This window comes from Dermacentor andersoni, chromosome 11 (assembly GCF_023375885.2).
Source record: "Dermacentor andersoni chromosome 11, qqDerAnde1_hic_scaffold, whole genome shotgun sequence".
NCBI lineage: Eukaryota > Metazoa > Arthropoda > Arachnida > Ixodida > Ixodidae > Dermacentor > Dermacentor andersoni.
In genome coordinates, this window is record NC_092824.1 from 38,883,565 (window position 1) to 38,955,653 (window position 72,089).

The window sequence follows — 72,089 nt, forward strand, 5'->3', positions numbered from 1 at the left end:
TGACAGTTTTTCGCGTTACCCTGTCGACGACTCTGACTCCTTCAATATTGCCAGTGCTTCTTGCGTATTCTCTGCATCCCAGGTGCTTCATTTCGCCGACGAGCAACGCCGTGCCGCCTATATCAGAGCAATCATCGACCGTTTTGAACACTCTCCGGCCGATGCTGCTCTGCGCCTCTTCGTCCTCCGCGATGGTACTCTGTACCGTCGTAACCTTCATCCCGACGACTCTGAGTTCCTGCTTGTAGTACCTACACACCTCCGCTCCACCATTCTAGAAGAGCTTCACGACGCACCAACAGCAGGACACCTCGGCGTATCTCGAACCTATGACCGTGTACGTCGCCGTTTTTTCTGGCCGGGCCTTGCCCGTTCCATACGACGTTACGTCGCCGCTTGTAATCTTTGCCAACGACGCAAGAAGCCTTCTCAGCTCCCCGCTGGTTACCTGCAGCCACTCGACATCCCTACCGAGCCCTTCCACCGTGTCGGCTTGGACCATCTCGGCCCATTTCCGGAATCTACATCAGGAAACAAGTGGGTTGCAGTCGCAGCGGACAGCGCGACCCGCTACGCCGTAACCCGTGTTCTTCCGACCAGTTGTGCAACTGATGTTGCGGACTTCATCCTACATGATATCATTTTGATGCATGGTGCTCCGCGTCAATTGCTTACAGACCACGGCCGCACCTTTTTGGCCACTGTCATTGACGACTTCATGCGTGCCTGCTCAATACAGCATAAATTTACCACCTCCTACCACCCCCAAACGAGCAGGTTCACTGAGCGTTTGAACCGCACCCTTACAGACATGCTATCTAAATACGTTTCAGACGACCACCGTGACTGGGACCTGGCTCTACCTTACATTTCCTTTCCATACAACTCTTCCCGTCTCGAAACTGCTGGCTTCTCTCCGTTTTACCTCTTGTATGGCCGCGAACCGATGCTACCACTGGACACTGTGCTTCCGTCTGCCACAGCTTCAACTAGCGATTATGCCCGTGATGCAATCGCCCAAGCTGACCATGCTCGCCAACTTGCGCGCGCTCGTCTACAAGTCTCTCAAGACAAACAGAAACAACGCTATGACCTCCGTCACCGTGATGTCCATTTTGTGCCCGGCGCCCCCGTGTTGCTTTGGTCACCATCGCGCAAAGTCGGCCTTTGTGAAAAACTGCTTTCCTGTTACACAGGCCCATATCGCGTGATACGCAAAGTGACCAATGTCACCTATGAAATTGTTCTGGCCACGCCTACTACGTCCTCCGCTGTGACAACCAGTGGCATTGTCCACGTTGCCCGACTCAAGCCCTACAACTCTCCATGCACCTTGGATATTTAACAGCACCGTGACGGCGCTTTCGCCGACGGGGGGTAATATTATTATATCATTCAGCGATGCTCAAGAGACGAGCCACCGCGAGAACGACGAAGAAGTTGGTCGGTGCCCTTGGCACGAGCGAGTGTCAGCCTGGCTGCCTGGCTCCAGTGTAAATAGCGTTTAAATAGCATCTTTCGTCTGTCTTTCCACACGTAACAATCTTTTTTCCCACATGCTGGTGATTGTGTGTGTTGCACAATTGTTTTGTACAAATGCTTGTTTGACTTGCATTTGCTGTCGTGACAGAAGTGCCGTCGCATGCCACTGCTGACCTGCTGTACGAGAGGTAAGAACTTAGTGAAGCGTCAATCGCTTTTATTTCCTTACCCTCCATCAATGCAACGGCGATATAAATAAATCGTCATAATTATAGTTATTATTATTATTATTACCTCCAGGAGCTGCATGGTCTAGTTTTCCATCCGGGAGGGTCCATAAAAGGTCGGCGTATAATAGCGGCGTGGTTGGGCGATGGGGACTGACGGCGCTGCGCTGACGGCGAGCGACCAGGACGACTGACATCGATGGATACGTCAGAGGTAGGAGGCATACGGCAAGGCATGCGGAGGCATTTGAGTAACGGCGCGGGTGGTGTATGGGCGAGGATACGGGAAAAAGGCTCTCGAATACGGCAACGTCCAGCAGGTGCGGCCGAAAGCAAATGGGCTTGTAGTCCGGAGTTCTCCACTAGGTACGGTTACGGTATTTTGGAGGGGAGTACAGATTGCCGTAAGGCTTAGCAGTCGGCACCGGTCGAGCGTCAGGGCGGGAAATGGAGCAGGCAGCAGGAAAAGCTATGTCGGCAAAATCTTGCCGCACAACTGCAAATTGGGCGTTGATAGAACGGCTCAGGGCTTGCGGCCTCAACCTCGCGGCGAACAATGTGTGACGTGCTCATTAAAGGGTGGTGAAGTGGCAAGGTCGACGCAAGACGATGTCGCAGCCGCGTTAGGGAGCCTGGTGAACTGTGGAGTGATGCGGCGGCCTTTGCTGACTTCAAAGCGGTGGCATTCTCTAACAATGACTTCGATGGTGGACACATTGTCAACGACCAACAAGCTCAATGCGTCCTCCGTGATGCCTTTGAGTACGTGGCTGACTTTGTCAACCTCGGCCATTTTCTCGTCGACTTTTCGGCAAAGAGCGAGCACGTCTTGTATGTACGAGACATATGATTGAGTAGAAGACTGAACTCGGGTGGCAAGCTCTTTCCTATCAGCCAGCCGCTGACCAATGGGATTTCCAAAAAGGTCGCTGAGCTTCTTCTGGAAAGCATCCCAGTTAGAGATCTCGTCCTCGTGTGTGCGGAACCAGACAAGAGGAATTCCGCACAAGTAGAATAGGACATTCGATAGCATAATGCTAGGGTCCCAGCGGTTGTTTCGGCTAACACGCTCATAAGGCTGAGCCAGTCCTCAAAGTCGACATTATCTTGGCCGGAGAATATGCTTGGATCGCGGGGATTGGTAACCGTAACGTACGTTGTTGTCGGGGTCGCAGGAGTAGAAGGAGACGAGGTGTCGTCACCGGGAGCCATGGCGGAAAGCAGGACGGTGCGGCCACTGCGGAGCTCCGTGGCGAAACGGGGAACGGCACCCTCCACCAAATATTACGCCAATAAATGATTAGGGCTGAAAACTATTTACAAAGTATATTTACGAGGGCTAACTGCAGCGCTGGCCAGTTCAGCTGACAGCTCGAGAGCCAGAAAGCTTTCGTCGCCTTCGTCGGGGTGCCGCCGTGTATTGGCCACAAGAAAAATGCAATATGCATGTACCAATACCATTGGTCGCTCACGATTGCCAGATGTTGCCGAGAGTTATCGTTTGATGTCATTCCTATGATCATAGAACGTGCACTCCTGCCCTCATCAACTGTTTTTCTTTTCGAGACATAGTTACAAGATAACAAGATCCCAGGTACGCTAGTCCGGTGTGCATTCACCTGACGAGACCTTGGCTTCACAAAAGAGGATTTTCCTTCCGTGCCAGCCACATTTAACCACTTCCGTTGACAGGGAGGCAAATGACCCAGAACAAGAAGAGAACGTTCTCTCACTTGAAGCATTTCTGTCGACTGGAAAGGTCAGGTTGAATGTAAAGGCCAGCTCTGAAGAAATTCAGTTAGCACAGAGAACTACAAATCAACAACAGATCGCCATTCACAAACTTCTTCTAGCAGGTATAGGAGCCCCAAAAAGCCGGAGAGCAGCAGTTTTATTCTAACATTTTAGCGCATTTCTTCGAAGACAAATGAGTGATTTCTATCAAATTTTATCACAATATACACGACAGTCTTGAAATGAGGTTGCGTTGAAAACCGCCCCAACTTGAATATGTATTTGACAGATATTTAGTAATTTTGCGCAATATGCCTAATGACCCCGCACACTCTTATCTGCCGACACATGAAACCTGATACATTCAAGGCCTAATCCAAATTTCTTTACACACGCTATATTTGGAGTGTCACTCAAATTTGCTCACTATTTCGAGAACTAGTTTGGACGGCCTTTGGAGCGCACATTCTTAGTCACATCAATTCACAAACACCTTCCTTAAAAATACTCCACTTGTTGTCGTATTGAAGTGCCTACTAAAAAGCATTAGTACCTTCCAGTAGCCATATACCTAAGAAAATTATAAATATTATAACAACCGAGGTTCTACAGCGGCATTAATTCAACAAAAGAAAAGCAGGAGGATGCCTTTAAAGAAAGGCACAGAGGCAGAGAGACACAATCTCTCCAATGCTATTCATTACATGTATGCAAGAAGTATTAAACTGGGAAAGTTTAGGAGTAAGGATCGACGGCGAATACCTCAGCAACCTTCGGCTTACCGATGACATTGTTCTATTGAACTATACTGCAGATGAGCTACAACAAATGATTGAGGACTTTAATCGAGAGAGTGTAAGAGTGGGGTTGAAGATTAATATGAAAAAGACAAAGATAATGATGAATAGCCAGGAAAAGGAACAAGAGTTCAGGATCGCCTGTCAGCCACTAGAGTCTGCGAAGGAGTACGTTTACCTGGGTCAATTATTCACAGAGAACTTTGATGCTGAGACGAAAATTCATAGAAGAATAAAGATAGGTTGGATCGCATATGGCAGACATTGTCAACTCCTGACTGGAAGCTTACCATTATCATCGAAAAGGAAGGTGTACAGTCAGTGCATTTTACCAGTGCTGACATATGGGCCAGAAACTCGGAAACTGACAAAGAAGCTTCAGAACAGCTAAGGACCGCGCAAAGAGCGTTGGAACAAACATTGCTAGGAATAACGTTAAGAAATAAAAAGAGAGCGGTTTTGTTCACAGAGCAAACGGGTACAGACAAGATTCGAATTGGCATGAAGAAAAAAAAATGGAGCTGGGCAGCTCATCTAATGTGCCCGTTAGACAGCTGTTGGACCATAAGGGTTACAGAATGGATACCAAGTGAAGGAAAACGTAGTCGAGGACGACAGAAGACTAGGTGGAGTGATGAAATTAGGAAATTTGCGGGCGCTAGTTGGAATCGGTTGGCGCAGGACAGGGGTCATTGGAGATCGCAGGCAAAGGTGTTTGATCATGGTGATGGTAATATATATATATATATATATATATATATATATATATATATATATATATATATATATATATATATACATATATATACATATATATATATATATATATATATATATATATATATATATATATATATATATATATATATATATATATATATATATATATATATATATAAATGCACATTAGCCCACAACAACACCCTTTCGCTATTTGCATAGCGTCCATGGTGTCATCAATTTCTTCTGAATAGCGCTATTTAGGATGCCTAAAATGCCTCGCACCAATGCCATGATGACTTTATCATAGCATCGGACATTTTCTGCCCATGTGAGAATTGCGCATACCGCAGGGCATAAGATGACTCTTTTTATGCATTAATAAGTTCACAGTTTACGCCAAGACCTTTATACCGCGCGTTTCTGCGAGGATATTTTCAGAAATTTTGCGTTTCACTCAAGGTAAATATACCTTGTAGTGAAGCTTCCATAGAAGCCCATACGTTCAAAACATGGTGGTTCAAGGGGATTAGCGTCAACTGTACGAGGAGGGAACCCTTCCGGCGGATGAAAAAATTAACAGAAAGCAATGTGACGCCATAACTGTTAAGAACAGAAGTGACGTCATCTTGTTCTCATCGGCGAGAAATTCGTTTTGGTGGTCTGCCATTAGAGCTGTATGTTTAAATGCTCCATCCGACTTGATGGGCGTCTCCAGCTTTTAACGCGGAAAGCGATGCAAGAAAAGGCCTGCCGTATGGGTGTCGAAATTGCACCCCTGACCAGAAGATACTTTCTTTGGAGTCCGACGAAAGCTTTAGGCGTAGAGCGCTGGTCCTATCGCTGGAGGTCTAACCCGTTGGCATTAGCAGTCACACGAAAACAACTAAAGTAAGCAACTTTCTGGCGGTCGTAACTCACTACTCAGGACTGAACAGGTTGGGAAACAATGAAGCCAGCCGCGTCAGCAAATTCAGACAAACGTCGACAAGCAACACAGCACAACGTGTGAGGGGGCCGCATTGTAACAGGGGAACTTCTCGAACGCGCCTTCCTGAACACTTCAAGAGCTACATCGCTTTGCAGCTGATAGCGGCGTCAACGCCCCCTCTTACAATGGCGGCTGAAAAAAAGGCATTTACTGCTAATGATAAAATAAAAGAGTTCTCTTTTCTTTACTCGTCACGCATATATAAAATTGACAAGGAATTTTATTTTCGTTGATCGAATCTAACTGTGTCTCGGTTTATTTAAAAAAACGCTTTCTTTCTTGGAAATGTGTGTTCCCTCGAAACATAGTCGTGCTTCAATCGCTGCTCCCATAACTACCCTTGCTGATATCGGTGGCTATTTGTTCTGAACCGATTTTCGCCCGAACCTTCGTCACCTATTTAGATGGACCTTGTATCACCTGGAGCAGATAGCACAAGCCTAATCCTTGAGTGAAAGTGCTCAAATGGGAGGACATTATCTGTGATAAAATGGAAATGCATATTCGAGTTATGAAGCAAAATTTATGAATCTGGTTTTCATCTCAATACCTTCCCCACACATAATGGAATTAACAAATTTTAGCAGCAAGGTTCACAAGGTTTATCAGTTTGGACCGATATCTCATGATGATGCTAGTTTCTAGATAATGCCTGAGCTCTGCGAAGAAATACACTGGCGGTCCAATAAATTTTAAGCTTTGTTGCTTAATTGCGTTTTGTTAAAAACGTGAAACTGACGCGCATTTTCCACCTCAATTTTGATGGAGCGTGACTCGAAAACTTGTCGTCTACAGAATCATTTGCTAGTGGATACGCCTTGCACTCTCACCGGCTACAATGGGTAAATTACAATGTGCGCTGTGAGGTAATTAGTTAAAAAATTATTTATTGAAATTTTCGCAATTATTCGATTACGCGTTTCAATTTGTCGTGAAAGTAATTTCCAGCACTTTAAGTGGACCACTTTAAGGACAATCATTGTGCTATCTACCGCAGGCAATTTTTGAAAAGTTGCCTAATATCTTCACCGGGACACCTGGTATAAGTTTACGGAACGTAACTAGAGAGCTTCACTCTTTGCTAAAGTGAAAACATTTGCACTGTTCTCTTTCGTGGCTTTTAGCGTGTGTGTGTGTGTGTCCGCGCTAGCCACTACTTTCACACAGTGGGCTTATCAGTAGCCGAAATTCCGAAATAGTCGCAGTTTAATTACTAAAAAGAACGAGTCTCTCAGTCATGCGAGGTTTGTAATGCCGTGCGCAGCAGCTCTAGCGATTTCAGGTGGGCACTACATTTGGGCAGGATCAAAAATGAAAACGAAAACTCAAAACGGCAATAGAATGACAAACAGGAAAATAGCGGAAGAAACGTTTTCAATGCGTACTTACTAGTGGGAGGTGAACTGCCGCCGCCGTCAGCAAACGGTACGAGGGCCAACAGCAGTAACGTCAAAGCCATATCTGTAATAAAAGCATTGGAGTCTGAATCAGAGGAAGACTGAATCTTGCGCATGGTATCCAATGCCTGCTAATTAACGCATTGCTTACACCGTATTTTCAACACGGCTGACAAATAATATGCCAAGCTTGAAAATCTTGTAATCTAAGTCAATGCAAATCCTATTATTCAGCACTGTTCTTTGGAATTCTTCTATTGAAAAGGAACAAGCGGGTGTGGGGGAGAGGCAGAAAGAGAAATGTTGAGCACGCAGACAGAAAGGGGAAAAGGAGAAAGACAAAAGAAAAGGAAAGACTGGGTGATATGCCAGTGTAAGCACCGGCTTGCTACCCTATGCTGGGGAAAGGGATAAAGGGAATAAATGTGAAAGAATAAACAAATAAAAATGAAGTGACAAAATTTCCCCCTTTAACGCGATACTGCACGCTACAGCTTTCAAATTCTGTTGCACGATTCGAAGAGCTTAAAAACTTGAGCAGCTTAAGGCCTGGACAGCCGAAAGCAGTCTGGACTTGTGTCCGAAGGGACAATCATCGAGTTTTTCGAGCGTTGTCGCGAGCACTTTCCTTGCCACATCGCAGCGGGGGCAGTCACATAACAGGTGCTTGATCATCTTTTCCAAGCCACAGTTGTCGGAAGCAGGACTGTAGGCCATTCCAATGCCAAAGGAATAGGCGTTCCTGTGTGCCACGCCGAGTCACCGTCGGCAAAGTAGTGTTGCTTGCGCTCGTGCTAACCATGGTGAATGACGAATCTGTAGAAGTAGATTCAATCGGTGAACAAGACAAGGTTTTCCGCTCTTTTAGGACCCGGAGGCTGCTTGGAACGCTAGTTCTGGCCAAGTGACTGGCGGTTTTCTTTGGCCCTTTGTTATTTACCTAATTGTTTTTTACCTTTTGATTTAATATATTGTTACGTGGTGAAACAGTTCAACCTAAGCAGTTAAACCTAAAAAAAGGTTAAAAACTGTCAGACGTATATTTACAGGATATTTACAATAATTGTAGCAGCTGACAACATGGTAGACAACGCGTGAAGTCCAGAGCGTCTTCTTGTTTTGATGAAAATTAAAACATCTTCGTCAGCGCGTCACATGACCTCCGGCGGCTGAAGCACCGGCTCGGTGCTGGTTAGGAGGCGGGTGAGTGATACAACTTAAGACGCGTGACGTGCACCACGTCGAAGGGATGCTGAGCCACGGTTGGCTCAAGAAGGGCGATTTCGTACGGAACGTCAGGTACTTCACGCAAGACACGGTAAGAGCCAGAGTAGCGTGAAAGTAACTTCTCCGAGCGACCAACCCGTCGTGACTGCGACAAAACGAAAACCAGGGCGCCTTGTGTGCAATGGACATCACGATGGCGGGCGCCATATAAGCGACTCCACAAATCGACGTCGGGCAATTTGGCGTGCTTCTTGTGCTTTGAGAATGGCTTCAGGGGTGTACTCGGATGTAGAATTCAGACTAGCAGGCAGAACGGTGTCGAAAGTTAACGTAGGGTCGCGGCCAAACAAGAGGAAGAATGGACAGAAGCCTGCGGTATGATAGCGAGACGAATTATAGGCGAAAGTAACGAACGGCATCGCAACGTCCATGTCGCGATGGTCAGCGGACAGCATGTCAGTAAGTGTGCGCTTATGGCGCTTGGTTAGCCCGTTTGTTTGTAGGTGGTAAGCAGCAGCAGGTTTGTGTTTAGTAGCGCACGAGTGTAGAATGTCTTTGGCAACTTTAGAAAGAAAGTAGCGGCCTCGGTCGGTGAGGAGCTGTCGAGGGGCGCCGTGGTGAAGGATGACATTCTCTAGGAGGAAGTCGGCGACATCGGTTGCGCAGCTTGTCGGAAGAGCCCGTATGATTGCATATCGGGTTGCGTAGTCTGTTGATCGAGCAATCCACTTGTTTCCCGAAGCAGATGTAGGAAAAGGGCCTAGAAGATCAACACCTACACGGAAGAATGGTTCTGATGGTACGTCAAGTGTTTGAAGGTGACCAGCAGGGAGTGTAGTCGGCTTTTTGCATCGTTGACGAAGGTCACACGCAGCGACATAACGGCAGACGTCACGGTATAGACCAGGTCAAACGAAGCGCCCACGAACGCGGTCATAATTCTGTGACACGCCAAGGTGACCTGCAGTCGGTAAATCATGAAGGTGGGCGAGATAAATCTGACGCAGATGCTCAGGCACAATGAGGAGTCGGCCAGGGCCACCCGGGCACATGTTAGTGCGGTTCAAGATACCACCTTAAAATTCAAACATGCGAAGAGAAGGATCGGGCGTCGTTGAAGTGAGCCGTTGAATAAGGTTTTGCAAGAGGCGTCCTGACGTTGTTCGGCTCGAATATCGAGAAAAGCAGCCAGAGAGAGAGAACGGTGACAGGTATGCCGGCCGCAAAAACGTCAGGAGGGTCGACAGGATGGCGCGACAACCAGTCCGGATCTTGATGTAACCGGCCGGTCTTGTACACAATTGAATAATTGTATTATTGGAGCTGCCGAGCCCAGCGGACAAGGCTCCCTGAAGGATATTGAGGGACGGAAGCCAACACAGAGCGTGGTGATCCGTGATGACTGTGAATTCGCGGCCGCACAAATAGGGGCGTAATTTACCCAGTGCCCAAACGAGAGCCAGACACTCGTGTTCGGTGGTAGAATAATTGCTCTCCGCAGAGGAAAGAAGGCGGCTAGCGTAAGCACTAACACGTTCTCGCCCTTGTTGTTTCTTTGCCAAGATATCTCCAATACTGTGGCCACTGACATCGGTACGGACTGCTGTTCGAGCTGACGCATCAAAGTGAGCGAGAATTGGCGGGGACGTAAGCAGTCCTATCAGCTCGGCGAAAGCACCAGCTTGCTCAGGGCCCCAAATGAATGCAGCGTCTTTCTTGAGGAGCTGATTCAGAGGGCGCGCAACGTTCGCAAAATTTCGGACAAACCGACGGATGTATGAGCAAAGGCCCAACAAGCGGCGAACGTGCTTGGCACATGTTGGCACGGGATAGTCTTCACTGCCCGCATTTTGTCGCCATCAGGGCGTAGACCAGAAGAATCGACGAGATGCCCGAGCACAGGAATTTCATGACGACCGAAGTGGCACTTGCACGAATTTACTTGTAGCCCCGCCTGACGGAAAACAGATAGGATCGTCGATAGGCGTTCGAGGTGTGTCGCAAAAGTCGGAGAAAACATGATCCCGTCGTCCAGGTAACAGAGGCAGATAGACCACTTGAAACCTTGTAGGAGGGCGTCCATCATTCGTTCAAATGTGGCCGGGGCATTACATAAACCGAAAGACATCACTTTGAACTGATACAGGCCATCGGGAGGAATGGAAGCTGTCTTCTCGCAGTCCATGTTATCGACGACAATTTGCCAGTAGCCGGAGCGAAGGTTGATGGACGAAAAATATTGTGCTGCATGCAGGCAATCCAGGCCATCATGAAAGCGTAGTAGGGGATAGACGTCTATCTTTGTTACCTTGCTGAGGTGTCGATAATCGACGCAAAATCGCCAACTGTTGTTCTTCTATTTAACTAGTACAACAGGGGCTGCCCATGGGCTGCAACAAGGTTCGATGATGTCTCCAGAAAGCATCTCGTGAACCTCATGTTGGATGATATGTCCCTCAGTAGGCGAGACGCGGTAGGGTCGCCGATGGACCGGGCTCGCATCACTGGTGTTTATTCGATGTTTGATGACCGATTTTTGTCCAAGAGGGCGCTCTCCAAGGTCGAATATGTCCTAGTATGAGGCAAGGAGGCAACGTACTTCTTGAGCACGCTGAGGCGGAAGGTCGCGAGCAATCATTTTTGTTAGGGCATTCATGTCTGAAGGGACAAGAGTGAAGCAAGAGTTGAACATGAGGTGTAGTCACAAGTTAAAGCCGAAATGTGGTAGTCTGTGGCTGACGTTATTTGCGCGAGGGATATTCTGCGCCGGAGTACTTGTGCACAGAGACCAAAGTTCACAAGCGGAAGGCAGGACGTGTTGTCCGAGATGGTAATGACGGTGTGACGAAAAGCGACGTTATGCGAGAGCAGGACATACGGATTAGGAGATACGATGTAGTCACCGTCCGGTACAGGTGGAACGGGGGAGACACCTATGTAGGTAACGGCGCGGTGAGGGAGGCGATTTTGTTCTGTGGAACATAGCCGTATCGGAGCGCCATCGGTAGGGTGAATAGCAGCAGGTAGAGAGAGTTGCAGAATGCCAGCAGAACAGTCTACCAAACCGGAATGTGTAGACAGAAAGTCAAGGCCCGGGATGAGGTCGTGAGGGCAGAGCTCTACAACATAAAATGAAACAGAAGTATGATGTCCGGTGACACTCATGCCAGCCGCACACATGCTAATAACGGCTGGTGTTCCACTGTCGCCGACTTGGACCACAGGCGACGTGGCAGGAGTGAGGAGACGATTCCGAAGCTGAGAATTCATCACAGATACGTGCGCGCCAGTGTCAATCTGAGCCGTAACAGGTAAACCATCCCCGCTCACTTTAATGAGGCTCCGAAGTGGGGGCAAGGTCAGAAGAGTATTTTTGCGTCGGGTCGGCTTGGCAGCATCACCTCCAGGTGCTACACCCGTTAGTTTTCCAGAAGGCTGCGCCGGAAGGAGCTAGGGGACGGTGATTGGCGAGATGGGGGTGATCGGGAGAAGCGACGACGTGACGAAGGAGAGCGCCTAGAGTGGGTAGGAAGAGAAGTGTCGCCAGAATTTACTGGCAGCGTTTGTGGGGGGAACCGAGGAACAGCATTAGGGCCGTGGGATAGGTGGTAGGACCAGGGTGTCGAATTGCACGAAGACCGGCTGTGACATGAAATATGGCCGATACGGCCACAAGTGAAGCACATAAGCCTGTCGTCTGGAGTAAGCCATTCGGCCGGGTTGCGATACCGCGTTGGGGCATTCAGGCTGCGGTTGCGTATGACAGTGCTGGACGGAGTGTAGTCAGGCCGATTAACTGAGCAGACATTGGTGAAGCTAACGTTGGCCATTTCCTGGCGCATGACGCAATAGATCAATGAGACGGTCGCCTGGCAATTGTCGGGGCCATGGTTTGGGACCGTGAAAAGAGATGCGGCTTCTATTTTACGTTGGATGATATGTAGGATGTCGTCAGAGCGATGGGGCGTGGCTGGACTGCGGAGGTCTTCGCAGGTGGACGCAGCAGCCATGTTGGGAAGGTGGGAAAATGGCTGGGCAATGCGGCGACTCTTGGCTTCTTCAAACCGCCGGCATTCGGTAATAATGGCTAGCACAATGGAAGAATTGTTGAACACAAGGAGGTGGAAAGCATCATCTGCTATGCCCTTAATGACATGTGTAACGTTATGATGTTCGGACATCTTCGACTCCACTTTGTGGCACAGAGCGAGCACGTCCTGAATGTACGTGAGGCAGGATTCAGTGCACGTCTGGACACGCGAAGCGAGGTCTTGGGCGGCGCGCTGACGTCCAACAGGCTTGCCAAACAAATCCTTGCGCTTCTGTTTACAAATGTGCCAGCTGGTAAGTTCCTCCTCGTGGGTCTAAAACCAGACGCGTGCCGTGCCCGCGAGGTAAAATATCAAGTTAGCGAGCATGATGGTCTGATCCCAGGGGTTTGTGGTGTCACCCGCTCATATAGTTGAAGCCAGTCTTCAACATCAGTATCGTCTGTGCCAGAAAAGGTTCCTGGTTCGCGGGATTGTGCTAGAATGACGCTGGGCGTGGGTGCTGATGGGCCTGAAGCATCCTCGCCTTGAGCTGGCATTGCAGATGTAGCCAAGGAGCGCCCGCTGCGTAAATCCGTCTTCATAATGATCCCGCAACCTCCACCAAAAACGTTACAGGGTTAAAAACAGTCAGACGTATATTTGCAGGATATTTACAATAATTGTAGCAGGTGACAGCATGGTAAACAGCGTGCGAAGTCCAGAGCATCTCCTTCTTTCGGCCAAGATTAAAACATCTTCTTCGTCAGCGCGTCATTTTATGCTAACTTGCCAGAGTATTTTCATATTTTTCGGCAATGTCTCTCTCATCGGCACGCCAGGAGGCTTCCTCCTGGCCGCCTTCTGTTCCTCCATCCGATTTTCCGGTGGAGCTTTTCTTACACAGTGGGACGAGCGGCGTGCCTGTGGCTATGCTTCCTAGTGATGGCGGAGTGATTCCGAAGACGAATCTCAAGGCTATTCGAACGGAAATCTGGACGGCCTCAGCCAATTTTCAAAAAATTACGGAGGTTTGACAGTTCGACCGAGCGGTCATTCTTTACTGTTGCAGAGATCAAGCTTGTGTCCACGATTCACTGAAGTGCGGTGTCGTCGCAATACAGCCAGTGAGCAGTTTCATTCCTCATCACCTTTCAGGTACGAAAGGCCTAGTCAGTGGTGTCGACATAAGTCTATGTCCGGCAGTAATTCTCGAAATGTTTTCAGCGGCAGGCGTGATTTCTGTGCATTGTTGCAGCTGTGTCGCTGATAATATGCGCATGCCCACAGAAACAGTCATTGCTACATTTGCTGGAATAACCTGGCCATCGGAAATCAAGGCATTACATCTTTATATATTATTTCATAATTTATTTATTAGTAAAAATACAGATAATTGCATGTGCGTAGTATACATAAGGAGGTCCCATAGTCAAACACTGTATCGGGACCTCCTGCTAAAGACACTTATGATGTTATACAATGTTTAAAGCAACAGTAGTACAGATGAGAGCTAAGAGTAATATCAAAACATGTTTATAGCATATGAGTAATAAGAACACTTGTTAACAGCAAGACAGTACAAAAAAAACGGAATAAAATTAAAAAATTAAAAAATTAAAAAGAAAACTAAAAGAAAGCAAGGAGAGTTTCAGTAAGTATTTACTATGAATGATTTTAGTTCTCTTTTAAATTGCTATTATTTTTCATCTATATTCATCTGACAAGGTGACTGAACATAGTTATTAGGCGTCGCCTGAAACGACACGTGGCTGAGTTCAGCTGACGAGCGGCTATACGGGAGACGGCAAAGACGACAGATAAATAGATGAGGTGGATGTAAAACGTAGGCCAGTAGCCAAGGATATTGTCTAAATAGCATGGACTGATCGACAACTTATATCCCCGCTTTAGAGAGTGTATCACACTTTCGAAAGTTGCTGGGCCATTACGCAGTGCGAAAGACATGGGGCCGTATAACGTAAAACTATTCCAATATGTTTTTATTCCGATCTCCTAACGGCAAATTTGCGTAACCGCCGAAGGAAGCATCGGAAGGTCACCCGCAGGGTTGTCTGAACAAACCAATCAAATGCTCCCCTCGTTCATAGGACGCCACTTTTCTTTGCTTGAAAAACGAATAAGATTGCCTGCACTGATCGGCTTGCCTTATCTAAATTGGCTCACAAGAGGGGAGGAGCATGCTCAAATTGAGAGGGATACGATCGGGCCGAGGCACAGCACTGAATATCGATAACCGGATGAAGAGGGTGGTGCCGGCGTCTGCGATTGGTCCGCTTTATCTTACATAGCTTGCAGTGGCTCGTCGACAATCGCAGCGGCATGCAATGGAAGCTTCAGAATGATGCTAAAACGGATCCTCAGCAAAGAATAGTTGGCAGAATGAGGTCATAAACGCACCAAAAGTTATCGAAGACGTTACAAGGCCACGCAAGAAGGTTTATTACACGCAAAATAATCCATGCTCTCCGGCAGGGGCGAGAACCCAGTGCCGGAGCGATCAGTGGCAGCCATCATTTATTCCTTTCGGAACCGGGCAGCCTGCGGCTATTCAGAAGAACATTCAGTTTCGTTCGGCATATTAATACATATTTAACGCGTACGCATTACTTTCACGCGGTAAGCTTTTGTGGTTTTGTGACGTCGCGTGAGAGGCAGGTGAAGTGGGTGCAGCCCTAAAGCTTTTGACCAATAGCCGAGGGCTAATGGCAAACAGTCGTCAAATCAGAAATAGCTATTTTCGTTTTGTTCGGTGAAATTATGCATAATCGGTGTGTACACGTCATATCAGATGGGGAGCTATCGCGGTTTTCGTGGCGTCGTGTGAGAGACGGGTGAAGTGGGGGTGGTCCAAAATAGCTTTTGGCTAATCGCGATGGGGTGATTGCGGAATCGGAATAGAAAAGTTTGGAATAGTTTTACGTTATACCGCCCATGATCTCGAATTGGTACAGGCCACCTGGACTAAGAAAGTCAGTTTTTTCGAGGTCGAAAGGGTCAACGGAAATCTGCCGAAAGCCTGTCAGTAGGTGAAAATATTGGGCTCCATGAAGGCAGTCGAGAACGCCATCGTTGCGAGGCAGACGGTAGACGTCGGTATGAGTTGCTCTGCTAAGATTCCGATAATCCAAGCAGAAGCACAACCGCCTTCTTTATTTTTTCGTACGCGTACGCCGTATCTTGAAACGGATATCTGTGCACCCTTTGTTCTCACCACTCTTGCGTTGAAGCGATAGACGGCAGGAAGATGAATTCGATTGCTGCTGCTTCTGCCGCGCTTTCTCAAACTTGTGTATTGACTGCGAGTGCCCGCGCTCTTCGGGTTTGACGTGTTCATGTTTGATTTTGCGAGATGACACGAGGTGCTTGTTAATTCATTTCGTAAGCGGATGTTTCCAAGTGTACATGCCGATAAAACCACTATCAGTGCTTCGTATAGCTATCTAGTAATTTGCTATCGTAATCCATGTTGCGCCTATCGTGCCAAACAGCGACTTTTTTTCTGGGAATGGCAAGGGAGGCCAATGGGCTAGATTAAGGTACGAGGACGTCTTTTTTAATAATTTTGTCGACGTCATTCTGGTTGACTTGATATTCACAAAAGTGTACGTGATACGGATGTCGGCCTACAGATTGGCGTCAGAAGCGTTGATTCGATGATTCACGAAAGATGTGGGACCTAGAGGGCGGTCGTGAAAAATAAAGATGTCCCAATACCACACCACGTCGGCGTAGAGATCTTTAGCTTGCGCAATGGTCATACGAGGAAGAAATCAGCTTGTTAAAGTGGCCGAGAGATGACAGAGTAGTAAACAGATCAAGCACGCAGTGACACATCTGCATCCAAAGCGGCAATCGTGTAGGGATGAAGCACGAAAATGGTGGCCATCGACGTGCGTGGAGGTATGACATTAGTCAGCAGGCTGACTTTGAGAACGGGAACGACTACTGCATTGTCAGCAGTGCAAACAATGGTATTAGATGTGCGATATCCTGGGCTAAGAGAGCGTTCACAATGGGAGAAAAGACGCAGTCGTTATCACGAACATGGCAAAGTTGTCAAAGTAGCGGATGTAGCATCTTGAGTTGCCCAGCGAGCGTGATGGAGAGAAAATAGGCGTGGTGGTATTTCAGCTGGAGTATCGGGTACAAGCGGCAGCTCAAGCTGAAGAGCACCGGTCGCAGAATCAATGAGGGAAGAATGAGTAGACACAAAATCTAAATCGAGGGATTTGATTTAGATGCCACCGGGCATCTCTCAATGACGGCAAATTGTGCGGCCGTTGGGTCACGAGCAATGCAGACGCAGACGGTTCACATCCCAAGAACGGCAGGAGTCTCACCATCAGAAACTCGCAGGGTGCGGGAGTTCGCAGGCGCGAGTATTTTATTAAGACGACAGCGAAGATCTGCGCTCACAACAGAGATGTGCGCCCCGGTGTCGATGAGCGCACAAATAATGTCTCCATCACCACCAACGGCTATCAAGGTCCGGGTAGTCGGCAGCGTCAAAACAGGATTTGAGGTGGAAGTTGTCGGTGCAGCTTCACATCTTGGGTGCTGCACTGATTAGTTTTCCTGACAGACGCGAGAAGGTCTCAAGGGGGACGACGACTGATGGCCAGGAGATGACCGTGACTAGTGACTACGCGGCGGCGGGAAGCTACTATTTGTTCTCGTGACAGGGTTAAAGGTGGGAAGAAGTTGCTATCCGGACTGCAGTAAAGGGCACACGATGTTTCAGGCGGCGTGGACCTGAAGGTGGCGAAGTAACGGTTGACGTGGTCGATGCGCTGACAATGCATATCGGTGGATCGTCAGGGGCACTCCATCCAGCAGTGTTGCTATATTATGTAGCGAATCGCTGCTCTCGATAGGATGAGGGCGCCTGCCACGAAGTTTGCGTTGAGCCGGCAAACAATGCAGAAAGAATGCCCGCGTTGGGCCAGCTGCTGCTGGACAATAGCTTGGACAAATCGAGTCACAATCGAGTTCGAGTCCCGGGGCGAAGTTGAGCAGGGGTCATGTCCTCAAGTTCGCGGCATTTAATCTGAGTAAGCCGAGCTGATCAAACTCAAGGCTGTACTGCCGTGTGGACTTCGCAAAAAGAACTTAGTGCCTTGTTGAAAAGCTGGGCAAACATGTCCAATGCACCGGCGTTTAGCCTCCTCAAAGCACCGGCACTCTTTTACACCGGCGTCGACTGTAGAAAAAATTTCCACAATTAAAGGTTGAAGGCGTCGTTATGGATCCCCTTCAAGATATTCCCAACCTTTTCGGCCTTCGGAATCTCGGTAACGCCTCTTCGACATATCCAGAGAAAACACGGGGAATGCGGGAGATGGAAATTCAAGACTGTGAGCAAAACGTTCTTCACGTTCACGATGAGCAAAATTTTCCACGTTTTGTTCATCGTTTCGACATAGCGATAACACGTCTTTTATGTATGAGACATAAGATTGTCTGAATGTCAGCGCACGGGATGAGAGCATCTTTTTTTCGGTGATCTTGGGGCAAGCGGGCTTTCCATAGAAATCACGTAGTTTTTATTTGGAGATATCCCAGCTTCCATGGTCACCTTGGTGGTAATCGAAGCATACTGTCGCAGTGTCCTTGAAGCTAAAAAATATGTCTGCGAACATTAGTGTATGATTCAATCGGTCGGTCACACGCACATGCTCCTGCTCCGCCAACCCGTCGTCGACGGTCGCTTTACCGGAACCGTATAAAGTGTTAGGATCCCACGGATGCACCAGCACGATCACTCTGAATCTATTCCGGACGTGTCGCCCATTCTCAGGAAACATTATAGCTTACTGACAAAGAGCAACCATATTAAAAACAATTTCACGGCACCGCCAACAGTGGTCTATCGTCACTCTAGGAATCTGCGTGACCTAGTAACCTCTTCAAAGAAGAAAGCGATTGCTCCTGCTCGTTGCTACCCCTGCAATAAGCCCCGTTATAAAGTTTGTACACATATGACCGCATCAAAGGCTGCTTGAAGCAGAGCATCTAATTTTTCAGTTAATATCAACGGTCAGATGACTTGCGACAGTACTAACATAATCTATCTGCTTGAATGTTCAGTGTGTCATATGCAGTATATTGATCAGACCGAAACATCTTTTTGTATCCACGAACCATTAGCATCATCAAAACCACACAAAAGCAAAACCACAAGCAGGCGTTAACAGCTTGCCACATCTGCCAATATTTAAACATGCTGGACGGCCAGGTCATAGGTTTAAAAACATCAATGTAACAATAATTCAATCAGGTTTTAAATCGCACCATGATCGAGAAGTACGCGAATCCTTCCTCATTCATAAATTTAACACTGTGCATCTGGTATCAACGAGAGCGTAGGAACCTATCAAGATATGATCTTTCAGTCATATTTTGATATGTATGTCATCGCACAGAATTGATGAAGCATGCGAAATCTATTTGTCCCTAGTTTCGATCTCAGTCGATCTCAGTCTCTAATTTCATGTACAATCATTGTAACACTATAATGATATTTCATACGTATAATTTACCGTGCTAAGGTATACTTGCTGCTGCATGCTTTTTTTAATATTTGCATGTGTACACGCGCATGTACTGCTAACTATGTCCGCGCGCGCATGCCCATAAAGTGGCTGCGCGCTTTTGTCTTTGTTGATGCTGAAGAAGACCGTGCCACGGCCGAAGTGTTAAACCATTAAACATGCAATTTTCCTAAGTGCGCCCTTTCGTTTCATCAACGAAATTTTTCCTTGAGTTGTATATATATATATATATATATATATATATATATATATATATATATATATATATATATATATATATATATATATATATATATATATATATATATATATATATATATATATATATACATATATATATATATATATATATATATATATATATATATATATATCGGCGGAAAATGTCGCACAGAAGAGCACTTTTACTTGATTTATAAGTGTGCATATCAATTTCACCGCCCTGCTGGAGGGTCGTCCTTGCTACTCAGGATGAACAGATAAGATAGCAGTATTTGTTACAAATGTTGCAAAACTACGTGCATCTAGCGACACTAAACGAACTTCATTCCCGTCTGCATTTCGTTTTGGTCTCGAAGCTTGCACTACATGTAGGTGGCAAAACATTCAGCATACGCTATCAGAGAAGCACTACAGTAGGGCTAAAGGCACTTGTGAGAGTACTGTTGAAGCTAAATGAGGCAATTTTCTCAGCTATCAAGACACGAACTCACCTGACCTCTTCGTCCTGTCGTTCAATGTTTCGTCAAACTTACCTCTGCGAATGGAGCACTCGAAGGAACAAACTGCCTTATATATCTAACGCCTCCATGAAAATGCAGCAAGAAACTAGGCGGAGGCTTGCTTGCTAAATATCAGGGTACGATTAATGTTGCTTTATTATTATCACTTTTGGTTTTTCTCATACCTCCGCTTTTCTGGCTAAATACGCAGCTTCTTGCCTTGCTAGCACCTGAACATGACGGCTTCATTGACGCCAGTGAAAATGATTCATGACATTAAAAGAAATACGGGACAGGTGGCGTGCATAGAAAACGTTGAGGCTGTGCGCAGCCCTGTATGAAGAACGGAACTTCACAGCCAATTCTGTTTACAACAAAGGAACTACGACAGGAACTTGGTAAAGGTATGTCGGACGTACGAGCTCTGCTGGCGTGCGTCATATCGCGCCGATGACGTTACAGTTAGACGACGGCGACGCAGATGCAGTCGCACTGGTTGGCTAAAAACAGCCTCCACCGGCTTTCTGCGTGGTTTATTCACGCAGTGATTAGTAGTTGGGCGCCACGTGAACGTGTGGATTATAACCTCCACAATTCTCGTGGTAGCCAGATTAGCAGCATAGCGTGTCGCAGAGTATCGGTAAACTGCGTGAGGTAAAATCTGGCATCGCTTGCCTTTTCTTTTTTACTTGGGCCTGGGAGCCGTGTGGTCCGGTGTGATAAATTGTGGGACGGAAACGGATGCTTTCATAGAGAAACCAACCATATCGTGCGTGTGTGCGCGCATGCAAGTTACGCAGGTAACAATTCATTTCGCTTCTGGGACTGTAGACACGTGTTGCGTGTGATGAGGCCAGTCGTAGCGATCAGGCGCACATACATCTTAAGGACCAGTAATTTAGGAAAAGGTGAAAATGAACGACACGCAATGATTAGCTAGCGCACGTATATGGGCGTCATCTCCGCTGTGGGCCGAAAATTAGAGAAAAAGAAAAATACTTCGCTTTGAGCGCAATCTATCGACTGAAACGTATGACTGTAATTGAGCTCCTAGCTTCTTTAGACCACTTCCGAAGCAACGCGCAAACGTTTCCCCTCTTGGACTGCACAACATACAAACCACTGTAATTATTGCGTTTCAACGTCCTTTTGACGAGGTCTAAGTAAAGCTGAACTTCATTTCTTATTATTTACTTTCGGTTAAAGTCAGAATTTTATTCTGTGCTGACGCACATTAGCACGACACAGTTAGTTCTTATAAAGTAGAGAGCAGCAAAGGCAGGCAGCAGACACTTTGGAGGCATCAGACACTGGGATGTTACCGCTTAACGAATCATGTACTTATGTGCGCTTTTCCTTCGTACATTCAAATCAACATGACTAATAATTAAACTTAAACACCATGTCTCGGATTCCTAAGTTTCCCATAAACTTATGAGAGACACTGTAAGAAAAGGGTCCGGATAAGTTTTGACCATCTAGGGCTTCTTACCGTTCTCCCACGGCACACTAACTACTCTTTTGCATTTCTTCCTCACCTCATTTTAAGCACGGTCATTGGGTGCGGCTTTCCAAGTTCTCGAAGAAAGACGAAGTTCATCTTTTATATCCTTTAACAATACAGTGTAAATGGGGCAAAATAAGTACCTTCACGACAATGCAACACAAATTCGCGTCCAAAGACAAATGATATGGGTTATGTGTCATTTCGGCAGAAAATGATTATCAAGAGCAGCCGATCCACATTTTTCGCATACCAGTTAGAAAAACTTCCCTTTTTTATTCTCGCCAACGGCTGTACTTGCTATTCCAAGCAAAAGGCTATGCCTAGTTAGTTTTCTGCATAGCTCTCCTTGTGCTAATGTGCTGATAAGTATCCAAGAAATTATATAGAAGATGTCTATAGTCTTTTTAATATGCGGTTTCGTTTCACAATACAAGTGAAATCACTACAGCTTCATTCAGGTGTGTTACATTGGGAAAAAGGTATCCATACGAATATGCTTGCGAGCATATTGCAGGTATTTCCTAAAATTTGTGATGCACTTTATTTGTTCTATTAACATCTAGGCATTAATGGCACACTTACAAGACAATAACTGCTAATAGCGCCAATAATTTTCTTGTTCAGAAATTGCAAATACAGGAGAAGCATGTTCCACTCGTCGGTTGATCGCCAGTAGAGGTTGTGCAAGGACGGAGTGACGCACAAAGGTATTATTGAAAGCCTAGCTTCGGGACATGGAGAAAAATTTCCTAAAAGCAACGCAAGTGGCTGCATTCAATGCGTCAAGGCAAACTGCTCAAAACAATTCTCTTTTGAATGGGTTTCAAGACCTTCCCCTAGAACACTGAATATACATTACCCACTACCTTTAATAGAGCATATAGGCTCAGTTTCGTACAAGTTGTTTGAAGCATGTCATTATTCACTGGAGGTCATTGGTCATGAGAATTTTGGTGTGGACACAATGAGGAGATGTAATCATTTCAACTTTTCTAGAACAATCGTGCCTGGCGCAGCATGCGTTTTTTTGCTTATGAAGATTACTCGCGACTTTGCCGAAAGGAGCCGCCGCTTCTGCCCCCCCCCCCCCACTTTTGTCTTAGTGAAACCGCAGAAGTCATGAGTGCCTAGTAACATTAGTACTTGCACAACAATACTAACGTAAGCTTAAGATTCTAGCATCCCAAGATCCGCATATGGTAGACATGTAAAACTATTATTATAAGAGGAGGGTGCAAATGTGGGTGCGGCACACATGCCTTGTACCGTCGTCTGTGCCGCCGTACATGCTGACCGTTGAAATCTGCGGGCACCCCATTATCATGGGGCTGTGCACAGGGCCCCAGCGTATTTGTCATGGCTGGGAAACGGTTCAAGCCTGCCTTTCCCGGCATGTCCGTCGGGTGTCGGGCGTGATGCTGCGCAGTCACTCCGGGCACCTCTCCCGGGTCCAGTGTCATGCTGAGGCCAGCGTTTGCTTTGGCAACAGGGAGGCAGCCAGCCCTTCCCCTTTACTTAACCAAGGGGTCGTCGCCGACGCTACTGGGCTGAAACTGGATTCATGCACTGGGCGTTCGTCAGCCACAGCACCAGGAAGCCAGCCTGCATGTGGTGAAATACGTTCCCAGCCTTCTCACCGAGTTCAAGTCCCTGTTCCCTCTAAGGGTGGGCACATACGCCGGCACTACTGCTGGCATCTATGTAACTGAGGGAGCCCGGCCACGATTCTTCAAGCCTCGCCCACTGCCGTTCGCCCGGAAGAACGGGGTCACGCAGGAGCTGCAATGGTTCGAGCGAGAGGGCATCCTGGTGCTCATCAAGACGTCTCAATGAGCCGCTTCCATTGTACCAGTCCTCAAGCGAGATGGCAGTGTCAGGATTTGCGGGGATGTCAAGGTTACCATCAATCCCGTCACAACTGTCGAGCAGTACCCACTGTCCCAGATAGAAGGTCTCTGGTGAGCTTTGTCCGGCGGACAAAAGTTTACCAAGCTTGAGCTCAGAGATGCTTACCAGCAGCTGGTGCTACAGGATGATGCCCGGAAGTATGTCACAATATCGGCAACTTTGGGGCTCTGGAAGAACACAGAAAACCAATGAGTCACCCAACCAACTCATCTGGTACCGCTGCCCTAAGAAATCTTCGCAGTGCTTACACTTTGAAGACAGCTACTAACAATGCTGTAGCCTACTACAATGACGGTAATTCTGCACGAAAAGCTGTTCTGGAGGCCATTGAAATTGTTCCAGGTCTGTTTTGTAAAATTTCCCTTGACATGATGGACAAAGAGCCTGTTGACCGAGCAGGATTCTATGACTTTGCCGAGAGCAAGGAAGGACGATGGATAAAAAGTAACACGAAGAAGGGTTTTCGACTCACCTGCAAGAAAGTCAGCATTGAAATGGACTCTATTGGGGCATTTTGAGCCTCCACACTCAGTATTTTAACATAAAACTTCATTTTTCTCAAATTAGATTTTGTATGAATTTTTCAAATTCGATAGACCTTTTCTAAGACAGTATTCTGCCCATTCGAATGAAACTTGGTACACGTGTACTACCACCAGTCACAAATATTTTCAACTAAAGAAACCTCTGATGACGGGAATGGTAAAACTGAAAAATTTACAACGCAGAGTGTACACTATGGCTTTGTGCAAGCAGAGATACTATTTTGCTTGGATGCGAACTCCGAAGTGAATATAATATCTCTTTAGTTCAGATATATCCTATTGATATTTAGAATAGAAATGTGTATTATCATCACATTCCTCTGCTTGGTTGCACAGAAAAGGCACTTCAAATAATTAAACATACCAATATTTTGAGAGAGGGGCCACAGGAAAGGCAAACCATCCAGACACAACCAAAGTGCCTCATGTTGTACCCAAGAGCATCTTTTGTAAGCGCGTGAAAGTTGATGCGAATATCTGCAGCCGTTTGAAAAACAATACGTTAAAACTAACATGTGCCATTTACCCTACCATACCTACTTAATGAGAGAATTCCTCGACCGGGAGTGCGGCCACAGCTGCAAGGTGTGTGACAGACTGTGGTTTGACCACAACCTGACGGAACTGGATAGTGTGCTCAACCAGAAACCGAAGCTGGAATATAGCAAAACGATGGCAACGAGACAAGAGACTTTCGTCGAAATCTCGCTAAACGCAAGCTCACACTTCACAAAACGACCACTAGCTTCGTGGTTTTGATAGCTTTCACTGCGTATAACTTGCTCCACTCTTTTTCATTATCGGCGATAGCTGCTAATGACACCGGTGGCGGAGGCGGCGGCGATTACCGGGAGCCATACCCGATAGTAAAAACGTAATCATAGAAATTTTGTGAAATGAACATTTCATTTTGAACATTTTGTGAAATGAACATGCATTTCAGATTTCTTGTGCAAGAAATATCCTCCTCCTAGAGTAGACCACCTCAATAACTGCACTCTAAAGAATTACTCGCTCATTCTCACGCTAAATCGTAGGTTTATTCGTGACGCGCATGATAATGAGGCGTGGCTGACGTTTCAAGGACCGCGTAACCGTAAATACGCGTGACATTCCTTCATGTAAGCCTCAGGGCAAGAGTGCCTGCCATGGTTCTGTCGTGTGCAAGCGTGAGCAAACCGCGTACGCATGAGAAATGCAAATTACAAGCTTAAGATCCCACGGTGCGCTCGCGTCGGAACTCTCCTTCACGATTACAAATATCCAAATAGGGGGTCCATGATATATCACGTGAATTAGAGCATCCGCTCTAATTGTCAGAGTTGATCATTATCGCCATGTTCACTTCTACAGACATTCATGCCGTACAATGCGGGTGATTTATGCATACATTGTGTACTGCCCCGAGTTTACGACAGTTTGCGAGAGAGATTCCACCATGGACTTACGACTCCAGAGCAGCATTTCCATATAATATACGGTATATATTATGGTCCCTCACCTGCTATTCATCGACGATTGAAGTATGCACGTAAGAACATTAGATATGGTCTGTTTTATGAAATGGCGGCTAGCTGCCAATTTGTCATGATTTCCGGTATGTGGTTGTACAACGTGTAGCGCGAAACCTGCCGTAATGGTACAATCATTGGAAAGCGAGAACCTTTTATCCGAGCAGTAGCGTTGATCGAAATAGAGAGCAGTCAACCTCAGGCTTTTTAACAAGTTCTGAGACCAGCCGCTGTCGAATTCCTCTGAATTGTGCAGTTTATTGTGCTGAAGTACCGAATTCCAACAATTTCTGTTGTTTCTTTCTTCGCCATCTCACCGTCCTTTCCCTGCCTGCTAGCATTTCTCTTCGGAAAAGGGTGGCGAGCTGTGAAATGCCACTCCACATTTGGCACCGTGCTTCTTTTTATGATATCGAATTCTGTTAGCGGTGCATGAATGTGGTATGCCGCGTATGCCGCGTAGTTCCGCGTATGCCACTCATTGTATACCTTCTACTATGAAGTGATCTATGAAGTGGTTACTGTGATCTGTTTGTCGACTCACAGTAACCAGCATCTCCGAAGCTCGGCATGCGACGTTTTAACCACACGTGGTACTTAATTTGCAACCTAAATTACACTTTGAATTCGGATGTCTATGTAGTCTAGCTCCGCATATTCTACATTCGTCGCTATAAAGGGAGGAAGTGTGACTGTATTCAATGAACATGAAAAACACTGCCTGTTTCAGGTCCTGATTTCCATCTGCAAACACATCTATCTGATTTGACGAAAAATGAAAGCGCTAACACATGCAAACACAAAGTAACAAGAATTAGACACAAGCGCTGTTGCTCTTGTGTAGCGCTTGTGTCTAGTCCTCTTTCCCTTGTGTTTGCATGAGTTAGCGCTGTTACTTTTCTTCAGATCAAGTGGACGCCAACTCGCCCAGAAAGAAGTTTTATTGAAAAACCCGTCTATGAACGCAGTGAGGGTTCATGTGTGAGAAGTTCAGGTAAAATGTAATTCTTGTCACAAATTTCATCTCCCTTGGGTGACCACGTTTTTTATCTCATTTGTGCTGATATAATGAAAGGTTTTATCGAAAGCATTGCCAGTTGTGTTGGATATTCTAACATTTATTTTTATGAAGAGCACAATGGGAATAAAATCAGTTACAGGTATGCGCCTCATCTAAATGCGTTTTGCACATCGTTCTTTGTTTTTCAGGTCACGTTTGAAGGTGAATAACGGTTTAGATATAGGTTTAATGAAAATGAAAAAAAAATTGAAAAACGTTCCTTCTGATCCTATCAAAAATACCAACATTTTCTGAGCCTTCATTCCTGGCTTTAGAAGCGTGCTTGCTACACAGACTTGCGATGCATGCTCTCATTGCAGCGGTGATTTGACCATGTTTCGCCTTGCATCCGCGTTCTTGGTATGACCATAGAAGCCAACGGAGCTAACTCTACGGCTATCTCAAAGATCCTTCGACAGACCGCCAATACATCCAGACTGCTGAAACGAGTGACCAACCGGCGAGGGGGTATGAAGGAAGACAGCCTCATCCGCCTTGTCCAATCTTTTATCGTCTGTCACATTACTTATGTTGCGCCCTTTCTCAACTGGTACAAAGCTGAAAAGGCTAAACTGGACATCATCATTAGAGGAGCCTATAAGCAGGCCTTAGGACTACCCAACCACACCAGCACGGATCTTCTACTACAATTAGGTATCCACAACACGCTAGACGAGTTAATCGAGGCCCAACGTCGATCTCAACTACAGCGGCTTACTCTCACGGAAACGGGCCGCAGCATTCTAAACAAGCTTAATATCACCTACCACCGTCAACATGCAGACAAACACCCAATACCACGCGAAATTCAGCAATGGATACACGCCGACCCTATTCCGAAAAACGTGCACCCAGCCTACAAAAAAGAACGCAGGAAGGCACGAGCTACTTCCCTCATCAAAGCTTACGCCAACACAGCGGGCGTCACCTTCGTCGACGCAGCTCAGTACCAAGATGGACGGCGCTTTGCGGCGGTTACCAAAGCAGGCGGCTTGCTCCGACATGCTGCCAGCATCATTACAAAAAATGCCGAGACGGCCGAGGAAGTGGCCATTGCCCTGGCCACTCTTGACCCATCCTGTCACACCATACTGAGCGATTCTCACGCAGCAGTCAACAACTACATCAAAGGTCGTATTTCTCATCAATCACTCCGTATCTTACGACAAGCCCCGCATTCGTCTGAAAATCAAATCACCCTCGTCTGGATCCCAGCACACGCCGGCGTTGTCCACCCGCACCTCACCAACCTCAACGAGGTTACACACTCCGTAGCACGAGGACTAGTCAACCGTGCCGGAGACGGTGCAGGTGCACCCGCAGGGCGCGACCACCTTACGAGATACAACGACCTTGTAAAGTCATTTTACCTCGCAAGAAGAACCTTCCCCACCCCTCACCGCAAGTTAAACAGGACACAGGCAACCACCCTTCGCCTGGTACAGACGAATACATACCCCTCCCTCACACGCTATCACACTATATACCCCGACATCTACCCGAGCCAGACGTGCAAGGTCTGTAAAACTGAATCGGCAACACTCCCCCATATGCTATGGGAGTGCAGAGATCAATACCAAGAGCTTAATCCTGTGACCCTCTCGTCGAGATGGCACGCCGCCCTGCGCAGCTCCCATCTCGACGACCAACTCTGGGCGACCCAGCAGGCCTACGAAGCGGCGAAGAGGCAAGATCTCGACGTCCCATCGTGGGACGCCTAGGCCCAGCCGACAGAACTGCTGGTGTTCATTAAAGTTTACTCTCTCTCTCTCTATCGCTTACTTTTATAACCATCCACACCGCAACATTTTAAGAGCACTCAGCAGGAGAAATATCAAATTGCAATGAGTGTTAAACCAGCGAGAGAGCAAGCCATCTTAGTTACAACAGTTAATGTAAAAGACCTGTTTTTACCTCAAAAGTATTATGCTTTGGGTATTAGGACATTTTTTCTTTTTTTTATGAGATCGTGCTAGTGACCTGATAAGATCATGCTTTGTCTGGGGGCAAACAAGGCTCCTCATCTGCGGCTGTGAGCAGGAAAGCATTGATATCAGTGAATACAAATCCCTAGAAAATGCCCTAGCGACATGCCTATGCCATTATGATACGTAATATGTAGCATACTCGGCGACATATGGGCATTTTTGCGCTACCAACTCAAAGCAATATGAAGCCAAGAAAATATATTGTGCTATAACAAGATGAAGAGATTCGTTCACTGCGTTGCGCATTTAAATCAAACTCATATAAAGACTTCCGCTTTCTTAGTGATCCGAAAACGCTTAAACCCTAAGTTTCCTTTCAACGCATCAAAGCTCCCTTGTGTAACATTTTCAGGGAATGAATATCGTGAATGAAATATTTACCCCAGGAAGAAATATATGTGTAATACTTTTATTGGTTGCCTAGAATATTCGTCTTTTTTAGAGAAAGATGCCAGTGAAAAATAATTCGTTCAGGTATCTTGGGCCAATATTCGGAGGAAGAGTGCAATAGCATCACGATATAAATTCGGGAAATTCTGTCCTGGCGTCCCCATCATACATACGGCTTGTCATCTTCGAATGTGCAGCGCCGCAGAGCACGGTTGAGAGAGTATTCGTCTTTTTGTGCAAGGAGATACAGAGGAGCTTGTTGATGTTTCACATTCATTGGCGTCATTGAAACGTGCCAGGGCTTGGCAAAGCCCCTTAGTGGATCAGTTTTGGTGTCACCGGCGGGAGGGTCCTACGCAATCTCTCTGCAGCATACTCAGCTTCCACTTCGCCGGCATGCTACCACTGCCATAGCGTCTTGATTGGTCACATCTTCGAAGTCCTCGTGTTTAACCGCCGTCGAAACGGCCGTTAAAAAAGAGGACTGCGAAGACCTTGTGAGCAAAGTTCGCGTCAGGGAAGCGATCGAAGCGCACAAGCTGACATGCACCAGTGCTTTTTCGTTGCTTCCACCGCATGCAGAGAAGTGGCGAGGGCGCATTGGGCATGCTGCTCACTCCAACCGTTTCCCCCTCTTCAACCCTCTTTAAGCGAGGAGATTGGTCACGCCATAATAAGGGTGGGAACAGAGGTCCTTGTCACGTCTGCTAAGCGTGCCGGGCGGTCCTAGTCACTCCGACCGCGGGTGATCGGTAAGCGTGGAAAAATAGCACGCTTAGATCAGGTGTGTAACAAAACTGCAAACGCACGCTTAGATAAGCGTGGATTTTTTTTAGAGTGTAGACCTGCCTGCCATAGCCAATGTTAAGAAATTATTTATTCTTTGCAGAAAGGCCAGGTATATCTAAACATCACTGCTACCAGGGTCACATATAGGTCGATGTACTACGTTGCACCGAAGAAAAAGCTACAATTTTAGGCCTTGCAAGGCAATTAAGGCTACAAGTCATACCCGATACGAAAAAGTAGTTGCAACTCCCTGAGAAAAGATGCGGCGTTAAAGGTTAGAACACTTGCAAGGATGTGGATGCAGTTTCTAAGCCTTCGCCGAACCTGTAAGCAAGGCAATAGAATATGATCGCGGGTTGATCTTTATAGCACCACGTCATTACAGTCCCCACGATATACTGTATTGACGTCGCTTGCTTTCTTCTTTCGCTGGGTTGGCTTCGCTCATACATCTGTTCCGCGGTGAGGATAAATGTCAAGGAACAGGTGTTCTGCTATTTTAGAAGAGTTTAGTGTGCTGACGTTTGCCTAGAGGCGCTTTCTCACACGTCAGAAATTCCACAAGGGTACAACAATGAAACTGCAAAGGAGAGTTACCGACGGCCATATTGTGAAGGTCAAATGATACTGATACTACAAGGGCGTTCGACGTCAACCGTTACATTTCTAGTTTTCCGGTACACACACCCCTACTTTCAATTTGACGTGCATCTGCATTTCAGCAGTGTGACGCACTGCGCTGAGTTCAATGGAAGCCATCGCATGTACACATACACTGTAATATGAAGCAGTCGCACTATCATTTCGCTACGTGAAGGACTAATATGTCAACGCTATTCGGGCCTTCTTTCTATACAAGCGATGTGCAAACCATGCACGATATGCCAACATAACCACACACCGTGCATAGCGTCTATAGAGCATTACATAGCTTTCAAGTTATTGTAACATCACACACCGTATACTGACTGGGAGCTTCAATTTAAGTTTCTTTTCTGTTACCTAATAAAGAAACGGCAATTTACACCACAATTTATGCGGTGGGCAGTCCCAATAGCAAGAACGGTCGCCGGGCTTCCTAACTAATTGTAAGTGCTAACAAAATTCATATTAACCCCAGTGGTCGGAAACATACGTTAACAGGCCATATGTACTATCGACAATACACGAAATGTCCGGCAGTGAATACAAATAAACATATACGAAAATTTATTCGAAAAGTTCAGCCATGAACATCAGCTAGGCTGCAAGAATTGTAATAACACTGAAAGTTCCGCAAGCTGTGGGAAACCTATGTTTAGCATACCACAGGTTCATTCTACAACACCGCTCACCCCCACAAGATAAAACAGGGATGAAACACAAATAAACACATATTAAATTATTTTGCAGAAGTGTAAAATAAATGCGCTCGGATTCAGAAACGGTAATAATATTGGAACCACCGCAAGTTGTTGAGAACCAATCTTTTGCGAGTCGTATGTATGTTTTTCAATATATACAGTCACACGGAGCAAACACAAATCAACATAATCCAAAAGCTACCGCAAAATTGGTGCAATAAACAAAAGTTATGATTCATAAATCGCTTCCGTAACTGCACTAGGAGTTACAGCCAAATGACAAATGTATATATGCGAGAACCATAATCAACAAAGCCACCAAAGGAGCTATAAGAACATAATCATAAAGCTACACAAGATTTCCAATTTAAGAATCCTATAATCACTCCCAATGGCACGATGGCATCCCATTTCATTTTTTAAGTGCATCCCCCACCATTTTGTCCCCACTCCACACCTAAGGAATTCAATTAGCAGCTTCCTTCTCAGTATACAATGGCTACGAGTTGCAAACACTGTGCTTCGTGTGACAGACAGCCATATTTAGTCTTAATACGCCGTGGTCGCTTAGTGCCTATGGTGTTCGATTGCCAAGCTCATAATCAAATCCCGGCCACCGCGGCCGCGTTTAGATTGCGTTTAGATTGGGGCAAATTGCGGAATACACGTGCACATAATTTAAGGGCACGTTATCAAACTCTAGGTTGTCCAAATTTCGAAATTCCTGCCCCCCCTCCTTACCATGTGCCTCATTATCATAGCGTAGTTTTGACACGTAGTACCCAATTATTTACCTTCGATTAGCATTTCTCCTTTGTTCCCCCAATTTCGAAAAAGCCGATTATCGTCGTCCACCTCTGAGACGTGCTCGACCTAGCTTGGATCCTACTTTTAGGCAGCACATGTTAACAATAAGAGTGAATTCCAGCTTGTGCTATCTACATGTAACACATTGGCATGGTAAACACATATAATATGTATTAATTTAATGACGACACTTCAACATGGAAATGAAATTCGTGTTCAAGTTTAGTATCCATTATGACATAGCGCTCGGTATTTTATATTTTCCAGAGCTTTCTATTTTCCTTACCAAAGCGTTTATTTTTCTGGTTTTGGTATTGCTGCTCCCACGCTATTATTAATGAAGAGTTTACTGTACAATTTGCATCAGGCCATTGGTAATACTGATCTCTCCTATCGGTTATCGCTTCTTGTCAAAAGTGTTCCCAAGGGCTTAGTTCAAGGCAGACAAGTATTTAGAGCCTACGTCAATTTGTTTGTTTTTGTCAATTTTACTCTAAATTCAATCTAGAATCAACCCACAGTCAGAGAAGGAGCACCGCTTCAAGAGGGAACACATGGAAAGAACCAAACAAAAACTGCGCTCTCCGTGTTTGGTTCTTCCCTTGTGTCCCTTCTAGAAGCGCTGTTTTTTCTGTTATAAAACGAACTAGACGTCAGTCAGTCGTTGCTACCGACAGTTGTTCCCATTTGTGAATTTTCTCGTCCGAATAATGAGTTATAGAAAGAGAGGTACAAATCTGGAAGAAATGCTGCAGATGATAGCTTACCTAATTTTATTACAATATGCATGCTATATTATGCAATACTATTAGAGACTGTAAATGTTGTAACGTATTGTATGGGCTAATTAGATGGTGCTAGATAGTTAACGTTAGAGAGTGCATGGTTAGCCTAGACAAACGAGCAGCGACGAGCTCATCGCACGCCATTGTGCTTTCTCTTCTTGCACTTCGATTGTGCAGCGTAACAGTTTTTCGAGGGGAAGACCAATCAATCACTGCGAGCAAATAATAATCCTATGGCTACCAAGTCGACCACGCTAGGCGCGTGTAGGAGGCAAAATGGCTAGATAGATAGATTGCTGGACAGACAGACAGACAGACAGACAGACAGACAGACAGACAGACAGACAGACAGACAGACAGACAGACAGACAGACAGACAGACAGACAGACAGACAGACAGACAGACAGACAGACAGACAGACAGACAGACAGACAGACAGACAGACAGACAGACAGACAGACAGACAGACAGACAGACAGACGGACGGACGGACGGACGGACGGACGGAGGGACGGACGGAATCTGGCAAAACGACGGCAACGGGACAAGAGACTTTCATGAAAATCTGGCCAAACACGAGTTCACACTTCAGAAATCGACCACCAGCTTCGCGGTTTTGATAGCTTTCACTACGTGGAACTTCCTCCAGTTTTTCTCATTCGCGGCAATAGCTGCTAAAAACACCGGCGGCGGAGCCGGCGGTGGTTACACGGCGCCCTACACTATCTTAAAAACGTAGTAATTGAAATTTTCTGAAATCAACATGTCATATTGAACATTTTGTGAAATGAACATCCATTTCAGATTTCTTGTGCAAGAAATATCGTCCTCTTAGAGTGAACCACCTCAATAACTGCACTCTAAAGAATCACTCGCTTATTCTCAAGCTAAATCGTAAATTTAATCGTGACGCGCATATAAATGAGGCGTGAATGACGTTTGAAGGACCACGTAATCAAAAATAAGCGTGACATTCCTTCATGTAAGCCTCAGGGCAAGAGCGCCTGCCATGGTTCTGCCTTGTGCGAGCGTGAGCGAACCACGTACGCATGAGAAATGCAAATTACACGCTTAAGATCCCGCGCTGCGCTCGCCTGGGAGCTCTCCATCGCGATTATAAAAATCCATATATGGGGTCCGTGATATATAACGTGACATGTCGCGTGAATTAGAGCTTCCGCTCTAATTGTCAGAGTTGGTGATTATCGCCATGTTCACCTCTACAGACATTCATGCCGTACAACGCGGGTTATGTATGCATACATTGTGCACTGCCACGAGTTTAAGAAAGTTTGCGAGAGAGATTCCACCATGGACTTACTGCTCCAGAGCAGCATTTCCATATAATATACGGTATATGTTACGGTCGCTCACCTGCTATTTATTGACGATTGAAGTATACAGGTAAGAACATTAGTAATGGTCTGTCTTATGAAATGGCGGCTAGCTGCGAATTTGTCATGATTTCCGGTATGTGGTTGTACGACGTGTAGCGCAAAACTTGCCGTAACGCTACAATCACTGGAAAGCGAGAGCCTTTTATGCGAGCAGTAGCGTTTATCAAAATTGAGAGCAGTCAGCCTTATGCTTTCTAACAAGTTTTCAGACCAGCCGCTGTTGAATTCCTCTGAATTGTGCAGTTTATTGTGCTGAAGTACCGAATTCCAACGATTTCTGTTGTTCTTTGCTTTGCCTTCTTACCGTCCTTTCCCTGCGTTCTGTCACTTCTCCTCGGACAAGGGTAACGAGCTGAGAGATGCCACTCCACATTTGGCACCATGATATTTTTTATGATTTAGAATTCTGTTAGCGGTGCATCAATAAGGCATGCAGTGTATGCCTTGTAGTTTCGCGTATGCCACTCATAGTATACCTGCTGCTATATAGTGAGAATTCCTAATTTTGTGAGCTGTTTGTCGACTTACAGTAACCAGCATCTCCGAAGCTCGGCATGCGACGTTGTAACCACACGTGGTACTTAATTTGCAACCTAAATTACACTTTGAATTAGGATATCTATGTAGTCTAGCTCCGCATATTCTACATTCGTCACTCTAAAGGGAGGAAGTGTGACTGTGTTCAGTGAACATGAAAAACACTGCACGTTTCAACTCCTGATTTCGAGCTGCAAACACATCTATTTGATTTGACGAAAAATAAAAGCGCTAACAATGCAACCACAAAGCAACAAGAATTAGACACAAGTGCTTTTGCTCTTGTGTAGCGCTTGTGTCTAGTCCTCTTTCCCTTGTGGTTGCATGAGTTAGCGCTGTTACTTTTCTTCAAATCAAGTTGATACCAACTCGCCCAGAAAGAAGTTTTATAGAAAAACCCGTCTATGACCGCAGTGAGTGTTCACGTGTGATAAGTTCGCGTAGAATGTAGTTCTTGTCACAATTTTCGTCTCCCTTGGGTTGGAAATTAAGCGTGACTACGTTTTTTATCTCATTTGTGCTTATATAATGAAAGGTTTTATCGAAAGCATTGCCAGTTGTGTTGGATATTCTAACATTTATTTTTATGAAGAGCACAATGGGAATAAAATCAGTTACAGCTATGCGCCTCATCTAAATGCGTTTTGCACATCGTTCTTTGTTTTTCTGGTCACGTTTGGAGGTGAGAAAAGGTTTAGATGTAGGTTTAATGAAAATGAACAAAAACTGAAAAAGTTCGTTCTGATCGTAACAAAAATACAAACATTTTCAGCGCCTTCATTCCTGGCTTTAGAAGCGTGCTTGCAACACAGACTTGCGATGCATGCTCTCATTGCAGCGGTGATTTGACCATCTTTCCTGTATCGCTTACTTTTAAAACCATCCACACTGCAACATTTTAAGAGCGCTCAGCAGGAGAAATATCAAAGTGCAATGAGTGTTAAACCAGTGAGAAAGCAAGCCATCTTCGTTACAACAGTTAATGTAAAAGACCTGTTTTTATCTCAAAAGTGTTATGCTTTGGGTATTAGGACATTTTTTTTTAATGAGATCGCGCTAGTGACCTCATAAGATCGTGCTTTGTCTGGGGGCAAACAAGGCTCCTCATCTGTGGCTGTGAGCAGGAAAGCATTGATATCAGTGAAGACACATATCTAGAAAATGCCCTAGCGCCATGCCTATGCCAATATGTTATGTAATATGTAGCATACTCGGCGGCATATGAGCATTCTTGCGCAACCAACTCAAAGCAATACGAAGCAAAGAAAATACCATGTGCTATAACAAGATTAAGAGATTTGTTCACTGCGTTGCGCATTTAAATCAAACTCATATAAAGACTTCCGCTTTATCAGTGATCCAAGCGCACAAGCTGACGATCACCAGTGCTTTTTCGTTACTTCCACTGCATGCAGAGAAGTGGCGAGGGGGCATGGGACATGCAGCTCACTCCGGCCCCTTTCCCCTCTTGAACCCTCTTTGAGCGAGGAGATTGGTCACTCCATAATAAGCGTGCGTACAGAGGTCCTTGTCACGTCTGCTAAGCGTCCCGGGCGGTCCTAGTCACTCCGACCAGGGGTGATCGGTAAGCGTGGAAAAATAGCACGCTTAGATCAGGTGTGTAACAAAACTGCAAACGCACGCTTAGATAAGCGTTGATTTTTTTAGAGTGTAGACCTGCCTGCCATAGTCAATGTTAAGAAATTATTTATTTTTTGCAGAAAGGCCAGGTATATCTAAACATCACTGCTACCAGGGTCACATATAGGCCGAAGTACTACGTTGCACCGAAGAAAAAGCTACAATTTTAGGCCTTGCAAGACAATTAAGGCTACAACTCATACCCGATACGAAAAAGTAGTTGCAACTCCCTGAGAAAAGATGCGGCGTTAAAGGTTAGAACACTTGCACGGATGTGGATGCAGTTTGTAAGCCTTCGCCGAACCTGTAAGCAAGGCAATGGAATACGATCGCGGATTTATCTTTATAGCACCACGTCATTACAGTCCCCACGATATACTGTACTGACGTCGCTTATTTTCTTCTTTCGCTGGGTTGGCTCCGCTCATACATCTGTCCCACGGTGACGATAAATGTCAAGGAACAGGTGTTCTGCTATTTTAGAAGAGTTTAGTGTGCTGACGTTTGCCTAGAGGCGCTTTCTCATACGTCAGAAATTCCACAAGGGTACAACAATGAAACTGCAAAGGAGAGTTACCGACGGCCATATTGTGAAGGTCAAATGATACTGATACTACAAGGGCGTTCGACGTCAACCGTTACATTTCAAGTTTTCCGGTACACACACCCCTACTTTCAATTTGACGTGCATCAGCATTTCAGCAGTGTGACGCACTCCGCGGAGTTCAATGGAAGCCATCGCATGTACACGTGCACTATAATATGAAGCAGTCGCACTATCATTTCGCTACGTGAAGGACTAATATATCAATGTTATTCGTGCCTTCATTCTGTACAAGCGATGTCGAAACCATGCAGGATATGCCAACACAACCACACACCGTGCATAGCGTCTATAGAGCATTACATAGCATTCACGTTATTGTAACAGCACACACCGTATCCGCCCTGGGAGCTTCAGCTTAAGTTTCTATTCTTTTACCTAATAAAGAAACGGCAATTTACACCACGCTTTATGCGGTGGGCAGGCCCATTAGCAAGAACGGTCGCCGGGCTTCCTAAGTAATTGTAAATGCTAACAAAATTCACATTAACCCCGGTGGTGGGAAACATACGTTAACAGGCCATATGTACTATCTACATCCGGCAGCGAATACAAATAAACTTATACGAAAATTTATTCGAAAAGTTCAGCCATGAAGATCAACTAGGCTTCAGAAATTGTAATAACACTGAAAGTTCCGCAACCTGTGGGAAACCTATGTTTAGCATACCACAGGTCCATCTTACAATACCGCTCCCCCGACAACATAAAACAGGGATGAAACTCACATAAACACATATTAAATTATTTTGCAGAAGTATATATTAAATGCGCTCGGATTCAGAAACACTAATAATATTGGAAGCACCGCAAGTTGTTGAGAACCTAAGTTTTGCATGTCGTATGTATGTTTTTCAATATATACAATTACAGGAGGCAAACACAAATCAACATAATTTAAAAGTTACTGCAAAATTGCAGCATTAAACAAATGTTATGATTCAGAAATCATTTCCGTAGCTATACTAGCAGTTACAGCCAAATGACAAATGTATATATGCGAGAACCAAAATCACCAAAGCCACCAAAGGGGCGTTAAGAACATAATTATAAAGCTACACAATATTTCCAATTTAAGAATCCTATATTGACTCCCAATGGCACGATGGCATCCCATTTCTTTTTTAAATGCATCCCCCACCATTTTGTCCCCCCCCCCACACCTAAGGAATTCAATTAGCAGCTTCCTTCTCAGTATACAATGGCTACGAGTTGCAAACACTGTGCTTCGTGTGACAGACAGCCATATTTCGTCTTAATCCACCGTGGTCGCTTAGTGCCTATGGTGTTGGACTGCCAAGCTCACAATCAAATCCCGGCCACGGCGGCCGCGTTTAGATTGCGTTTAGTGTGGGGCAAATTGCGAAATTCCTGCCCCCACCCTTACCGTGTGCCTCATTATCATAGCGTAGTTTTGACACGTAGTACCCAATATTTTACCTTCGATTAGCATTTCTCCTTTGTTCCCCCAATTTCGAAAAAGCCGATTATCGTCGTCCAGCTCTGAAACGTGCTTGACCTAGCTTGGATCCTACTATTAGGCAGCACATGTGAACAATAAGATCGAATTCCAGCTTGTGCTATCTACATGTAACACGTTCGCATGGTAAACACATACAATATGTATTAATTTAATTACGTGATACTTCAAAATGGAAATTAAATTCCTGTTCAAGTTTAGTCTCCATGATGACATGGTGCTCGGTATTTTACATTTTCCAGAGCTTTCTATTTTCCTTACCAAAGTGTTCATTTGTCTGGATTTGGTATTGCTGCTCCCGCGCTATTATTAATGAAGAGTTTACCATACAATTCACATCAGGCCATTGGTAATACTCATCTCTCCTATGAGTTATCGCTTCTTGTCAAAAGTGTTTCCAAGGGCTTAGTTCAAGGCAGCCAAGTATATAAGCCAGCCGAGAATGCAGATGATGAATTTCATATTTCTCATGCAAGTAATATCCTCCTCTTAGTGTAGAACGCCTCAAGGACTGGAATTGACTGCAATAGTCAGTGTTGAAAATTATTTATTCTTCACATAAACGTCTGGTATATCGAAACTGCGCCCAGGCGCACATATAGGTCCAAATTTTTACGTTGCACCAAAGTAATGGCTGCAGTTTTAGGGCTTGCACGACAGTAAAAGCTACAATGATTGCCGATACGGAAAAGGGTTTGCAACTCGCTGAGAAAGGATTTAGCATTAAAAGTTAGAACGTTTGCACGGATGAGAATGTAGTGTGTAAGCCCTCTCCGATTGCGCAAGCAAGGCAATGAAATACCATAGCGCGTTGATCTTTACAGTGCCACCTCATTACCATCCCCATGAGATACCCTATTGATGTCGATTGCTTTCCTCTTTCGCTGTCTTCGCTTCGCTCATAAGTTTGTTCTGCGGTAAGGAAAAAGGTTAAGGAAGAGGTGTGCCGCTAGTTTAGAAGAGTTTATAGCGGGGACGTTTGCCTATGGGTGCTTGCTTATACGTCAGAAATTCCACAAAGCTGCATCAATGAAACAGCAAAGGATAGTTACCGATGGCCGTATTGCGAAGGTCAAATTATCCTGTTACTTGAAGGGCATTCGACGTCAATCGTTACATTTCGCATTTTCCGGAACATACACCCCTACATTGAATGACACCTGCATCGGGATTTCAGCAGTGTGACTCACTGTTCTGAGTTCAAAGGAAGCCATTGAATGTGCACATACACTATTATATGGAGCAGGCGCACTATCATTTGGCTATGCCAAGGACTAATATGTCAATGCTATCCGTGCGTTCCTTCTACAGAAGCGATGCCGAAAGCATGCGCGATATATCAACATAATAACCACACTACGTCCAAGGCGTCTAAAGAACATTACATAGCACTCACATTATTCTAACGTCAAACATAGTATCCTCACTGGACGCTTTAGTTTAAGTTTCTTTTCTGTTACCTGTTAAAGAAAGGGCGAATTACAGCATAATGTATGCGGTGGAAGGCCCCAAGATTAAGAACTGTCGCCTGGGTTCCTTACTCGTACTAAAAGGTAATAAAATTTATTGTACCCTTTGTGGTGGGAAACATACGTTAACATGCTTATGTACTATCTACAATACATGAAATGAGCGGCAGCAAATACAATTTAAGATATACGAAAGTTTATTCCAATGTGCTGAATTCAAAGTGAATTAAGCTTCAGAATTCGTAATAACACTGAAAGTACTGCCAGCTGTGGCAAATCTATGTTTATCATACCATAGGATTCTTTCTATAATACCCCCTCCCCCCAACAATAAAGTAAGATAGGGACTAAACAGAAATAAACACATACCAAAATTATTTCCAGAAGTGTAAATTAAATGAGCTCGGATTCAGTTATGGTAATATTATCGGAAGTACCGCAAATTGCGGAAAACCAAAGTTCTGCATGTCGTATGTATGTTTTACAATACCTGCAAACACAGGGTCAAAACACAAATGAACATAATCCAAAAGTTACTGCGAAAGTGCAACATTAAACAGGAGTTTTGATTCAGAAATAGTTTCCGTAGCTACGCTAAGTGTTACAGCCAAACGACCGATGTATATGCGCGAGAACCAAAATCACCGAAGGAGCTGAAATTATATAATTATCAAGCTGCGCAAAATTCCCAATTTAAAAAGTGTATAATGACTACCAATGACACCATGAGATACTATTTCTTTTACTAAATGCATCCCCCACCATTTTGCCAACACACACACCTAAGGGATTCAATTAGCACCTTCCTTCTCAGTATACAATGCCGACGAGTGGCAAACACTGCACTTCATGTGACACACAGCCATATTATTTCTTTACCCGCCCTGGTTGCTTAGTACTTATCGTGCTGGACAGCTAGGGTGCGATCTTGTACGCGTTCCAAAATAGAACGGAGGCGGTTCGTTCCACCGAGCCAAATACGATTCGTCAATTTGAACCGTGCCGAACGCCATGACGTCAATTGTGACGTGATATCTGTTGTCAATCATTCCGTGTCGTCTGCTATCGGACGAACGGAACGGAACATACCGCCTATTTCGTGACGTAAAGAACGAACCGCCTCCGTTCTATTTTGGAACGCGTACAAGATCGCACCCCTAAGATCCGAAGCGAATCCCGGCCACGGCATTCGCGTTTCGATTAGGGCGAAATGCGAAAACACCCGCGTACATACATGTAAGTGCACGTTAAAGAACACTAGGCGCGAAAAATACAACACATAGCAAGCGAGACGGGACAGGGGCAACTTCCAACTGCTTATTCACCGCGTATGCGAATGAATAAACAGTTGTTTTGCCTCACCTAGCTTTATAGGCTTTTTCTTGTAAAAAATCCTTGCACGTATGTGTGGTTCTTGCTACCCATCTTGATTTGTCCTTATATTCTTTCGCATACGTGGTGAATAAACAGTAGGAAGTTGCGCCTGTCCCGTCTCGCTTGCTATGTGTTGTGTTTTTCAGCGCTACAATTCTCTTCTATATGATTTTAACATACGCATATTAAACACATGTAATATATAATAACTGGATGAAATAATGCTTAAAAATTGAAATAAAATTGGAGTTCAAATTTGCTCTCCATGATGACATGGCGCTCGGTGTTCTGTATATTATAGAGCGTTCCATTTTCCTTAGCAAAGTATGTTTTTTTCTGGTTCTGGTATTGCTGCTTCACGCTAGTATTAGTGAACAGTTTACCATACAATTTACATGAGCTCATTGGTAATACTGAATTGTCCTCTCAGTTATCGCTTATTTTACAAAGTGTTCCCAAGGGTTTAGTTCAAGGCAGCCATATATTTAGATGCTACGTCAATTACTGTAAATGCTGTAGCGTATCGTATGGGCTAATGAGATGCTGCTGAATGGGCACTGTTAGAGACTGCATGGTTAGCAAAGACAAACGAGCAGCGACGAGGTCATCACAAGCCATGACATGTTCTCTTCTTACACTTCAGTGGTGAAGCGCGGCAGCTTTTCGAAGGGGAAGACGAAGCTCCGCGAGAAAAAAACATTCTGAAGGCTGCCAAGTCGACCATGGTAGACGCATGTAGAAGGGAAAATGGCTCGTTAGATAGAGGGATAGATAGATAGATAGATAGATAGATAGATAGATAGATAGATAGATAGATAGATAGATAGATAGATAGATAGATACATAGATAGATAGATAGATAGATAGATAGATAGATAGATAGATAGATAGATAGATAGATAGATAGATAGATAGACAGACAGATAGATAGATAGATAGATAGATAGATAGATAGATAGATAGATAGATAGATAGATAGATAGATAGATAGATAGATAGATAGATAGATAGATAGATAGATAGATAGATAGATAGATAGATAGATAGATAGATAGATAGACACGCACATTTCGGAATGTGCGTGAAATACTCGAACCATGGCCTTAACATTCGCCACAACTCACGTCACGATAGTTGTCGACGATAAGGCGTTTAGCATCAACTCAAGAGCGTGACTCAACATATTACCACCTGAGAAACCAGTAAAAAAGATATTTGGAAAGGCGGCCCCAAAGAGAAGCAGCATCGATGCGACTACGTATGTACGAAACAGAAACTGCGTTTGTGTTTTGCCTCAGACGCGGCATTTCGCTGCTTTAGCGGGAGCCCCAAAAGAAGCCCTAAATTTTTGCGTCAACAAACATGGCACAACACATCGTAGCGATGGCTCTAACCTAACGCCAAACTATGCTGAATTTGTGGTAACGCGTGAAGAATTTGTGGTAACGCGTGAAGAACTGATTGCGGCTATCGATTTCTCTCAACTAACGTGTTAAATGAAGACTCATTCAGTAGACAGGGCTGATTCCGAAATCGATCGTTGATTTCAAGATCATGCCAGGTCTTTCTGCGGAACACCTGGTATATTGGACCAACCCCGCCACTAGCGAACGTATAGATCCAAATTATTCGGTTGCATTGCCATCGAGCCCTGTCCACAGTAAAGACAACAAATCATATTGGAAAAGTAAAAGTGGTCGCATCTCGATTTCACTTGAAAAGTTGGATTACTTGCAAGAATTTCGATGTGGTATGCAAGTGCGAGCCGATCGTGTAAGCAAGGCAATCGAATTTGAGTTTTGGCTGATCTACATAGCGTCACCTCATTGCAGTGCCCACGATATACCGTTTTCCTGTCGCTTGTTTGCGCCTTTTGCTGGGTTGGCCTCACTCACACATCTGTGTCGCGGCGAACAAAAGGCCAAAGAACAGCTGTGTCGTTGTATCAGAAGAGTTTCCAGTGTGGAGGTTTGCTTAGTGGCACTTGCTTATACGTGAAAAATTCCGCAAGAGTAGTTCAGTGCGACCCCAAACAATATTTACCAATGGCCATACTTCGAAGTTCAAATGATTGTGTTACTAAAAGGTCGCTCGATGCGAATCGTTGCGTTTCGCATTTGCCGGTAAATACACCCCCTACTTTGAAGTTGACCTGCAGCGGCATGTCAGCAGTGAGACTCGCTGTTCAGTGGGCAATGGAAGCCATCGCACGTTCACTATAATGTGAAGCAGTCGCACTATTATTTGGCTAAGCTAAGGACTAGTATGTCAATGCTATCCGTACCTTCCTTCTGTGCAGGCTATTTCAAAACCATGCACGGTATCAACATAGCAACTCCTCAACGTACGTGGCATCTATATACCATTACAAAATATTCACATTACAGTAACAGCACACAACATATGTGATGTTACAATAGTGCGTAATTTGGGACAAGCTTATTTATAGAAGGGGGAACTGGCATTCTGCGCAGTCTTGCAGGTACGTCATGTCATGATAATATTATGTATATTGATCAGTAAAACGGCATTGGGAACATCAATAATATCATTTTGTAAAGATTTTTTTGCTTTGCTCAATCAACTATCACTTTTGTGGCGTGCCTGGCTGTATAAAGGACTTTTTGACTGATTGTAAAGATGTTATTTTATTCTTAAGTGTCCTTCATAAATTTGTGCAAAGCTCTTTTGGTGCAAATTCTAGGTCTCCCATATGTTGTTGTTCCATGTGATGATATAGCATAATATAAGTTTTTACTGCTAGGCCTGCATAACCTATAGAAATTATGTATGCCATACGGAAATGCCAAAAGAAGAATATCGTCCAGATCGCATTTCGCTCCGATGATACCACACTGAAAGAACAATTATGATCAAGAAAAATGTCAGTCGCCTTTGTATAAAGTTTTGATTAGGTGTTTAACTTCTGCTTTCAAGATTTTTTGTGTTCACAATGTGACCTCATTAAAGTGCCACTGCTGTAAATAATCCAGAACGTATTTTGTTGTGACGAGGCCGTGACTCTCAACATGGTCCACGTCAGAGATAGATAGATAGATAGATAGATAGATAGATAGATAGATAGATAGATAGATAGATAGATAGATAGATAGATAGATAGATAGATAGATAGATAGATAGATAGATCGATAGATAGATAGATAAAACTTATTAAACGAATAATCAGAAAAATCGCAATTGGTCGGTGCCTCTACGCTAGGGCTCTGCTGGCTCTTGTCATCTTCCCAGCTCTCTGTATCAGCTTGAACTGGTCGTCGAGGGCCCAGCTCGACAGCAGTGCCGGCGATTGCTCCCTCGTGGTGTTCGTGTCGGGGTGCTCTATGTTGTGTAGTGTGAACTCCCACGCATTGTGGTATAAGGCTGGTGTGGCCCCACAACACGGGCATTCGTCCCTGTAGGCTGGGAGGCGCATGGGATGGAATATGTGTAGGTTCGTGTAAGTGCCTCTCTGGAGCCTACGCCAGGCAGCGGCTTCCCCCGTCTTTAGATTTGGATGGGGTGGTGGATATCGTAAGCGACGCCCTCTGTGGTAGTTCACGATGGCTGAATATTCGAGGTCAACAGGGTCCGGGTGTTTTCCAGCCGGCGTGATGAGTGCTCGGTTACGTACGAATCCTCGAGCTCCTCTGTCGGCCTGCAGGTTGCCCGTGATGCCAGTGTCACTCGGTGTATAGTTGGTGGTTTAGTTGGTGAAGTCTTCAGGGTCCTACTTGAGTATTTGGGCTAGGAGTTGTGCAGCAGGTCTTCCAATTCTTCCCTGTAGGAAGATGCCGCAGGCCTGCTGGGAATGCGGGAGGATCGTCAGTGGTTCGTTTGCGTGTTGGCCTTCGCTTATCGCTGACGCGATGACCAGCTCTTCGTTCCTCCGTAGTCGTGCAGGACGGGCCGATGTAGCGGAGGGAACGTGGCCTCGGTGGTCGCATACCGCTACCAGTGCGCCCTTGTTCGTCCTATACACGGCGGCATCCGTAAAACCTGAATGATTTCTCCATGTACTGGGCCCTTGGTCTCCTCCTGCCGGAGGGTAGGTTAGAGTCCATGCTGCGTGGTACCGGGCCAACGTGAATCCTGTCCTGGACGTGACGAGATATCAAGCAGGTTTCTTGGGTTCATGTTGTTATAGCTTGGAACCCCGACGTTTGTAGGACCTGCCAGCCCGTGCGAGTCCGCGCGAGTCTCAGTTGTTGCGAGACGTAAATGGCTTCTGTCAGTTCGCTGATGGTGTAGTGCAAATCTAGCACCAATCATTTTTTCAGACGATGTACTCATCTGCAGGCGGAGAGCAGTCTTGAAAGCCATCCTCAAAAGTGTGTTGGCCGCCTTCGTGTCGGACTGTGTGAAATGGCAGTAGGGCAGGCTATATGTGATTCTTCTCACCACCAGGCTTCTGACCAGTCTGAAGCTGTTCCTTTCCTTCATCCCTCTGTTCTTGGATGTTACGCAGGAGATAATGCGGGATATCGCCTTGTCACTGGTTTTCAGGAGTGTAAGGGTGTGTGTGGTCCGCTGGTTGGACTGCAGCCACATTCCCAGCACCCTGAGCAATGGCTTCTCTGGTATGAGGCCCCCGTTGAGGCGTACCTCGAGTTTTCTTGTTGGGTCTGTGTGGACTTTGTGGTTACCGCAGTGTCACACTGACCTCAATGCCGTGCGGATGTTGGAAGAGATGGAGTCGGGAGACGCAGGCGAGCACCGCAGACAGATTTTAATTTACCCACACTCGAAATAAAAAAGTAAAAAAACTCAATTGGCAAAAAATAAGACTCCACACTTGCATAGCCAAAACAATGTCGTTATTCTCGCCTACGTGCGTCCTTAGCGCGTTTCGTGCGGAAGTCTGGCAACCCTGGCTGCACGCTACCAAAAAGGAACGCTCTTACAAAGTTCCGTCGTCGCACGTCTCTCCAAGTCCGATGTGCGTCAGCTCTTGGTCTCAGTCGGTGCTCCTGCCGACTCCGCAAGCTTTGTTGTCGTGATATTGACCGGCCAGCTCCTCCGTCTCGGATGTCGGTGTCCCGAACTATGTCGCTGACGTGCATTCCAGCGTTCCTGGTTAGGCTTAACGCCGGGTTCCGCTGCTACTTCTCCAAGTGCCGACGAGACGCCCCGGGGACTATCGTCCGTGCTGGTCTGCCGAAGAAGGGGGATCCAATTCCTGGAGTGCCCGGCGCCGCCGTGAGAGGCTGCAGCAGGTCCAAAGAGCCTCGCTTGAACGTGGCCGAGGTCGACGGCCACACCCTAGACCGGCAGCGTCATGGGCCAGTCGGAACCTCCATGGCTCCCGTCGCCAGTGCGAATCTGACGCCCCAACCTTCTTGACCCAGAGTCACGTCAATAATCCCAGCTTAGCACCGCTTCTCTCCCGATCACACATCGGGTCCCGCGCCTCGAGGGCTCGTGCCGTTAGGACCTATCGGCGCACATCGTCCTCTTATTTTATTCTTGTGAACCATGCCTCTTACATGTGACATAGCCTCGCCAGACTCGTAGGAGCTCAGATTTCTCGGGGGAGCATTGTAGTCCCCGTTGGCTAACGTATTCTTGAATGAGATTTTCTGCAGTTTGCAGCCATTCTTTTTCAACGAGGGACCCTGTTGTGGTCCAGAGTGTGATGTCGTCTGCGTAGATTGCGTGCCAAAGACCTGCTACGTCCTGCAGTTTGCTTGCGAGGCGAATCATGGCGACGTTGAACAGCGTGGGTGAGATGACAGCACCTTGTGGTGTGCCCTTGTTTGGAGGGTGGAACACTGGGGTCCGGATCTCTCCTATCTTCAGCTCTGTGGTGCGGTGGCTCAGGAAGCTCTGAACATACTTGTACGTTCGCTCGCCGACGTTGGTGCTGGCCAGCCCTTCTCGAATTCCTTGGTGGCTGACGTTGTCGAAAGCCCCTTTGATGTCGATTGCCAGGAGGACGTGTTCGCCGTCGCGGGAAACGTTGCTGAAGACTTCTTCCTTGATTTGGAGAAGCGCAGCTTGTGTGGACCGGGCTGCGCAAAAACCGAACATGGTGTCCGGCAGGTGTTTGTTATCTTCTAAGTGTCACTGTAGCCTCGTGTTTATAATTTTCTCAAACAGCTTGCCGAGGTAGGACGTGAGCGAGATGGGTTTGAGGTTTTCAATTGCCAATTCCTTGCCCGGTTTGGGGATCATGATTACACGTGCGTGTTTCCACATCGCCGGCAGCGTACCTTGTTCCCAGTGTTGGTTGAGAGAGGCCATGAGCGCGGAGATAGACTTGTCGCTGAGGCTTCTGATCATGTGGCTCGTGTTTTCGTCCGTGCCCGCCGCTGTGCTATGGGTGGTGGCTGCGATAATCGCTCTCATTTAGTTTTCTGTGATAGGTTCATTCATTAAAGGGTGGGGTTGTCCTGTGTAGGGTGTTCTACATGGTTGTGTGAGAGCATGATCTCTATAGCACTTGGTCTTGATTGCATCGATGAGGTCTTGTTGGATATTTGGGTAAGTGTGTAGTAACCGCTACAGAGCCCTGTGTCCTCCTCCCTTGATTTAGGAGAGGTCCAGGATGACTTTGATGATTTACCACGTCTTCGCCGTATCCAGGGCGCCACCGAAGGAGTCGCAGAATCTATATCAGTTCGCACACAGGCGAGTTGCATGGCATATTCTTCTGCTTCCGCTGTTATTTGCTCTATGCGCGTCTTCAGTTTACTGTTGTCTGCGTGTTTTTTTTTTTTCTAGCGGCGGGTGAGGCCCCGTTTGGCATCCCACAGGTGTAGTAAGTGGGAACCCACTTCTGGGGTCTCTTCTGTTCTGGCGATTTCATTTGTGTGGTGTTTATGTCGACGGAGGTTGTGGCAGCAGTCTTCCAGGTTCATGATTGTGTCGGCGTCATGTTCTTGGGTTTCCCTGATTTTTCGCCAGTCAGTGAGTTCAGCTGTGCCGATCCGCCTGCGTAGGAGTCCAGTCTGTAGCGTTATGTTTATTTTGTAGTGATCGCTGCCTAAGTTTTCGAGTTTGTTGAGCCATCCGGCTCGCGTCGTTTGAGTGATGAAGGAGAGGTCGGGTTGTGGTGTCGCATGTTACGCTGTTCCCTTCCCTCGCCAGTAAGTTCAGGTCTGTGATGAATGTGAGGTGACATTGTGCAGTTAGTGTTTCTAGCTGGAGACCCTTTCAATCCTGCCTCTGGTGCCCCTTCAGCGTGTTGTGAGCGTTGGAATTGCCTATGATTACCAGCGCACCGTCTTCAGCGATGCGGAGTGTGTGCCTAAAAAGTTTTCCTATGTTTGTCCGCCTTTGGCTGGGGGGGAGGGGCGTAAATGTTAAGGACGAAGGCGCTCTCTCTCTGGTTGCCTTTGTATACTATTTCGAGAAGTACATGAAGTACATCAACGTCGTCTATGGGTTGTGTTGTATAGTTGTGGAGTTTCTATCTACTAGTGTGGCTACCTTCCACTTGTGTGGACTTGTGTGACATTCTTCGTAGCCATGTAGTGTTGGTGCGATACCGCTATGACCCCCTGTGGATTGGCGGATGAGATTAAGAAGTTTGCAGGCACAACATGTCCACAATTACCACACGACCGGGTAGGTGGATAAGTATGGGAGAGGTCTTCGCCCTTCAGTGGGCGTAGCCAGGCTGCTGCTGATTATCATGTGGTAACGCGTAAAGTTCGTAAGCTAGCAGAACTGATTGCGGTTATCGCTTTCTCTCAACTAACGTGTGTAATGAAGATTGATTCATTAGACAGAGCTGATTCCAAAATCAATTTTCGAATTCAAAACCATGCCAGGCGTTTCTGCGAAACATCTGATATATCGAAACGTCCCCGTCATTAGCGAACATATAGGTCCAGATTATTCGGCTGCACTGCCATCGAGATCTGCCTACAGTAAATCAACAAACCATACCGGATACGGAAAAGCCGTCGCGACTCGCTGAGAAAATATTTCAATATAAATACTGAATTATTTCAATGGAGAAAGAGGAGGACAGGAGGAGGAGGAGGAGAACATTTCATAAAAAAGATAGCACATGCAGGTGTCTTTCTGCTTGTGCGGGACTCGCGCTTAGTCTAGTGCTCCAGCTGCTCTTGATGTCTACCGGGTCCGCCGCACCAGTTGCGGTTGGTTACGAGGGTCCGGACTAGTTAGCACGGCCTCCCACTGCTCAGGTGTGGGGTTCGGTATTTGCGGGGCTGCCTTCAAGTTGGGGCACGCCCATGTGGCGTGATATAGGGAGGCATAGGCATTACAAAGGGGACATTTGTATTGGTAAAGAGTAGGGAGTATTGCGTGTAGTCCGCTTAAATGAGGATGTGTATTGGTTTGTACTTGGCCATGCTACGGCTTCTTCACGTGAGAGGGTCTTGGGTGGAGGTGGGTATTGGCGTCTGTTCAATCTGTGCTGCTGTAGTTTGGCGTTATTTTGTAAAGGTACGGGCTCCATAATTGTGGCCGTATCCCTCCCTTGTGGCGCCCGGGAGGCATGAGCGCGGGCTGCAGCGTGCGCACGCTAATTTGCAAGGAGGGACTCGTGTCCTGGAGTTCATACGATTTCAACTTCCCGGAATTGGGAGATTTGTTTGAAGACTCGGTGGACGACTGAAGAAATTCTGCCTCTCGCGTAGCTACGGCAAGCTGCCTGGGAGTCAGTATTAATTGTGATGTACTCCTTGGTCAGACTAGAGTTGATGGCGAAGGCGTAGGCTGTCTCCTGCGCTGCGAGGGCACTGGCAGGGCGGAACATCATGGAGACCGCTTGAAGGTTATAGTCGACAACCATGGCCATCATGGTGTTTTTTGGGGGTACTGTGCGGCATCTGTTTAGAGTGTGGTGGGGACACTGGCATATTTTGTCTGTAGAGTCTTTGCGCGAGCTTGGCGACCACCGCCATGATGTTCCGGGTGCATGCTTCTAGGGATAGGGGCTACCTTGATGTGCTCCCGGAAGTTGTGGGCCAGATGGATTGCTTGTTGGTGGCCTTTGCCGTGTGTGGGGCATCCTGGGTGCGCTAGGACTGTTCGTCCTGTTGGTGTGAGGGCTAGGCGTTCTCGGTGGCTTGTGATTTGGGTGTTTATAATTTCTCTTATTGTATTATGGACTCCTAGGGCTTCAAGCCTGGCTGTCGCTGTTCCCGGTGGTAGGCCGAGCGCTTGCTTGTAAGCTTTTACAAGTACGTCTAATTGATATATCTATTTGGAAGTGAGGGGTAAGTACGGCGCAGCCTAGGCAATGCGGCTGATTATGAGCGCCTGGACGAGCTGCATTATGTCGTCTTCTTTCAGCCCGTATTGTTTGGTGGTTATACGGCTGACCATTCGCATGATTTGGAAGGTGGTCTGCTTGAGACGTTGGATGGTGTATTCGCCTCCACCGCACTGTTGTATGTGAAAGCCGAGAATGCGGACGTGGTTTACTGTGGGTATTTCTTGGCCGTCGAGTGTGATGTGGGATATTTTATTGAGTTTTCTTCATAATTTCCGTCGAACGACTAATACTTCTGGCTTCTCAAGGGAGCACCGAAGACCACTTGTATTTGCGTATGGCTGTACGACGTCGGTCGCTTGTTGAAGGGCGTCTTGTTGTGACCAGTGGTGATCCAGATAGCAATGTTATCGGCCTATATTGCGTGCCTGATTCCAGGTATTGCGTTGAGTTTTTCAGGTAATTTCATCATACTCGTGTTGAAATGGGTGGGAGATAGAAGAGCACCTTGTGGGGTTTCTTTGTTCCGGGTAGGTAACGACGGGGTTCTGAGTGAGCCGATGCCTATTGTGGTTGTGCGGTTGCTTAGAAAGGCGCGTATGTATTTGTAAGTATTAAGACCACATTTAGTGAGACTTACGTTTGTAAGGTTGGTATGGTGAGCCACATTGTCCAAAGCGTCTTTGGGATAGAGTGCGGGAATCGCTCCGGTGTTGTGTGGTGAGATGTGTTCAAGGACTCGTTCCTTCAGCTGAAGAAATATGTCGTGGGTAGTAAGGTGGGGCCGGAATGCGAACATTGTTTCGGGAAAGAGGACGCTGGATTCTAGGTAAGGTTGAAGTCGATTCAAAATGTCATGTTCCAGAAGCTTGCCTAGGCAAGAAGTCAGTGATATTGGTCTCATATTTCCTAAGCTGGAGAGTTTGCCTGGCTTAGGAATGCGTATGATGTCCGCATGCTTCCAGTCTGCTGGTAGCGTACCCGCTTCCCAATGATGATTAAAGAGGTCCGTAAGAGATTGAATGGTGCCATCATCGAGATTGCGCAGCAGTTTGTTATTCATTTTGCCCTTGCCTGGGGTGGTGTTTCGTGTGAGCGCACGGAGTGCTTGTGGCACCTCAGTGATAGTAATCGGCTTGTTGAGGTGGTAATTGTCGTTCGGCCTGTAAGTTGGAGATTGTCCTTGCGCGGGTTCAAAATCGCCTATATACCGCGCGCGCAACTCCTCCAGGATTTCGTTATCAGAACCCGGATGATTGTGGAGGATACGTTGCATTCTTTTCTGGCTCACTGCCTTGCTTTGTGTGGAGTGACTAAGATGGCGTAGCAGCGACCATGTTTTCGGCCGCGCTACGATTGCCCTGCAACTTGTTGCATAGTTATCGCCAGTTGTGACAGGTGAGCTCCATACCATAAACTTGCGTGGTTGCGATGAGTTTCGTATACGTACGTTCAGTTTACGATTACGTTTTTTGGCCCTGCCATCTCCTAACAAGGCCTCCACGTGCTTCCCACGATGGGCTTCAAGGAGGGTGCGGGTCTACGGCCAGTATGTCTGTGGTGAGTGTGATCTGTTTTGAATGTTTTTCTACATATTGTTGGAGCTATCGTACCCACAGCTCGAGATCCGTAATATCCATTGAGGAGTCATCCGCTCGGTCTTTGTGAAAAGCTGTCCAATCTGTGAGTGTTGTCTTTTTTACCAGGTGGCGTGCATGCATAACTTTCAATGTGGTGACAATTGTGCAATGGTCACTGCCCAGACTTTCCTCCGTGTTGTGCATGGTAGCTTGTTGTATGCCTTTAGTGAGAGTGAGAAAAGGGCATGCATCTCGGGAGACGCTGTTTCCTATACCTGCGGGGTATGCGGGGTCTGCGAAAATGGTGAGACGGTTCTGCTGTATTGTGTACTGCAGTGCAGTGCCTTTTTATGTGGTTGTCGCGTAGTCCAATCCCTGGTGAGCCGCGTTGAAGTCGCCGACAATCAGCAGAACATTGTTTTTTGGCTATGTCAATCGCTTTAGTGATGAAGCTGTCGAACTTGACATGCTTCTGCTTGGGTGGGCTCTAGATATTAAGTATCACAAGGTTCTTTCGGCCTCGTTGGAACGGTAGGATCTCAATTAGGTTATGATTAACGTTACTACCGTCTATCAGGCGTTGTGCGGTTGTGAGCGTTTTGGCTGTAAGTGCGGCCACGCGGCTTTCAGGCGTGCTTTTATGTGTGTTGTAGCCAGTTTGAGTTGGATGTGTGCCCGTTTCCTGAAGCGTGATTACACTTGGTGTTGTTTTAGCGTTACTAATCTACTGCCTCAATGATCCTTACTTGGGTTCGTAGGTACGACAATTACACTGCCAGATTAGGAGTGGGTTTTCCTTCCTGTGGTTGGTTTCATTATTCATTCTGGCTTACGGGGGATCAGCAGGGCGTCCCTGCTGTACTTTCTGTTGTGCCAGTGTTCTCGCTTTCTTGCGTCGGTAATCTTTCGCGAGCCGTGTTTCTTCAATTACACTGGCCAGTTACTGGATGCTTTGTTGCATTGCGAGAAGCTGCCGTTGCAGTACATCGACTTTCTCCTCGATTTGTGCGATTTCTGTCGGTTTTCCTAGTTCCGCCAGAAACATGGTTTCAGAACGTCCCGAAGATGAAGGCATTGAGGGTGCGGTTATTGGTGTGGAATGGGGCTGAGTGGCAGTACGTTTGGCGTATAGTTTGCAATGTGGGTGTCGTTTGTTGTTTTCTTCATGATGGCGTTTGTTTTCTTCTCTGACGGCCTTTTGTTCAGCTAGAATTGGCAGTTGAATCTATTTTCCAAAATTTTGATGTGGTATGCAAGTGCGAGCTGATCGTGTAAGCAACGCAATCAAATTTGAGTGCGGGATGATCTATTTAGTGTCACCTCATTGTAGTGTTTACGACATACCCTATTTATGTTGCTTGTTTGCCTCTTTCACTCGGTTGGCTTGCCACACACATCTGTGCCGCGGCGAGCACTAGGCTAAAGAACAGATGTGTCGTTGTGTTAGAAAAGCTTATAGTGTGGACGTTTGCCTAGTGGCGCTTCCGTATACGTCAGAAATTCCGCAAGTGCCGTTCAGTGCGACCTCACACAATATTTACCTTTGGCGATATTGTGAAGTTCAAATGGTAGAGTTAATACATGGGCGTTTGACGCCAACCTTTACGTTTTGCATTTTCTGGTACATACACCCCTACTTTGAAATTGACCTGCAGCGGATTTTAAGTACCGGCACACTATTCAGAAGGCAATGGAAGCCATCGCATGTTCACTATTATGTTGCGCAGTCGCACTATCATTTGGGTAAGCTAAGGGCAAGTTTGTCAATGCTATCCGTGCCTTTCTTCTAGATAAGCGATGTCAAAAGTAGGCGCAATATCAACATAGCAGCTACTCAACGTACCTTGCATCTATATACAATCTCATACTATTCAAATTATTGTAACAGCACACAGCGTGTGTGCTGTTACAATAGTGTTAATTTGTGAAAAAACTTTATTCTAGAAAGGGGAACTGGCATTTAGCACAGTCTTTCAAGTACGTCATGTCTTCATAACCTTATGCATATTGATCGGTAAAACTGCGGTGGCAACATCGATAACAACTCTTTGTAAAGTTTTTTTTTCATTTCGTCAATTACCTATCGCTTTTGTGATGTGCCTGAAACTATGAAGCACTTTCTTATTTATTGTAAAGATGTCACTTTATTCTGGAATGTCCTTCATAAAAGTGTGCAAAATGTTTTGGTGTAAATTCTAACAGTATCCCATATGCTGTTGTTCTGTGCGGTTATCTAGCATGCGATATGTTTTTACTGCTTGGCCTGCATAACCTATGGAAAGTGTGTATCCAATGCAGAAATGGCGAAAGAACAATTTACCCAAGATCGCATACGCTCCGTGATTCCACACTGAAAGAGTTTCTTTTCTGTTACCTATTAAAGAAACGACAAACTACAGCATAATCTTTAATTTATTATTTTTATCTATTTTATGTATACATACTGCAGCGTCAATGAGCCTATTGCAGGGAGGAATATAAACAAACATACACTATTTATAAACAAGCTTGTGTGAATTGTTTCAGTAGTAGTGAACCGGTATTGAGCATTAATGAAATCCAGACTTCAATTCCTTAATAAAAAAAATTGTTTTTTTCTATCAGCACACACTGCTGTGAAGTAAATTGCAATGCAGTCAAAGCATTTAGGTTTGCGGATGCCAGAGAGGGAAAAACCATCTCAACTAGTTTGAATCATCGGTAAAGTAGTTGAGTCGTTGGTTTCCGTGAGCACTGCTCGCTATGCGCTGTGCTATTCTTGAACAATAGGTCAACACTAGAATCACTGTTTTATAGTAAGAGAAAAAGCTAACTGGTGCCTGCAGAGGTTAACCTAGTGAAAGGCTAGGCTTGCGAGTCAAGAAGAAATGATGACGTATGAAAGAAGCAAAGTGGCAGGAAAAGAAAATTATCAAAATGATAGTTTCATGATAAGCAGCCTCGTCTTATCTTAGTGAAAATAGAAGCCCAAAGAACTGCAAGTAACGTTGAGTATTAATTGTAGTACCGTAATAATGGTTCTGTGAAAAGGACAAGTTACCTTTGAGTATGCAGTGTCAAACAAAAATATTCTTAAAAGAATCACGGAGAGGCGGCACAACTTCTTAGTTGGAGTGTTTGACGGAGGCTGCCATGGCCTTTCTGCAAGCTACATCTCCTGTCGCAAGTTCTCCACTTTCTTCCGCATGTTATTAAATTGGTTCGCAGGCCGAGAACCGTTGAAAATATTTAAATTAGCAACACATCGAAAGGCAACGCTACATTATGAAAACATGTGTGAGCTATGTGGCCAAGAATACACTTACAAGCTGGAATCGGAATGTTTAAAGACTGGCGCTGTTTTGAAGGAAGTAATTTCTTTATGTGTATGCATTCAAATGCTCTCACCCTCAACAAAGTTGCCTTCCACAGCGATAGGGTGCTCTCCATGTTCCTGCCACTTGCGAAGGTATGCTGCAATTATTTTTTAGAAAGAATGCTTCAGCGTAGAGTGTCGCATGGTCGATGGCTGCTATAATCCATGGACTTAAATGCCGTCGCGCCAAGTAGAGCAGGTCATAGAGGTCAACGCCGACACGATCTAACGGTTCGGCAGGCTAGCACTGCGCAAGGGTAATGACTTGCTGTGTTGGCAATAGGCCCAGCACTGAACAAGCTCTCTAATAAAACTGGACATGTCACGCCAGCACTAGCGATGACGAATGCATTCGTATATTCTAAGTACGCCGGCGTGGGCAGACAGAGGATCGTCGTGATTCTAGGGGAGACTATTTTTATCGTAGGCAACAGGGAATTACCAGTAACCGTCTCCGGGTGGGGGATGTTTATTTCTCAGTTGAAGCAGCTCATCACAAAGGACAGAATGACGAGTTTTGTGTAGGAGGGATGAAAATGCAAGGGTGATCGATAAGCCAGAAAATAAATTGAAAATAGAAGCACCCCGCGGATGATGGCGTTATTGTTTTGCAATGAAGTTCAGGTCCACAGGCGATCACAGGTCATTCCGCAGTCAGAATCATAACGGTAGAGGAGATCATGACAGGGCGTCTGCGTCGGAGTGCTTGTGCCCGTGGGTGTAGGTGACGTCAATATTATAATCCGGGAGCGGAATCGCAGCAACGCTGGAATTCCACAGGGCACTTTGAACGTCGAGAGTCAAGTGAGGGCGTGATGGTCTGTGACTAGTTGGAAGTGGCGGGCCTAGATGTACGGGCGGAACATTTCAAGCACCTTGACGAGAGCCAAACATTCTTTTCGGGTCTCACTGTAATTGTTTTCAGCTTTTATTAACGTGTTATCACACACCACTAATCTCTTCAGCGTAGCCTGACCTTTGATGGGCGAGTACGATGGCAACACTGACTCCGCTGGCAGCTGCATATACTTCAGTAGCGTACTTTGGGTGAACGTGGCCAAAAATTAGTACCGACATGACAAGTATACAGGATATCGAGAAAAATAAACACGAGAGGAGGCAGGTTGACGCATGTCGCGTTCCTGACTGCTTGTGCGCATCGGCGGCCTATGAATTTCGGAGGCCACGCTCAGGCTTCGCGGCGGCGCTGCTAGATAGCGCAGGGTGTTCTTATGGGAGCGCAAGAAAGAGGAGTCCTCTGCTGTGCATGGCCCATACATAACTGATTCGATGGTGGCAATACGTTGTGCTATTATATTGACTCAATGGTAATGCACTGCCGTCAAAAATCGTCGAGAGATGGGTACTCCCGCAATATTTCTTGTAATTGAAGAGTGGTACACACTCAATGGCATACACCCACCATCGCAAGAGGGCGACGATAAGATTCATGAGAGAACGACAGCTGTCCTGTTACACATACTCAGTGACCCACGTTTGTGTTAACGAGGTTTTTTGAAGAGCCACGCATACCCAGTATCGCACAGCTAGCAACCCAAATTCAAACCACGGCTGCTTCTTAAGCCGAAAGTCTTAAGCGGCACGTTGCAATGGCTCATACCTAAAGACCATGGCGTCTAGTCGAGACAAAGTGTAGGAAACCGGGCACGCCGAGAAAGCTGCCCTTGTCGGGGTATCTTCAATAAAGTTTTCACTCACTCTAGTAGAGTGGTACAGAAAATATCATCGGTAGCAATGGCTCAAACCCCATCAAGCATGCACAACATGCAATGGTTTATACCCTCTGAAGGCAGATGCTACAACCACTTTGCAAAATAAGCGAACAGTGCATCGATTGATCGAAATCTCCATACATAAAATACAACATACATTGCAGCATACGTTTCAATAAAGAAGAAGCTTAAAACAAGAATCAGTACCATCAATAAAGCATCGCGCACCTCCTTTATAAACAGACACATAACATTTATTAACGTGTCCTGTAGCTTCAATGCATTCAATGCTAGAAGGTCTCGACTTCATAATGACCAGTATAGAGGAAAAGGAATCGTTTAATACAGGTGACCACAGCGATATTGCGCCTAACTATACCGTCAGGTAATGCTCTATGCTGATTGTGGAAAAGATTTGCCGTCTTTCCTTACCTTAATTTTTGAAGATGTTCTTGTTGCTCGAACTAATGCACGAAACCCGCACTTTTGTTACAGCGACGTAAAAATAAGATAACTTAGATGGTTAGGACGCGAGGCATTCTTAGTGGTAACGGAATGTTTGTTAAAAATGCACCGGTCTAAAAAGTTTTGTTCTCTACAAATACATTGAAATTCCTCACTGAAAATCAAGAACAAATTGCTCTTGTAATATACATTGCAAGAAACAGCATTATATCAGCATACACCTTACAATAAGAAAAAAGTGGCTGAATTTTGGCTCTTTGGGGAGGAATAATTCCTATATTAAGGAAACGAATTATGCGTACGTATTTTTCTGCATGTCACGCAGTGTACCAACAAGAAACTTAGGAAAAACAATAAATTCTCCCGCACCTTACTATATTCGCAGTCTTAGCGAAGTGAAAAGCATTGGCAGCGACAGCAAAATATACGAGAACTTCCCTCAGTCGGGATCGTCGTTCAATTCTGTCGACCAAGTAAATAAGGTAAACATTCCTCTACTGGCTAAACAAGCATAGTGTCACACTTGCAGACACAAACGAGCACAGGCCTTACCTAATCAGTGCGAGCACTCGCATTCACAGAGATGGCATGATGAACGCCGACAACGAGGAGCGAATGCTTCCCTTTGCCGCTCGCTTCACTTTTTTCACCTGTGCCACTGCTTCTGCACCCATAATAAACCAACTACAACACAAGGGTGTAAACAAGGGAACACTCTTAAAACCAGCAGCCATCTCCGTACGCAAACACTTGGGTGCGCGGGTCGCATTCGCGTTCAGCCACTGCTAGTGCCATGTGCCGCAACGGCTGTGCTGAAGGAGAAAATAGCTGACTTCTTCTAGAGTGTAATCGATCACGTGACATCTAGAACAAAGTTCTCGGGAAGGCAGCAAGGAGCGAGCCACCATCCTTCTCGGCTCACCATGGCACGATTGCCTTCGCAACCTAAGCAAAGAGCGCGCAGACCGCTTATCCTGGCGCCCTTCGACTTCATGTGAAAAATGGCGGTGACATTGACAGCGCAATTTCCCGTTGAGTGTTAATATGGTTCTCATCGCCTTCAAAGAGCTGCAAGCTCCTTTAATACACCAACCAATACACAATGTATTGGTTTCCAAGCTTCAATACGCAAAGAAAAGTATGCAAGGTAGTGCTTCATAGAAAATAAATTTAGTGCATATGCACATAGGCCAGGAAGAAATGGAATACACAAGCACAAGCTATGAAATGGCCTTTTATTCTTGCTAGTGCATGTGTTATTTGCCGAAACCACATAGTACAAATAGAACGCAACTCATCCAGCTTCAGGTTTAGCCGAGACTATATGAAATACACCAAACTAGATGGATACATGGAAACCCGCCACAAGCGCCAGAACAAGGCACAATACAGTCACTGCAGAATTATCACAGCGCAAAAGTGTGGGACATTCCTAGAGTAGTGGTACTACAAAAGGTAATGCAAAAAGTAAAGAAGACATAGTTTTTCGTTGATACATGCGCAAGAGAGTTGGAGCAGCAAGAACTGGGGAAAACGCCAACGCATTTATTGGACTTCAAAACTAAATGATTAATAAAACGAACGTTCTGGTTGGCAATAACAGCGCCCTTTTTACAGTAAAAGCCTGGTAGAGTGGACTAAATAAAGAAGAGTTCAGCTTTGCTCTCTTCCGCATATCACCGAAAGGCGAGAATGGTGGCTAAGAGAGTGATCAGGCATGGTAAAGTGTTCATTGTACTCAATCCCGGCTTTCAGAGTGTGTTAAAATGCGTTCCCTAATAAGAAATTCTTTGCATAGATAGACTCCAGGCTGTAGTGTACACTTTGCAGGCTATGAATTAATCCCTTAGCTCCGAGCTTACGTGATGCTTAAGTTTCCTAAGAAAATGATATTATAAGAAAATCAAAGTTGGCCGTAATGCTACAAAAGTGCCAAAATAATGACAAGTAAGCGCCTGACATGCCATCACCCACGCTGCATTCCTGATATTCCACATGGACAATGCTGGTGGTGCAAAAAGGCTTACAGAGCCTTAAAACCACCGTCTGAGCCCACTTCTGAAGATTAAAAAAGGCAAAAAGCAGGCTGTGGTGAACACTGCATTATGAAAGATCATGTGGACTACATGAGATGACAACTTTGGAAGCTTTGTGCTATGACATCTCTGGAAGAATAAAAACAACAAAATATTTCAGGCGAGTATTCCAATGTGATAACGATGCTGTTATAAGTGATTTTTCACACCCTTTAGAAGAACTAGGGATTGAATTGCGGGCTCACTGCCTTGCTTGCACACAGCAACCATGCTTCTGCCCTCGAGCGTGGTAGTGGTAGCCCGCTAGTAGTGTCTTGGCGTCTACTTCTACCGCAGCAAACATACAAGCTCCTTTCTGGCTTTTAACACAAAGGCAGTGTAATGAAATGTAAGAAACGGACATTATGAAATACTTTTTTCAAAAACTGTTCAAATAAATTATGCTTTTAAGCAATGCATATGCAGGGTAACTTTATTTTATAATTGTTGATCATTACGTTTGGAAAGAAATTCGTGGCTCCTAGGCCATGTAGCATTTGACATTTAATGCAGCCGCAACCACTATTTAACTCCCCTTAAGAACACCACTGCAAGATGGTGAAAACCTACGTGCTACTGCAGATATTGCAGGCAAATTAACAAAATATACATTTATTGTAGACTACAACTATTGTGATACAGCGCTTAGCAGTGTCGCTGAAAGACAATGAAGCGTCATGTCATGGCAGATATTGTACATAAAGGAAGTAAATAAAACGCACATATAAGGAAGGAAATGTTGACAACTATCAGAGACAGGAGGCACGTTAAACATCACATTGGAAATGGTATCAGATATTGGTGTAAACATAAAGTTCAGAACATTGCTTCACTTGTGGTTTAGTGGAATCATCAAGGAAAATATGCAGAAATGAATTAGCCAATTTTATAGCCACCAAGACCTAGAATGTCAAAGAGTACCTCAAAGAGTACACTGCGGCACGTTTTTTTTTTATTTGAAATAAACAGAGCAGGCCCTCTTTCAAGCCAGTGCATTTGTCTCTTCTCCAATTTGCACTGCACTGTATTGACATGTTGATTAGAAACCACCTTGACAAAGGACAGTACCAACAGATGAGATAAAACAAAAAAGCACAAACACTGTGCTGACTTACAATTGTATGAATTCGCTACCATGCTTTCCCTTTTACAAACTGCCATGAGTAACCGGCAGAGCATGGCATATAATGTGGTGATCATGCCAGTCGGCGAAACAAAAAATGAACGCGTGAGGGGAAGCGTTAAGCGTGAGACAAAAAGGAATAATGAAGGGTGGGAGGCTTAGAACCCGGCATTGCTGACTGATGAGAAGCAAGATAATCCCATATCCAGCTGTGCTATAGACACGCGAACGTGTAGTTTCGGGGGCCACGGACCGGCGAGAAAACGTTCGAGAGTTTGCCTGCAGCAGCTCCAGCTCCAGAGTCCCAACTACGTCGCCGTATCTCTGCTTCAAGCCCGGGTTCAGCTCCACGCTGCTGAAACCGGCGGCTGTCCAAAGCCATGGAGGCAATCTCCTGACCACGTGAGCAGCAGAACGCCCGACTAGTGCAGACAACGTCCTGTGCCATGCAAGTCTCGTAAAAGGGCGACAACTCCATTGCTGGCAACGAGGTCGACGCCTATGCTGCGTCGGAACTACGCAGGCTCACGTCTTACGCCACGCCGTGCCAACGTACACCACTACTCTGACAGTCAGAACGTTCGATTCCTAGGAGCTACGTGTCACTTGGCCAGTAATACTAGGAACATTATTCTGCTAATATATAGTTATTTTTTTCATATATATACCTAGTTTTGTGAATGTCTGTTGCGTGTATGGGATTTATGCACTGTGAATTCCCTTTGTTGTTAATTTCTCTGGAGTTATAATTGTGTCTTGGGATAAATGTTTTTGAATGTGTTCGCATTGTGCCTCTGTCCATTTCTGGAGCCTATAAATTCGGGAACATCGGCATGTCTATCAGGATTTTTTTTACACCATAAGGACTTTTTGTATTCAAGAAATGGAGTGGGACAAGACTCTAGCCTTAGTGAGGGAGTAATTTTTTTTAAACGATGTTTTGCAAGAGAGATCTTCCAAAAGAAATGTCAGGCCACACGTGCCATAGTACATGCTAGAGAACAGTAATTTTTAGAAGTTATACTGAGGTTGGCACAAGCAACATATACATATGTTGCTTGTGCTATGTTACAATCAGTCATTTGTACCGGTGACTTATGACATACACAAAACAAAACCGTGTTAAAAAATACGAAAAGAATGAATAAAGGAAAGGCCAAGAAACTAAACGCTACATTTTTTGTGCAGCAGGAGGCACGGATTCCCATAAAATATTTATCAGCTGTAATGCCTTCACACGTGTCTTCGTGTGGCAGAGTCGCGAAGCGATCGCTCGAATAATGCGAGCAATCGGTGTGCCTTTTTGGGGTATGAAAGAGTGAACACCAAAGGATGCAAAAAGCACGCCACCATGTCGCCGAGCAGACATATCGCATGTAAAATGCGCTTCGTGGCTATGCACGGAGACATTCCTCCGTCGGCTTCTCTGAGTAGACATGGCGTCAGTGGCACATCTTTCTGTAAAAGGAAGAGTAAAAACACTAACTGATATTGCAATCATTTGCTAGAGGTATACTTAAATTTTATTTTCGAAAATGCCCAATCAATAAACAGGAGATATCTAAGCCAGCACATTGCCCTTCTGAATGCCAGTATAGGGCCATATCATTGAAAGTGCAAAATTTTTTTATCTTCAACAAATGCTTCCGCTATGACTGACTCCAGTAGTGGAACATCTACAATGATGTTTGGGCACATAGCAATCAACACCGGAAAGTTTAGTGTACAGTAGAACCTTGTTGATATCATTGAGTTCCGTACTATTTTTCGCTGCTAATCTTCGGAATAGGTAACATGAGAAATCGCCCAATGCATTTACGCGTTCTTTTACCCGTGAATACGTCCTGAGAAAACACATTCCTTAAGCACCAATGTTCAGTACATCGCTACATTTAATTCACATTATACGTTTTTCAGCCGCTAGATCTGATGTGGACGAGAAAGGGCACGAGGCACAGACAGCCGAGTAGTAGCCGCCTAGTGCAGCTGCTATCCCTTAGTAAACGCTTGCCCATGTCACTTGAGAACACCGGCACACACTCAGTTTTCTTTTTTGGTAGCGGCAAATTTTTCAGGAGCCGTCGCCATTTTCTTCCTTCATGGTCATTCCACGTCGTCAGCTACCACTATTTGCACACTTACTTATCGGACTGCACGTTACGCGTGATGCCATTGGAAACGTACTGTACACTTTTATTAGCCTATAAACAAAATACACCACTGATCTCTGCTGAATGCGGCATGAATTGAACGTCATGTTTCGCTCTGGTAGAGTTGTGTTGAGGCATCACACACCAGCTCGATTTCGTTTAGTTTTTTTCTGTCGCGATCATAAAACACTATGCAATAAAGCTACGAAATTCATCTCGATCCGCTTGTGTCCCACTAGCTTGACGCGTGTATACGTTTCATGCCACAGTAGTTCCCGCTGAGTGACCATATCATTTAAGGCAAATGCCCTGGCAGAAATAAAGCTGCTGACACAGGTAGAATCCAAGTAGTGCAAGCGTAAGCTTGACGAAGCCACAAAAAAGAGACGAGGCGTATTTAGGGCTCCGGCCCCACCAGCTTGGTTTGTGTGTCGGCATTTGAAGCCATAAACATTCGCGCGGTGCTTCGCATTAGGTTGATCTAAACTACAGTTGAGTCTGAGAAATTTTTTAGTGAGTAGGGTCATACATTTTTGTAGTTAGTACATGTCGTCCTACACTTTTTCTCAGAACCTATAGAAAAGGGTCTACTGTATGTACAGCATCAGATAATTAGTGCAAGTAACATAAACATGTTTGGATGTGCCTAATTCCAAAGCACCTCTGGCAAAAACATTCAGCGATTCATTGCAGCGAGACGCCAGAAACTATAATGTTCCAAGTATGACGTTTGCTGCAAACAGTAAAGAAGTGGACTTTGGTTATTGAACTTCTAGAAATTATTGAAGGGTCCCTGCAACTCTTTTCTGAAACTCCTCAACTATATGTCATCGCACCGATAGTGTGCCTTCTCTCTGTTTCGTATCCGCTAGCGCGTTGGAAGCTACGCAGCATAGAAGGCAAGAAAAAAAAACCCTGGCCAAAACTTGGGGGCTATGGTGTTGCAAAAGTTCAAGGCCGAGTGCTGCAAACGTTCAACTACTTTTTGAACAATACCGTGTAGCAGGCACGTACCCAGCGGGGGGCCCGGGGGAGGGGGGCCGGCACCCCCCTGAAATTAAACCGCAGCGTCCTGCGCTCTACACGCCCGTACGGGACTGGCGGCCACGCATCGTTACGCAATTTCCCAAATAAGAATACGAGTTGGTTTTGGCACTTGATAGAGCAGTAGACGAGGGATCCAAAGGAACTGCGATTGTACCGCAAATATATATATATATATATATATATATATATATATATATATATATATATATATATATATATATATATATATATATATATATATATAGTTCTTCCAGAGCTAATTCAAATAACGCTGCTATATAGTCGGATACAAATTAGGTCTGCAGTGAAGCCCCACCCACGCACTCATAATCGCCAGCCACTGTTCCTCCGCGAGGCTGCAAATATCTCGTACTTCAAACTTTTCTCGTTACCCAAATAAGGCGGTAACCACAAAATAAAATTATTAGTGCGTAATTTTGTACGTTTTCGCTCACCTATTATAGTGGAATGGTGAAAGGCAAATTTCTTATTCAACTGAAATAAATACCTTGCAACGCTGCAACTATTTATTTTCAAGTTTCACTTGAGTTGGCAGTAAAATGTATCAGTAAAACGGGTTCAGCAGTGAAATGATCTCTAGCGCCCGCTTTTGAAGGTTTAGGTAATTAGTTAGGGAGTTTTGCATGCCAAAACCACGATCAGATTATGAGGCACTGCGTGGTAGGAGAGTCCGGAAATATGGACCTACTGCGGTTCTTTAACGTGCACCTAAATCTACGTACATGGCTGTTTTTCATTTCACCCCCATCGAAAATGCAGCTGCCGTGGCCGGGACTCGATCCTGCTACCTCGCGCTTAGCAGCCCAACACCATAGCCACTAAGCAACCACGGCAGGTAGACTTTCGAAGAGTGAAATACCCAGACTTCATACACATTGTATGCACTCTGCTGCACACCTCATTGTTTCCGTCGATGAAAACACTCTTCAGAAACAGCAGGCTCTCCGGAGGTATCACGTACGACGGCATTTTCAAAAGACCGCAAGGCAATGATTTTATTTGCTGCTGTGATCGGCTGGAGGAGTAACACAACCGCACGCGGTCCATGTGCTTTGATTGCGAACTGCTGTCTTTTTCCTATGTTGTACGCTACTGTAGAAATGTTAATTTTACAGTTTCGCTTGGTTACTTGTTCTTGGCAGTGTTTTTCCTGCGCTTCTTTACCGCGTGAGTCCATTTGATGTGGTTCCTTGTTTGCCAAGTAACGAGAGATGGATCTCACAGGCGTACCTGTGAGATTCACCATATTTCTTTTATTTTTTGCAGGTTTGCGCGTCTTTTTGGCCAATGGCGTACGTTTTCATATTTGTACTAGTAAAGGTACCTCCCCCCCTCATTTGCATTGAAAAGTTACATCGGGTTGCCACCTCCGACCCCCCCCCCCCCCGAAAAAGAATCGTGGGCACGTGCCTGCCATGTAGAGCCACTATGCACAGAATAAGGTCTTCACACGCGTCATGGAGAAGGATGGTCGCTTGAGGGCAAGGCCAAGGCGCTCCTTAAATCGCCTCAGCCATCCATCGCTTCGCTTAATGTGGGTCCGCTTATCGGAAAATTGGCATTCTCCACACCCTCAAACTACTGAAAAAGAAGCTTTTCCAGTTCTTCATATGTTGTTGTCCGCACCCGCGTTTGCTTTCATCGGAATTTTTTATTCTTGGCAGCACTTTGGATGGTTGTTTTGTTCCGCAAAGTTCGTAACAGTGTCCACTTCGGTATGTTCAAAATTTTGCTATCTCTGTCTTGGACAGGTGACTTTGATCGAGCTCCTGAAGGACTTGCAGCTTCTGTTCAAACAACACTGATTTCCGTGGCCTTTCTTTCACGCTTTAAATTAAGCCGAAATACCCACCGCCTGTAGGTCTAACACAGAGCAGCACAAACCAATGAACAAAAAATTGGCAAATTCGTTGAAGCAAGTAGATGGCTACTGGATTGGCTTGCCCTGACTATGGAGGTGGCTATGAAGAATAATTTCCTTCCTGGTGTTTACTTTTTGTGCTGTTTAACAAAATGTAACAATTAGGTAGTCTTTCAATTTTCTGTGATTCTGCTGAACCAGGCGTAGGCAACCAACCAAATAATCTTATTTAGTTCCGTTTATCAGTAATTTTCGTTTAACCGGGTTTCGTTTGTTGGGTGTCCCCTGTATTTCATTTATTAGGAATTTTCGATATTCCCCCCACCCCAGAACATTATACTGCTTTCCTGACTGTGATGGTGCGGCATTACTTGTTTCGGTGAAGCAGCAGTCAACGGGCGTCAAAAGGTCGTAGAAATAAGAACCGATGAGCAAGACGAGTATTGCCGGTCACTGGGGCAAGCGGCCGAAAAAATTAAAAGGCGTGTTTAGAGATTTTTTTGTTGTTGTCGCGACCACGACACCCCGACGGTTTTTTGTAGGAACCCCTGTGTATTCTCTGCACTGCGCGTGTACTGAGCTTCATGTGAACACCCTCTAGCTTGATAAATTGCAACGTAAAGCACTACATACTAACTGTTATATGTAGAGTAACAAAAATGATATTTCTATCTAGGATGGAATTGCTCTCTGTATAAAGCTTTACCTCTGCAATACTTCTTTTATACATTCAAGGAGTGCAGGTCATGCATCGAGTGGCAGCTGAATAAATGGAGCGGCACAACGAATGATTGCGTGAAAATGCAGTGACTGCTGAGACAGATTATTTAAGGCCACGCCTTAAGGCCACTGCACAGGAGCGGCATGAGCGCCTCCGGAGCCTCAGCATGTCGTAGGCATTGGTGCTGTTCCCGTTTTTGGTATCGGAGGCTTCGGTATGCTGGTATTGTGGGATTTTGTGTTAAAACTTGTGTTAATCTTCTTGTTTTTTACTTTCAGCGTTGCCGACAACTTCGCTTAAGAATGCGAACAGCTATTTGATAGTGTTCTGAAGCGAAATAAAAAGACATGGGTGGATGGAAACAAATTTATTGAAAATCCGGCAAAGTTCAACGTCCCGGGCTCAGCTGTCCCGTAAACGTCTTTTACGTGGCAGTCGCCCATTAGAAAGACTATATTGATCCCATTCCGTTCCTTCGAATTTTTTTTCACGCTTTTATTTTTGTCACGCTCTTCTTTCCGTCTTTACTCCCCCTTTCCCTTCCCCTAGTGCAGAGTAGCAAAACTCTGGTTAACCTCCCGGCCTTTCCCTGATTTGCATATCTCTCTTTCTCTGTTCTGAAGCATCGCGAGAAGGTGAAGTGGCAGCCTTTTATGCAGCAGGAGGTAAACACACATGTGCAATTTAATATGCATGCGTACGGTGGTAAAAGCATTAGGGTACTGTGACGTTTTGCAGCTTAAGTCGATAACAGTTAGTCTGAAGCCAGAACAAGGAAAACAATGTGCTCGATTTTTGTTGCTCACAATTATATGATATGACAGTCGTGAAGGGTGAAAAGGTCTAGGGGAAGTTAATTGCCATAATTAATTGAAGTGTAAAATATTTGTAAAGAGAAATAGGTTTGAACAAAAATACATGGGTGGATAAAAAAAAAAAAAACTTTATTCAAAATCCGGCAAAGTTTAACGTCCCTGGCTCAGGTCTCCCATAAGGCGACATCGAGGCGTTGCACCATCGCCGCCTCTCAGGCCCGCTGGACTGCCTAGTCTGGTGTCTTGAGGTTAGAGCTGCGCAGAGCCGCGGCACACTTTGAGGCAAGAGCATTGGGAGCTACTGCCATCAGCTACAACAGGACACTCCTAAGACATGTGTGAGAGCGTCACTCTAGTTTCCTGACATAACTTGCAGAGAGCCCTCGAGATTGCGCGGGGAAAATGTTCCGCAATCCCACCGGACTGGGGAAGGTGCGTGTCTGCAGATTTCCCAGATGACTACCTGCGACGTTTCAGTTTCGGGTAAGGTGGGGGGCAATATCCACCTTCCTAGGTAGTAGTGCTTGGTGGTGCCTTTGTTTCTGAATAAGCATTCTCGCGTGTTTCGAACAGGAGATCCGAACTCAAAGAGGGGGTCTTGTCCGACTCTGCGCGGTTGGTCAGTTCTCGCGCAAAACGGTGTGCTACCTCATTCAAGCTAGGGGGACCCTTGTTGCTGGGGGTGGCGACGTTCACTGGGAACTACAAGATCGGGGCGCTATCGAAGTGCTGTTGACCAGCTTTTCTTGGGATCTGGAGAGCTTTGGAGGAAATTCGCTCCCCCGCGTAGTTATGAACGGCGGATTGTGAGTCGCTAAGAGCTACTTCGCAGAGGGTGTCGGTGAGCGCAAGCGCAATTGCAACCTCTTACCCTGTTCCTTGGTATTCCATGCTGACAGTCACGTGTAGGCGTAAGTGTAGGCCTCTTCACACCAAAGAAGCGCAGCAGTGCCTTGGCCAGGGCCTGGCGTCGGCTCCTGTTATGTTCAGGGTGGCGTTTCGAGGGATAAGGCAAAGACCAGCGGTTTCTGAGGTCGGGTGGATTGGCCTGTTTCTGACCGTGTTGGACGTGGTAATTGAAGCCGAGTTTCTACAGGATGTACCGACCCGTGGCGGTCCGGAACATACGTTCGACTTGCGACAGGTGAGAATGCAACTGGCGTGTCTGCACTGCACGTACAGTGCTCTGCTGGTTAAGCTGTTGCAGCGTTATCTCTCTGGCCAGTTTCCTGGTGATTTGTGTAGAAGATTAGCCCAGAAATTTGTAGCGAGCATCAGCCATGGCAGTATGTGACCATAGGAAGAGGCAGCTGGTGCCAGTGGCGTAGCCAGTGGCTAATCCACCAGAAGCGTTTCTCCGCCGAAATTTCTGTGTTAGTATGTAGCTTGCCCAGCCCTGCTGCATAGTATGCAGTTAGGTGCGTGGACACTCCGCGAGCCGAAAAATAAATTGGTCGCTACGGCACTGACTGGCCCACGACCCCTCGTATATGACTTTATTGCATCACGACTTAAAGCCATGAGGCGCTTTTAAGAGGTTTCATTTTTCTTGAACTTTTTGTACATATAAATAAACATAAGCATTCATTTTTCTAACGCTCTCTCTGCCTTTATTGTCTGTCATTTCAGATGTTTATGAAAAATTGAAACAAGTACACCAATAAATTGTTATACTTGCCTCTGATGCATTCAGTGTAATTTGCATGTATACGCCAGATGCGATAAAAAATGGGAACATCCCTGTTGCAATTCGAACAGCAGCACTATTTCATTATACGTTATGAAAAATAATGCATGTTGCATTATCATTATCTCTTTCCTTTTTGTGTTGCTGATTCATAAAATAGTATTGTTTATTAACCATGCAGACTTGTAATTTTGTTTCTTTACATTACACGCATTTATGTTTAGCTCACATGTTAAAAGCTGCTTCTGGAAACTTGTTTGTTAAAAATAATTTCTGGGGTCCTGGAACAGTTTCTACCACAGTAAAAGATTTTGCTGTTTTGATAACAAGCCTCCTGGGAGCATGTAAGCCAAATATTATCGCACAGAACGAAGCAGGTTATTTAGCATCTTGTGTGAAGAGCGGTGATCAGTGGCTTGCCTTCTCATGCACGATTATTGTCAGTGAAAGTAGTTGGCCCGCCTTCGGTATTGGCTGACTTGTTCTTTTTTTTGTGAGAACATTCGCAGTAATTCATAATTGTTTTTTTTAAACTAAACCAATAAAAATACGTCTATTAGATCAAAAAGACACAAAAATTATTTGTTAGTTGCAATGCTCGTAGCTGCGTCTGCTATGCGTACTTGAAAAATTCTTTTTCGTATTCTATGAACGCCATACGAAGAGGCATATTGTACTCTGCGACTTTCTTGATAACTTAATTAAGGCCATGGATGTGATCCATCTTGGATCACGTCCTAACCTAACCTAACCTAACCTAACCTAACCGAGACAGCAGCAGTGTGCTGCTTAGCATAGTCTACTGTGACTGCAATGTAATGGCACAACGAGCCTTTTCGCCGCCACGACATTCAACTTTTGACCATAGTTTTGCTTTCTTGCCTTCTATAGTGTGCAACTTCCAACGTGCTAGCGGATACGAAAATGCTAGAAAGCATGCTATCGGTGCGATAACGTAGAGTTGAAGAATTTGAAAAACACTTGCGGCATGAGATTCGTGCGATGACGTACCTTCATAGCAAGGCTATTCTATGATTAGCTAGAAGGTGTTTCAGGCTCCCTTTTTTGATATATAGAAGTTCAATAACTGAAGTTCACTTCTATACTGTTTTCGGAAAACCCCATACTTCCAACACTCGAGTTTCTGGACTCTCGCTGCAAAGAATCGCTTGATGTTGTTTTGTGAAAGGTGAGCGCTTTAGAATTAAGCACATGCTAACATGTCAATGTTAGATGCACTGGTGATCTCACCGTACATATAAAGTAGAACCTTGTCTATAAGCTTCGAATAAGAATGTCGAAGAAAATGTACTAAGTGGAAAAATGTACGGCCTTACTCAGTAAAGAAAATATTTCTCAGACTGAACTGTAGTTTACAAGAACGTAATGCTAGGCACGCCGCGACTCTTTGTGGCTAGAAATGCCGGCATGGGCACCGAGTTAGTGGGGCCTGAGCAGCACAAGACGCATTGTCTTTTTTGAGGTTTCGGCAAGCTAACGTTTGAACTCTGAATTCGATGTGGGCCAGCAGGTTTATTTCAGGCAGGGCATAGGGCTTAATGTTTGGACATGGTCACTCAGCCGGAATTATGGTGGTATGAAGCGTCTACACGCGTAAAGCTAGTGGGGCGCAAATGGAACACAATGCACTTTGTTGTTTTATTGCCTAGTGTTTTAGGATGGCGGCGGAAAACCCAAGCAAAGTCGAGCTGGTATGCGATGCCTGAATACGAATCTGGCAGTGCGAACCATGACGTATTTGGTTTAAAGGTTATTGAAAACATGCAATACGTTTCCAATGACATCGCGCCTCACGCGCAGTCAGATAAGTAAATAAACTAATCTTTGTAGAATACGACATAGAATGACCATGAAGGAAGAAAATAGCGACGGCTCCTGAAGAAACGTTTTGGGGACGTATTATCAGGTAAAAGAACACGTACATGCATTGGAATATTTCTCATGTTATCGATTCTGAAGATTGGCTGCGAAAAACCGTACGAAACTCTAAATTATCAACAACTACACCGAAATTTCCAGTGTCGAATGCTATGTGACCAAACATGATTGTACAATTTCCATTACTGCAGTCAGTCATAGCTTGAGCATTAGTTGAAGATCACAAGATTTTACAGTTTCACTGATGTTGCCCTGTTATGGCATTCAGCAGGACAATGTCTTGGCTGAAAAATCACCTGTTCTTTGATTGGGTATTTTGGATAATAAAATTTATTAAGCCTCTAGCAGAATGTTGTTATCGCAGTTTGTGCCTTTATTGCCTCTAAGAATGTGCCGCTTACAGCATTTCTACTCAGAGAAGCCGACGGAAAGCGCATTTTACAAGCGACATCCCTCTACGGCGACATGGCGTGCATTTTTGCATCCTTTTCGGCGTTTAAAGTTGACAATCCCAAAAAGGCACACCGATTGCTGCATTTTTCGAGCATGCCTTTTTATGCCTGTGCCACACGAAGCCACGTGTGACGATGTTATAGCTGATAAACTTTTTCAGGCAACACGTGGCTCCTGTGGTATATTATTTTAAGTGCATTGTTTATTGGCCATTACTTTATTCATTTTTTATACTTTGTTGTACATGATCTTGTTCTGTTTGTGCCATGAGTCACCGGCACACGACACCAATTCGAACCTGGCACAAGCAACAGACACGCTTGTGCGAATCTCAGTTCTAAAATTTCTTTTTCTTTATCGTGCACATAAGCACGTTTCACCTTGCATTTCTTTTGGAAGATCTCTCTCTCTCTCTCTCTTAAACACATTTTAGGGATTTGTCATTCGAAAAAACTAATTCCCTCATTAAGACTAGAGGTCTTTCCCACTCCATATCCGGATTCTAAATATTCGTTATGGAGTAGCAACAACAAATCCTGACAGAATTGCCAATTGTCGCGAATTTCAGCGCTCCAGAAATCGACAGAGGCACAATGCAAAGATCTTAGAAATAATTTATTCCAAGACAGAATTATCACTCTAAACATTTGAACAGCAAAGTAAACTCCCACAGAATAAATCCTTTACGCACGAGAGACATTAACAAAACTAGGTATATACATAATAAACACAAAGTAGGTATTAGCTGCATAATTTTCCTAGTCTGACTGGCCAAGTGACAGTTAGTCCCTAAAAATGAAACATTCTGAAAATCAGAGTAGCGGCGAACATTGGCTCGGCGTGGCGTAAGACGTCAGCCAGCGCCGATCCGACGTGGCGTA